This window comes from Papio anubis, unplaced genomic scaffold, assembly GCF_008728515.1.
Source record: "Papio anubis isolate 15944 unplaced genomic scaffold, Panubis1.0 scaffold107, whole genome shotgun sequence".
NCBI classification, from domain to species: Eukaryota; Metazoa; Chordata; class Mammalia; order Primates; family Cercopithecidae; genus Papio; species Papio anubis.
Window position 1 is genome coordinate 131,036 of NW_022159822.1, and position 71,867 is coordinate 202,902.

The 71,867-nt window shown below is 44.0% G+C and overlaps 1 protein-coding gene and 1 long non-coding RNA gene across 4 annotated transcripts in view; both read right to left on the bottom strand.

Moving 5' to 3' along the window:
* The window catches only part of LOC116272450, a 6,592-nt gene extending 203 nt beyond the window's left edge, over nt 1–6,389 (bottom strand). The window contains exons 1-2 of one of the 2 annotated variants that reach the window (XR_004181128.1): nt 6,273–6,389; nt 1–5,272 (exon numbers count right to left, since the gene is read on the bottom strand). The exon at nt 1–5,272 is cut by the window's left edge and continues 203 nt beyond it. This is a non-coding gene — a long non-coding RNA (uncharacterized LOC116272450). Of the gene's footprint in view, nt 5,273–5,595; nt 6,244–6,272 lie in introns of those variants that run through there. The other variant, XR_004181129.1, reaches the window with a different exon arrangement.
* Nucleotides 6,390–23,177: 16,788 nt separating this feature from the next.
* LOC116272449 (hematopoietic progenitor cell antigen CD34) lies at nt 23,178–47,995 on the bottom strand. Of its 2 annotated transcripts, none has more exons than XM_031661213.1 (8): nt 47,670–47,995; nt 36,491–36,673; nt 35,642–35,895; nt 34,180–34,260; nt 26,171–26,327; nt 25,866–25,918; nt 25,388–25,552; nt 23,178–24,634 (listed from the first exon to the last, which is right to left on the bottom strand). In XM_031661213.1, exons 1-8 carry the CDS (start codon nt 47,746–47,748, stop codon nt 24,449–24,451), a joined length of 1,158 nt encoding a protein of 385 aa, XP_031517073.1. In that variant the 5' UTR covers nt 47,749–47,995; the 3' UTR covers nt 23,178–24,448. The 2 variants fall into 2 exon arrangements, with proteins under 2 accessions (XP_031517073.1, XP_031517074.1); XM_031661214.1 differs by having other exon boundaries at nt 24,606–24,824.
* Nucleotides 47,996–71,867: the final 23,872 nt, after the last annotated feature.

Here is a 71,867-nt window from a genome sequence, read left to right on the forward strand (position 1 = left end):
TAATACAGGATCTAGGACTTGCTATAAAATAATCCAAGAAGGGGGTAAGGAAAAGGTGGGTGAAGGTATGAAAGAAATGAGAAAAGCCATGTGTTGATTATGTGTCAAAAAACCGGGGGATGGGAACATTGAGGTGTATTACGCTAATTCTTTGTGTACCTGTGAAAATCTCCATTGACAAATTTGAAAAAAAAAAAAAAAAAAAAAAGACTAACCATAATGTCAAACCACAGTTAATTTCCTTGCATTTGCCGCACTGTTGGAAAATAACTGAGAGGCATTTTTAGTCATACATGGACACAGTCATTTCTGAGGAGACTGGCAGAACAGAGCTGAGAGTCCCATCTTTTCTTTATCCCTGCCATCATGTTCATCGGAGACTCGCTTGTGTCATTTCTGCTTTCATCCTAGGCCTGAAGAGGTCTCCATGTTTCCTCTCACAATGGCCCCTATTCTCCCTCCACTCTTCTCTTCTCTGCCGCTTGTTAGTTCTTCACTATTCTGGTGGCCCTCTGCTTTATCCAATGATCCTGACTACCTCTAACCCACCTTTGTAGCCAGGTCATATTCCTTCCTTCTCATGGCCCTAACGCCAATGGATTCTGTCATGCCCACACGGCTTTAACCCTTCTCTTTTCCTTAAAGGCAGTCACTTAAAGGCAGTCATCATCCTATATCCGAGTACGTCCATCTTCCCCCAAATCTGTCACACTTGCTGCGTTAAGCAGCTCTCTTCCTCCACTTACCCACTCAGATCCCTCCTGCACATTTCCAGGACAGATCAAACAAGGATGGGTCAACCAATAAATATCTGAGGCCTATCGTGTGCCAAGCTCTGTACTTAGCACTGGGGTGACAGCAAAGAACAAGACAGATACAGACATGTTCTCTTGAAGCATGTGATCCAGTACAGACAGAATTAAGATTGGTTCAGCTGCCCATAAACCTTCCAGATCAAACTGCGAATCTTTTACTTACTTCTGTATCCTGAGAACTTCACACAGTGCCTACCATGTAATAGATCTTTAATAAATATCTGGTAAAAGATATTTATTTATCCAAGTCAGTATACTTGTCTCAACATAAGTTTAAGACCATATAGTATGGGGTCACCCTAAACCCTACAAATGAAAAGATATTTGAGAGAGAATGTTTTCATTATAACAGCCTCTGGGGAAACTGTGTCGGGGAGGTATGAAGGAATGCTCCTAGAGCCAGAGTTACCATTACCAGCTAAAAGCAGCTCTAGGTGTGCTTGACTTCTGTCTTCTTTGCTATTGCGGACTGTCTGCTCCCTCCTCCCACTGCTGGCCTCCTCCCTACCAAGTGCAATGAGAATCAACCTCAGTCACCTCCCTTCCCCCTGCTACTTTCAGCACGTGGTTTCCTCCTGCTACCGACGTGTCTCACTTCCTATCTCAGCCCTGAGCAGAACTGCCCCAACTGCTGGGCTGCTGCTGTTCTGCAGCAGTGAGAACTTTAGCCCTGTTCCTAGCTAGGAGTTTCAGCAAGACTCCGGCTTGAGGATCAGGTCAAAAAGGTGGAAACTAGGACACAGGAGGACTCCATAAACGTTGGCTGCAGGAATACTCAATGCTGATTCCAGTCCCAAGCCAACACAGACACACATCCTACAGACGCCAAGCCCAGGGCCTTATTCCGACAGAGTGGATAAGTGCCAGATTCAGACAGACATGCCAGGCTGGGTTGCCGACTCTCTCTGCGGTGGCATCTCCAGGACCTTGGCATTAAAGGTGCCAGTGAGATCAGAAGCAACAGAGATATCAGGGGAAGATCCTACAGGACAGGTGGAACCAATAAGCCTCCCTTCTCCTCACCCAACACTAGGCTTGGGTCAGTCCAGTATATCCTCTGCACTGCCCTGGGAAATCAGAATGAGAGGGACAGTAGCTTGTCAAACCCAGTCCTGCTGAGGAGCTCAGGCCTCCAGGCTCCAGGGAAAAGGCTGAAAATGAAAGCGCTTTCCTAGATACAGAATGACTATTTTTGAGCTGACTCTAATAATCTACTACTATTTCAACTATCAGATCATGCTCTCATGGGATCACAAAGACAGGCCCAACACAGAATCTTTAAGAACCCTAGAAATCTGAAACAGCCATCGTTAGCATCCCCAGTAAAAGGCCAAGCACCTTTCTGGTAGTCTACAGCAGGGGTTGGCAAGTTTTATTTTTTATCCTAAAGGGCAAGATAGTAAATATTTTAGACTTATGGGGCATACAGGCTCCCTTGCAATTACTCAACTATGCCATTGTAGCATGAAACCAGTCTCAGACATACAAACGGGCATGTCTCTGTTCCAGTGAAACTTTATTTACAAAAACAGGGATCGGGCCCATGGGCCACAGCTTGCAACCCCTGGTCATTGGGAAAACCTGCTTTTCCAGTATTTCCATGCTCTAAAGAGGAACAGAGGCTCCTATCCACTTGGAGGGCTCCTATCCACCCTGAAGACAGGGACCCACTCTGGGGACTAGGCCTCCATCCCTACCAGTCCCTCCCACAAGGCACTAAGAAATCTAGGCTACTTGTTCAAAAAGCCTGATCTGCATCAGAAACCTGGGCAAAGGTAGAAAAAGCTTTCCAGACATCAAATCAGAGGGCTTCAAAACTGAAAGAAGCTAGATCCCTTAGACTAGACACTTGGCCTGGAAAAGGAAGTGGTGTGACCAAGATTATGTAGCTAGCAAAAGTCGCCTCTCTGTCCAGTGCTCTTACTCCTCCAGGGTGACAAACAGCATGCTGGAAGAGGCCAAAGACTTGTGGCGCATTTCTACAGCACAGTCCCGGGCTATAAGCAAATGGTACAAGAGCTTGGGGAAATAAGTGCGTGCGTGTGTGTGTGTGTTTCCAGGTATACCTGGACATAGTTACTAGGGAGAGGAAAACGTAAGCAAAAATCTTAACTTCAAAAAGGGATATGGTTTGGTAGAAGATGTGGGTGTTTGTTAGCAGAAATGTCCAGGGTCTGGGCAAGCCCTGGGATAATAAACCAGTACAAGGCATACAGCCTCACTCAATTCCAGGTAATGCCCCAGGCCCTAGGATCTACCTCTACCCACCTTCAAGCTTCATAATCCAATATCCTTCAAATCTTTTCCCAGAATGGACTTCCATTGCATATTTTACTTGCCTGACCATAAACATTTTTATTTGGATAACCTGCCATCATCTTGAAGGCAACATGTCTAAAAGAAAATCAAATATGACTCCCCAAAACAAGTTTGAACTCTAATGTTTCTATTTCTATAAATCAGTAAGGTTCAAAATTTCAGCACTTCCTCTTCCCCATGTCCTGTTCTCAAGCCAAAGTAGCACTCTAAATTACCTCTTCCTCTTCATTTCCATAGGCTCCACCCTAACCTATCACCTCCCAATCTGGTATGTTGCTAGTCTCCTGCTGGGGACCCCAGATTCCAGGCTTGCAACAATGCCAGATCTCCCCCCATATACTCATCCTCCTTCCATTCACCACAGTCTCTTCAAGGTCAAGGTCCAGCGCTACTCACCTTTCGCTTTCCAGTTCCCAGAACCTCACCTAATATGGGGGACACACAATAAATGCTGAATGAATGAATCACAGTTTTCATCATAAGATGAAAGATAAAACTTAAACAAAAATCTTAACTTCAAAAAGGGATATGGTTTGGTAGTTTTCATCACAAGATGACTACACAAGAAACCTCATGCCCTTCCTAGTTCCTACTCCCTTGAACCCAGACTGCTGAACTCTGAAGGCCCTCCATCATCTTACCCTGCCTACCTTAGCTCCTACCAGTCCAGAAACAGGCTTTTGGCTCCATCTAGCTCATCAATGCTGGACCCTCCTCATGTGCCAGGCATTCCTGCATCCACATCTCTGCCCACGCTCTGCTCACTCTGCCCTGTGATGACGTCCATGCCCTTCCCCCTGCATCTACTCCAACTCCTACGCAACTGCCAACTGCCAAGCTGTGGGGGGAGACAGGGGATGCAAGAAGAGGGGAGATGATAAAAAAGACTGGGAAAAGGGGGGCATGATGAAAACATGCTGGGGTCTCTCTCTGATCCTTGGAAGTACAACCCTCTCAATGGGTCACAGGCGATTTAGAGAAGGAAGAGCCAGGAGGAGGAGCCAGATTTTTCCACTGAACGAAAGACATGATTTTCATCACTGCTTCTGTTGCCCTGGTAACCAGGGACAGCCCAGTGGAGAGTACAGTAAAAGAACACCATGTTTATCTTTGCTGTCTGATCTACTTCCCTGTACACCCTTCCCTGACCATCCCCTAGCCCCTGGGCCTGCTCCAAATCTCTTGTAATGCCACCACCATCCTTCTGGTTACCCTTGCTCGAAACCTCAAAGGCAGAGCTAATTTCTCCCTCTCTTTATCCAATCCTAAGTACCATGTGTTCTTCCACTGCAACATTTTGGGGTTCATCTCACCATGCCACCTGCCATGCCAGGGGTCCCCCAAAACAAAGAGCTGGTCTCAAAGCACAAGGATGGCATCTGCTCTACCAGACAGGGCAAGTGGGACTAGTGGGGCAGGAAGGTGAGGAAAACTGCCCAGCCAACCATATTCTCATCCCACACAGCTGGTGTGGAGAGGGACCTGGGTCTCCCAGCCCCCATCCTATGCCTGAGATCAGGAGAAGGAGCCAGGCTAGGGATGGGGGGAGTAGGTTCACCCACAGGCTTCCACAGATCCTGCCTCCCACACGGACACCGTGTCTGCGTGACCTGAGAGCGGAGACACAGTGCTCGCCCTGGAAGATTATATAAGCGTTATATAACATGGTGGCACCAATAAGCACACAGGAGCAGTTGTCGAGTGCCAGGGACAGGCCAGGGGTGGAACCAAACCCAAGGGGCTGGAGGTTCAGCCCTCCTGCCACCGATGCCAAAGCAGCACCAGGCCCTGGCTGCCTGGGCCCTGTCTATACCTGCTCCTTCCAGCCCAGAGGACACAGAGAGAAACGTGCCAAGCTCTGTGCTCTTCTTCCCACACGGGGCAGCAGGGAGGGGCCGCAAAACCGTCACCACCCTGGCCCATGGCAGCCTTTGCTCATCCGGCCTGAGGCAGCCTAACTGCCCTTTCCGCAGGGCAGCAGCCAGGGGGTCCAGGGCAGGGGAGGGGTGTGGGCCAGTAGCCCCCTCCTCTCTGTCCTACCAGAATGTAGGAGCACTTGTTTGGGGAACAAGTGCTGCAGCAGCAGCTCCAGGATTGGCTGGGTCAGCCGTTCCTCTGCTCTGTCACTTGCTGTTTCTCTAGAAAACAAAACAAACCGAAAGGGAAAGAAAAAAAAAATAAGCACATTTGACAAACGCCAGATCCCAAATTTTGGTCTAGGGTTGCAAAGCTGGAAGGAAGGGGTCCCAAGGAAATTACCCTATTTCCCTACAGCCCCCATCTCCCACCATTCCTGGCCAGTTCACCATCTATGAACTTGGGCTGTGAGCCCGAAGATTGCCCCGCATCCCCTATGTCTGGAGCTGCCTCAGTGGCTGTAGCTCCTTCGAATATTCCCCCTCCCTCTACAGAATGCTCAGTCTGCGGCTCCCAGATATACACGCGGGACTAGGCGGCCGACCTGGGGCAGTTCTGGGCAGTTTGGGCCAGGTCTTCATCAAACTCCTCCACTGTCATCACCACACCCACTTTATTAATTTGGCAGGGGTGGGGGGGAGTTGAACAGGGACAGAGCCAAGTGATCTCCTGCAGCACCTGCCCTCTCCTGAGCTATGCCTCTGGCCTTCCCGCCTCCTCCTCCACACGGACCTCTGCGCCCCCTGAAGAAGGGGGCAAAAAGAAATACGCATTAATACCTCGAGCCTTGGCGCACCAGCCCTCGCCCCCTCAACCACCTGTCTCTGCCCTCTCCCCCGCAGCCTTCCTCAACTCTGGGCGCCCCCTCTGCAGCAAAAGGGCACCACGCCCACTGCGGAGAGGAGAAATGCAAGGTGGGGAGTGGGCAGGGGCTCACTTGAGGGCCCGGGGGCTGCTCACTCACCCCTGAGCGCAGCTGGCCCTGGCCCCAGAGCCCGGGGCCCGCCCGGAGCTGCTCCAGGCCGCGACCGCTCCCACCCCCGCGGCGAGGCCAGCAGCGCCCCGAGGCCGCGCTGCAGCCGGGGTGGGGCGGGACCGGAGCGCGGCCGGGGCCTCCGGCATCGTCCCCAGGGAGCCCACCCTACCCCGGGACGCTCGGGGACCGCCCTGCAGGCCCGGCCCAAGGTGCCCACTCCCACCTGGCCAGGTCCCGGCGCTTACCTCGGCGGCCTTCCTCCCTCCGGGGGTACTGCGCAAACCGGCTCCCCCCCACCCCCGCCCGCCAAGCGCCCCGCTGCAGGCCCGAGATGCGCAGCCGCTGCGGACGCCGGCTCCGCGGCGGCCGCTTCCCGGGCGTGTGAGCTCAGCCTGCCCGCGCGCCCGCGCTTCCCACGCTCGGCGTCCCGCGCGGCGCCACCCAGCGGCCGCGTCGGGCGCTGCAAGCTCGTGTCCGGGAAAATCTGCCGCAGCCGGGCCGGCCAACTGATTCGGAAATTCCCAGAATTTGACCATAGGCTTGCGGCGGGGCGGCAGACCTGTCAGGCCGTGTGGCCGTCGCTAGACTTGGGGCAGAGCAGCTCCCACCCACCCTGTCTCTGAAGGAGACTCCAGAGTCTGCAAGATATTCTGATTTCCCCCTGTTCCTCTGACCTTGCCTCGCCATATTTCTTCCAGGGCAGTGGAGACTGTGGGGAGGCTGGTGACTCCTTGTAAAATGGGGGTGGAGAATCGAGGGGTGGGAAAAGGGTGGGAAGCTCTCGAGGCTGGCATCTCAAGGCCTCCATGGGCTCGTCCAGAGATCCGAGGTGTGCACTGAGTCACTTCCAGAGCTTGTTAGAACATACATGCACAGATGCTCCAGTCTACCTGTAAATTCTAATTCGGAAATTTCAAGTACTGTTTTTAACCTTTTCTTGTATCTACACCCTTCTGAGAATTGCAGAAGAGCTATGGACCCTCTCTTCAAAAAATGCACATGCATACGGAAATATAATTTTGCACAATATTTCAGGGAATTCTGAAACTCCTCAAAGCTCCGTGGATCCCAGCTTAATATCTCACTTTCTGCAGATACCCTAGGCAGAAAGAGCGAGCTGGTGATTACCTGAATACGCTGCCATCTTATCTCATGCTTTTTCCGCCTTCAGGAATATCTCCACTGGACCCCCAATCTCACATTTCTGCTTGCACAAATTCCACCTGTCCTTTAAGGCCAACTCGAAAACCTCTTCCTCTCTGATTTTCCCAATCAGCAATGCCATTTATGACCTCAGTTTTCTGAGTATGTATTTTATGGCTGTTAACATGTTATACATACACCCGTATTTATTTCTGTGGTTGGTTTTCTTATCTCCTTCTAGATAGTAAAACTCTTTTAAGATCAGTTTCTCCCTCTGCAACTACTAAGGGCCTTATATGATATGACTTTGACAAACAGTTCTTAAATAATCAAAGAGAGGTTGGATTGACAGAATAGGAGGCCCAGGGAGATGAATGCCTTTGCTCTACCTGCACCTCTCCTCCTTTCCTGATGCTCCACCACATGGACTGCTAGGCGTCTGGAAAACAGAGTCCTCAAGTTGATAGGCTCATCTCATTCTTTCCTGCTCCTCTAGGCAAGGCAGCCATAATTGAGGGGTTCCTGGATGAAGTTGCAAGACAAGTTCATGCAAGATGCACATACCAAATGGCAGATATTCTACCACCAGTATCTCCTAGTCCAGTGAGGGGTGTCCCCACCCGCCTGGTGCACAAGCAACGTGGATTTCATCCTTGAGTTTTCCATTTCACTTCCCTCCTTTCTTGCACATATGCCAGTCAATCACCACATTCTGATTCTACTTCCTAAATCTTAAATCTCTAAGATTGGCCCTCTCTTTATTCCTAGCTCATTCCACCATTATTTCTTGCTGGGATTTCTGCATTTGTCTCTAGCCTAACTCGCCTACCTGCCTCCAGCCTCAGTAGGCCCAGATCCAGTCTCCACATCTGCTGTGGACTGAATGTCTATATCTCCCTAAAGCTTGTTTGTGTGCTCTTTCTCTCTCTCCCTCTCTTTCTGTTTTCCAACACGGGAGGATACAGTGAGAAGATGGCCAACTGCAAACCAGGAAGCAGACCTCTCCAGACACAGATCTGCTGATGCCTTGATCTGAGACTACCTTGCCTCCAGAATGGTGAGAAATAAATGTTGCTTAAGCCACTCAGTCTATGGTATTCTGTTATAGCAGCTTGGACTAATACAATATCCCATTTAGAAGGATCTTGCAAACATACCAATCCCTTCCCTACGTAAAACTCTTACGTAGTTTCATTGTGGACTAAGGATGAGGTTCAAATTCCTTCACCTGGCTAATAAGGCCTCCTAGATCTGGTCCCAACTGACTCTCCAGCCTCCCGTCTTGGCACAGCCTCCACTCTTACCTGTATGCTTCACTTGTACTAAACACCATGTTTCTCCCACCTTGATAAGAGTTCTCCCACAATTTTTTTTTTTTTTTTTTTTTTTTTTGAGATGGCCTACTCTGTCACTGGGTTGCAGCGGTGTGATCTCAGCTCACTGCAGCCTTGACCTTCCCAGCTCAAGTGATTTCTTCAAACTCAGCCTCCTGAGTAGCTGGGATTACAGGCATGCGCTACCATGCCTGGCAAATATTTTTGTATCTTGTAGAGACAGGGTTTTGCCATGTTGCCCAGGCTGGTCTCTAATTCCTGAGCTCAAGCGATTTGCCTGCCTCAGACTCCCATAGTGCCGAGATTACAGGCATGAGTTGCCACGCCTGGTCCTCCCCGACTTTCTGAGACTTTGTTCCACCTATTCCTCAGGTTTCCTGACTGTCTCCTCTTGCACCACCTGGCCCTTCCTCTGCTATAATGTGAAAAACACAATATTGTTATTGTTCTTATATGACGTCTGCTTTCCCTGCCACACTAATACCTCTGCGATAGTATCCTCAATGCCTGGCACAATACCTAGTGCCAAATGGGAACACATAAATATTTATTAAATAAATGAAAGCTTTGAACATGGCACATACCCCAGATGAGAGACTCTGGGGGTAAATGCAGTGGTGCTTCGTAATCTAAAAATCAGATAAGGTGGGACAGGCCTACTGCTTTTTAATAATAGCACTATTCACTGTTTTCAAGTGAATTTCAATCTTTCTGAGTTTTTTATTTCCTTATCTAAAAAATGAAAATAATAATAATTAGGCTTGCTCTGAAGGTGGCCAGAGATACATGTGTAACAAAGCATTTTGTAATTTTAAAGTTGTCTCTCTCTCCATATATATACACACACATATATATGTATACACACATATATATACACGTTAGTGAGAAGTATTGTATTACTTCACTTGATCCTCACAATAACATTTTGAATAGACAGCTGACATTTCCTACTTTGCATATAAGGAAACTGAAGGTAGACATGGTAAAGCAATTTGCCTAAGGTCACCCAGCTGGTTACCAAGGAACAGAGGCCTGACACGGGGTTCCAAGCTCAGACTCTCTCCGCCACATCACCACTGCTCTTCTCTCCATTCCCGAAGTAGGTATCAATGTTGGGACACATACATGTTGACATCCTGAGGATCATGCAGCTCATAAATGTCACCACTGACCGCTTCTGAAGGGTTTTCGTGTGTGTGTGGGTATGCTTGTTGGGACGCAGGGGGCAGGGGTGAGTTGTTGGTAGAAAATGGACTATATATCAACAGTTATCAAGATAGGAAAGAATGGAGTGGGGAAGAATTGGCCTTGGGTCTGACCCTATGCTCTCTACCTCTGCCCCTTCTCTTACTCTAATGGGGCCACCTCAGTTGACAGCCCGCTTCACTATGTAGTTGGACCCACGCAGACTCTGAGCTTCTCAGAAGCTGGAGATCTTCCATTTCCTCCATATTTTCAATTCTGTCCATCAGCAAATGTTTACTGAGCTCTTACCAAGTGCTTTGTCACAGCCCATGGAAGCCAGGTCAAATTGCTTAACCTCTCTGAGCCACAGTTTCCCCATTCTGCAAAATGGGATTGATAGCCCATCACACGGCTGTTGGGAGGATTAAGCAAGATAACCTATCAACTGTTGGTGAGCTGTTGCTAGTGGAGACACCTGCCCCAAAACCCCACCCCGTGTCTGCTATTTTTCATGTGAGTGCAAGGGGATGTCTGCTGAGTAAATAGGGGAGGAAAGAACAGATCTGAGGAGCTGGGAAAGTGAAAAAAGGAGTATGAAGGCTGCAGTACTCCTCAGTGTGCATTTGTCAGGAGTATGGAGACGGCTGTGGGGCTCAGAGCTCGTTGGAACTCTTTAAGAATGACTTGTGAGTTTCTGAGCCCAGGCAGAGCCCTTTGAGCTTGCAAAACAAGGTCAGGCACGGTGATGAGAGGCTTTCCCAAGCTCTTGGTGAGCAGGGAGCATGACCCATTGAGAGCCACAACAGGAGAGGCAGAGCAGAGCAGCCATCTTTTGGTGACCACAGCTGTGAGGGCTCATATGAGGTCCCTTTTTGGGCACTCCCAGAAATAACTCAAGGGCATCTGAGAATGTAGATGAAATCATCAGACAAGACACTACAAACATAAAGAATGGGGGTGGTGCCAGGCACATAGTAGGAGCAGAGTGCCTCTGCCCCTGGGTCTTCTGATTATGCTGCCTTGGCACTAAGTATGCTTGTTTCTCACTGTGTCCTGTGCTCTAGGGAACACCCAGTGGAACTGCCCTTCACAGATCCCTGAGTGTGGTTATAGTGGTTTTTCTCTTTAAAGATTAAATCTTTTTTTCCCCTTTCTGCTCAACACAGACAACAGCCCTTTGGTTTTTGATAAACGTTCTTTTCCTACTAGCAGGTGGATATGCCCGGGGCACTAAGAACTGTGCTTTTAAAACACACACAAGCCCAACTGTTTGAATCTGCCACTTCTGTATGTCTTACTTCTCTTATCTCCTGCCCCCGGGGCTGAGTTTTCTCTGCCTTGGCAGGCTGATAACATGTGGAAGGAAGAGAACAGTTCTAATTAATAGACTAATTAGTGGTACAAGCCTTTAATAGCTGATTATAGGAAAGCCATTCTCCACCCCCCAAGTGATTGATTTATTTATTGCTGTTGTGCTGCATTATTGCAAAATAGTCAGCTTCTAATTATCTATTGGCTGGTTCAATCAGGTCTCTTCCTTCTCTTCCATCTTGTTCTTCCCCTTGCTAAGGGTAGGCACAGGCAGAATGGGAGAACTCAAGCCAGCTGATGACCAGTTCTGGACAGATATTAGTGTTGGGATCCTACTGCCACTCCATCTTGAGTGCTTAGAGCTGGAAAAGGAATATGAGGTTTGAGGGAAAAGAAGGCAAGAAAATCCCACTCATTTTTCTAGGATAATGTCCCCATAGTGGCTATTCCCTCATGATCCCTCTGACTCTGTATGCCATAACTCACACACATTGTCAGTCGCATTAAAAAACAGTATATTTAGGAAACAAGCATGAGAAGACACAAAAAGAAAAAAATTAAATAAAAAATAGTGTAGTGTGGAGCTTAAAAGCATGCACTAGGCCAGGCGCTGGGGCTTACGCCTGTAATCCCAGTACTTTGGGAGGCTGAGGTGGGCATATCACAAGGTCAGGAGATCAAGACCATCCTGGCTAACACAGAGAAACCCCATCTATACCAAAAGATGCAAAAAAATTAGCCAGGCGTGGTGGCAGGAGCCTGTAGTCCCAGCTATTGGGGAGGCTGAGGCAGGAGAATGGCGTGAACACGGGAGGAAGAGGTTACAGTTACAGTGAGCCAAGATCGCGCCACTGCACTCCAGCCTGGGCAACAGAGTGAGACTCTGTCTCAAAAAAAAAAAAAAAAAAAAAAGCGTGCACTGAAATCTAGCAGCCTGGGTTCAAACCTTGGCTCTCCCACTGGCTAGCTGTGTGATCTGGGGCAAGTCTCTTGAACTCACTGTGCCTTATTCTCTAACCTCATTTGTAAAGTGGGAATATAATTGTTCCTCCCTAGGACTGTTGAGGATTAAATATAAAAAGCTATGTAAAGCACTTAGCACGGTACCTAGTATTTACTAAGCCCTCAAAAACATTAGCTATGACAATTGCTACTGCCTGAAATTATTTAACTTATCTGACACATCAAAGGACTTTGATAAATGTTTGTAGAATAAACAAGTGACTATATCAAAATTTTTAAGTAGATTGTGAACCCTTGAAGTAAAAGGGGTGAAGAAAAGAGGAAATTGAACACTAAGTCATAGTAATAAGGGCTATTTTAAGTTGCATCCTTATCAAGAACTGGGCTCTGAGCTAATTGCTTTATGTACATTCTCTCATTTAATCCTTATGTAACTTAATTTTTACCAGCCTTCTTGAATCATGTTTCATTAACAACCCAAGTCTGGAGAGTCCATGTTTTCCCAAAACATATATATATGTGTGTGTGTATATATATATATGTGTGTGTGTGTGTGTGTATATATATATATATATTTTATTTTACTTTGAGACAGAGTCTTGCTCTGTTGCCCAATCATAGCTCACTGTAGACTCGAACTCCTGGGCCCAAGCCATCCTCCAGCCTCAGCCACCTGAGTATCTGGGGTGAGAGGTGCCAGCCACCATGTCTAGCTAATTTTTTGTTTGTTTGTTTGTTTGTTTTGTAGAGATGAAGCCTTGCTTTATTGCTCAGGCTGCTCTCGAACTCCCAGCTTCAAGTGATCCTCCTGCCTTGACCTCTCAAAGTGCTAGGATTACAAGTATGAGCCACCACACCCAGCCAAGATTTCCAAAAACTCTTGGGGGATGGACTGACATTTTTTGTGATCACTTTTCCTTATGAATTCCTGCTCCAACTGAATTTGGGCACTTTCACCCGCCCGCTGACAATGTTGTCCTCTTATCACATCACTCTCATTCATGGCAAATGGGCCCCTTCTTTCCTTCTTTCCCCAAAGAGCCCCAGGACATAAGGTCATTTTGCATGGAAGACTTTTACTAAAGGTCAGGGCAACATAGGATTGTGACAGCACCACTCAGACCAGGAAGTGCTGAAAATCATCACACTAGCATGCCCAGCGTCCTTTTTCCTGGCTGCTCTGCCTCCCAGAGCGCTGCCTGCAGTCATTTCTCTCTTTCCCCAATTCTTCCCCTCCATCTCTCTACTGCCCTCCACCTCTCCCTGAAAATATCTGATTACTGTTACTTTATTACACAAAGGAAATTTAACTCTTTTGAACAAACATCTCCATTCTGGGCTATTCTCACTCTGAGATCAGAGGAGGAGCTGAGAATTGGATCCTCAGCTGCTTTTCTTAACCAAAAAAGTTGAACAAAGTGTTTATTCCTCCACAAATGAGTGAAGCACCTCTGTGATGAATCCTGCTCCCTCCTAGAATGAAGAAATATGGCAGTCACTTTTTACATTACATCTTTTTCTTCCTGTTATACTTATGGTAATACTATGAGGTAGATATTATCCCTTGCCGCCCCCCCCTTTTTTTTTTCAGATGAGGAAACCGAGGATGAAAAAGGTTAAAAAAGTAATCGGCTCAAAGTGACATAGCTAACATGTCAGAGCTGGACTCCAAATACAGGCATGTCTGACTCCAAAGCCAGAGAGAGTGACCACGACACCATGTGGCCGCTAGGTGCAGCTCAAGCAGGTCTGAAGTGGGTTGCACCCCCAGGGCAAACCTTACTCAGGAAACCTTTCGAAGGGAAGACTGTATGGGTCAGAGGAAGGTGAATTGATTGACTGAAGGCCAAATACATTAAAATAGAGTTAGAGCTAGGAATAGCTACCTATCTATAGCTTCACGTCTGAGACCCAAGAAGAGATGTTGCTATTAATCACTGCTGAATGATTACCCTGATTGCTTCATTTGTTGATGCTGCAGTTGCTGAATTTTACTGTGCTCTATTCAACCTTGAGTAGGGCCCCCCTCTCTAGGAAGCTAAGGCAGATTTTCTTTTGCTTGTGGCGTGCTGACTTCATATGTAAAACTGCCAATGACAAGTTGGTTGCCCATTGATGTCTAAGAATGCTAGCCAGGTAGCTGAAGCTCTTATAAGAAGCTCAATAAATTGCTATGGGATGAATGAAAGAATGTCTCACTTTAATTTGTCAGTTCTCTTTCTAAGGACTTACCCAAGGCAGTGGGAGCTCGGGGGTGAGTTAGGCAGAACCAGATGAAGGAGCATCCCAGCTGGGAAGCTGGCTGGGTCACCACAATCATAAGGGATTCAAGAATATCACTGGAAATGGAACAAAGTCGCAAAAACTGAATTTATCAGAACTCTTCCCAGAAACAGTAATGAATGTAGGTGGAGAGAATTTTCTTTTCTTTTCTTTTCTTTTTTCTTTTTTTATTTTTTTTGAGACAGTCTCGCTCTGTCACCCAGGCCGGAGTACAGTGGTGCGATCTTGGCTCACTGCAACCTCCATCTCCCAGGTTCACGCCATTCTCCTGCCTCAGCCTCCCGAGTAGCTGGGACTACAGGCACCCGCCGCCACGCCTGGCTAATTTTTTGTATTTTTAATAGAGGCAGGGTTTCACCATGTTAGCCAGAATGGTCTCAATCTCCTGACCTCGTGATTCGCCCGCCTCGGCCTCCAAAAGTGCTGGGATTACGGGTGTGAGCCACCACTCCTGGCTGATAATTATCTTTTTTAAAGACAGAGTCTCACTGTGTTGCCTAGGCTGGAGTGCTCTGGTGCGATCATGGTTCACTGCAGCCTTGGCCTCTTTCCTGGGCCCAAGTGATCCTCCCACCTCAGCCTCTGAGTAGCTGGGACTACACGTATGCACCGTCACACCTGGCTAATTTATTTTTATTATTTTTTATTTGCATAGAGGCAGATCTTGCTATGTTGAGTAGGTTGGTCTTGAACTCCTGGCCTCAAGCAATCCTCCTACCTCAGCCTCCCAAAGTGCTGGGATTATAGGCATGAGCCACCTTGCTACCAGATAAAATTCTTTAATGTATCACTGGTGGAACGGTCAGGAGGATTTTGCCACATAATTGCAATGTGACTTTGGCTTTCTCATATCTAAAATTAGGATTATGATACTTACTGTACTTTTCCCCTCAATAAATGTGATAATGGAAAAATTACAGCTTTTCTTATTCATTCTTTGGCCTATTATAATCTGGTCTCTGCCCACGACCCGCTCCCCCCAACTCTCCTGACTGCTTTCACCAAGGTTATAAATCACCTCTTTGTTGAAAATTCCAAACCTCCACCATTCAGTAGTATTAGCCACCATATTCTAGGCTGTCCTCCATGAAATATTCTCATGATCCCAGGCTCATGGTTCTCCTATCTCGACGTATTCCCTCTTTGAGGCTTATCTGTGTTCGTTATCTGTTGCTGCATAACAAATCACCCCAAAATTCAGAAGCTTAAAACAACATGGATTCTCTCACAGTTTCTTGATTTTTTTTTTTTTTCTGACAGAATCTTGCCCCATTGCCCAGGCTGGAATGCAGTGGCACAAACACAGCCCACTGCAGCCTCAACCTTCTGGGCTCAAGCAATCCTCCTGCCTCACCTCCTGTTTAGCTGGCACTACAGGCACGTGCCATCATGCCTGGCTAATTTTTTAATTTGTTGTAGAGACGGGGGTTCTCATTATTTGTGAAGGTTGGTCTCAAACTCCTGGCCTCAAGCAAACCTTCCACCTCAGGCTCCTAAAGGGTTGAGTTTATGGCATGAGCCACCATACCCGGACTCACGCAGTTTCTTAGGGTCAGCAATCTGGAACAATTTAGCTGGGTGGAATGGTTTACCTGAGTTGTCTGGCTTGGGTTGTCTCATGAGATTGCAGTTGTGCTGTTTATGTATTTATTTATGTTTAATTTAAAACTTTTTTTTTAAGGATACTCTTCCAAGGTTTCCCAAGCTTCCTCACATGGCTTTTGGCAGGAGGTTTCAGTTCTTCCCCACATGGAACTCCCTGTAGCCTGACATGATAGACAGCTTCCCCCAGAACAAGGGATCAGCAAGAATGAGCATGTACCAAGCCTAGATGAAAGCCACCATGTCTTTTATGATGTAATCTCAGGAGTGACATGCCATCACTTCCGCCCCTCTTGTCTCACAGACCAACCCTGATACAGTGTGAGAAGAGCTGACTACACAAGAGCCTGCCTATGAAGAGGTGGTGTTGTGGGCCATCTTGGAAGTTGTCTACTCTGATATTCTTCTTTGCTGACCCTGAAATGTCAGTGTTCACCAGGATTTCATCCTCACACCTCATCTCTTCTCATTCTCTACACGTGCCCTTGATACTCCAGTGTGCCCCAGTACCTTCCATTATCATCTAGATTCTAAAGACACCCATGTCTGCATCTCTACCACATTTCCCTATCAAAAACTTCAGGCTTGCACATTGCCTGCTGGAGCCCAGAGCCTCTCAAAGTCCACGCATTCCATACTGAACTCATCATCCCTCCAATTCCATTGCTCCTCTTGCACTTCTGTCTTGGGAATGACAATGCTGTCTACTCTGTTGCCAGGCAAGAAACCAGAAAGTCACCCCGTTTCTGTCACATCTAATCAGTGATTTCCAAGACATTTTGAAGTTTTTTTTTTCATTCCCCCCCCCCCCACCTTTTTATTTTGAAAATTGTCAAACCTACAGAAAGGGTTGGAAGAAGAGTAAAATGATTCACCATTTACTAGATTGCTGTCATGTAGATTGAAAATTGCTAATATTTTGTCTCATATTTGCTTTCTCTCTCCTTCCCCTCTCTCCATATATATTTTTTCATAATACTACTAAGATGCTATTTACCTTTTCATTCTTATTATCTCACAGATGTACTGTGTATGTGTGTGTGAATATGATGGACCATTTGAAAGTAAATTACACACATTATGGCCCTTCATCCCTAAAGATTCCTGTGTGCATCTCTTAGAAATAAGAACATTCTCTTACATAACCAAAGTGCCATTATTACACCTAAGAACCAAGTCCAGTTGGTTTCATCTTTCCACTATGGTCTCCAATTTATTTATTTATTTGTTTATTTATTTTTTTTTTTTGAGACAGAGTCTCACTCTGTTGCCCGGACTGGGGTGCAATGGTGTGATCTTGGCTCACTGCAATCTTCACCTCCTGGGTTCAAGTGATTCTTGTGCCTCACTCAGCCTCCTGATTAGCTGGGATTACAGGCACATGCCACCTACTTTTGTATTTTTAGTAGAGACAGAATTTCACCATTTTGGCCAGGCTGGTCTCGAACTCTTGACCTCAAGTGATCAGCCTACCTCAGCCTCCCAGAGTTCTGGGATTATAGACGTGAGCCACTGTGCCCAGTCATACGTCTCCAGTTTAGCCACTTTTCTTCAGGCCACGGTCTTCCTACCCTTCAATAATGCAAGCACCTCCTAACCCTAACTGGTTCCTCCTTCAGTCCATGCTCCACACTGAAGCCAAAGTAAGCTTTCTAAAATGCAAACCTGATATGTCATTTCTCTACTTCAGACTTTTCAATGGCTCTACATTACCTTCAAAATAAAGAATGAGCTTTACATGACACACAAAGCCTTCATCATCTAAATTCATCTAGAGCAGCACAGTCCAGGAGAAACAAAATGTGAATCACGTATGTCATTTTAAATGTTCTAGTATCCACATTCAAGATTTTAACAAATATAGCTTAAATTAATTTTAAAATACATTTAACTCAATATATCAAAAATATTATCATAGCAAAACATACTCAGTATAAAAACTATTAATGAAACATCTTACATTGTTTTTTTCTAAGTCCTCAAAATCTGTCATGTATTTAACATGTACAGCATATCTCAATTCAGATGCTAAATTTTGAAGGGTTAAAGTGAAATGTATTCTTACCGAAACTATAAGGTCATGTTTAACAACAACAACAACAACAAAACATTTTATGCTGTTTCAGTTTTTAAATTTGAGTTTATTAAATTACATATAGCTGGAAGTCCTGTCTCTCATTTGCACCAGCCACATTTTAAGTGCTCCGCAGCCACATGTACCTAGATGCTACTGAAATAGTAACATGTCTAGAGCCACGGTTCTCAAAGTGTGATCGAGGGTCCTCTGGGGGTTCCCTAAAACATTTCCAAGTGGTCTCTGTGGTCAAAACTATTTTCATAATAATACTAAAAATCTATTTTCCTTTTTCACATTCATTCTCTCACAAGTATACAGTGGAATATTTCAGAGGCTACCCGTTGTATAATATCACAACAGATTGAATATGAAGCAAACAAAAGAATCAGCATTCTTCCCGTCAGCCAGATATTAGAGAGATTTACCAAAGTCTAAAACAATGACACTTTTTCCTAATTGTTTTTGTTTTGGAAAATATAATTAATTTTCATTAAGAAAAGCATTACTTACATTATCATGTAATGGAATGATTATTGTTATTTTTAAACAAATTAATAATAATTTAAAATTTTCTCAATTTTAATTTTTGAAATAGTAATTATTGATAGATGTAACCTTCAAAATCAAAAGCTCTTTGAAGTTCTAAATTTTTAAGAGTGTAAGAGGGCTTTGAGAATAACTGGTGTAGAACCTGCCTAACTCTTCAGTCTCATGGCTTGTGATTTCCTGTCCTCTCTCTTATTTTTGACTTGAATTTCCAGTTCCAGACAAGATGGAGTGGGCACACTTTTTCTTACGCCTCCTGTTAAGTACCTCTGAAAACCCTGGACATTATATATGAGTCAAACATAGGGAGACTCTGATAGGCAGAAAGAAGGCAGAATTGGGGGAACTTTTGGACTCAAGGAATGACATGGCACCAGGGTGGTATCAGCAGATATCTACTGGGAAGCCTGAACTTCTACCCTGGCCCAGCAATAATGAGGTACCCACTTCACCCCATCCCACCCCTCTGTCCTGCAAGTGTCAACAGCTGAATGGGGAACCTGGGCCCACCAGTGTGGTATCAAAGGAGGCGTGCTAAACAGAATCTTTAAATAAGATCCAGTCTTTCAACATAAATCCCAAATTTCCAGATGCAATTAAAATCACTGGTAATACCAAGAACCAGGAAAATCTCAATTTCATTGAGGAAAAAACCATTAACAGACGCCAACATTGAGACGATAAAGGTGTTGAAACGGTCTGACAAGAATTTTAAAACGACAGGTATCATAAAAATGCTTTAATAAGCAACTGCAGCATGCTTGAAACAAAAGAACAGAAAGACTCAGCAAAGAAATAGAAAGTATTAAGAAGAATCATATGCTTTGCTTGAGCCTTAAAAGAATCACTCACATTTCTGGAATAATCACCCTCACTTTGCTCCTGGGACAAGGCTCCTTCTTCTCTCTGGAACACCCATATCTCTCCTTTTCTCCTCTTTAACTCCTGCTTGACCAAAGGATCAGTCCAGACGTCACTTCTCCTGGGAAGCCTTCCATGATCTTCCATGGCTTCCATGCCCCTCCCATTCAGAGCTTCCTATACCATAGTGCTTACACTCAATGCATATTGTTCTGTCATCTGTCCCTCCCACATCCACCCAATGTAAAGACTTGACAGAAGGGACTGTGTCTTATCCCAGGTGCCTGGCACAGTACCTGGCTTATAATAAGCACTCAAGAAATATTTTTTGAATAAATGAATAAATTGATGAATAAATGGAAACTCTTCTGTGGGTTCTCTTCTATTGGATAAAATTAAACTCTGTGGTTTAGCTTTAAACATCCTACACAAACTGTGACACCCGGATCTTTCTGGTGCTCAGCTTCCCTTAACACATTCTACTTCTCTGACATACCAGAAAACACGTTGTCCTTTGACAGTACCTTATCTTTCCCCATCACTACATATTGTATGTACTCTTCTATCAGTCTGAAATGTCCTTACTCATTACTGCCATCAAAATCATATTCATTTTTACAGGACCCACTCAAGAAACCACCTGTTCATGACCCAGTCTCAGATCTTCCCAGCTGGAAAGAGTCCTGTCCACGTCTAGATAACAGCACCTCATCTAGTCTTTCCTCATGTTATTTCTCACTTTCTGCTGTGCATTTTTTTTCTTGCTTGTTTGTTTAAATGTATGTTATATTAATCCCAAGATTTAAACATTTGGGGTTCAAATAAACTCACATCCTATTCATGTTTGCCTCTGCCACTGTGCACCCAGCACAGTCCCTTGTTATTCTCTGAGTTTCAGTTTCTTTTTCTGAGATAATAGAACCTACTTCACAGGGTTTCTGTGAATATTAAGTAAAATATGCTATTTAAATATTGGCACCATGTCTCAATTTTCATACAGTAAGCACTCAAAAATGTTAACTACTATCATTGTTAGTGTGATTATTATTTGAAGAAATAAATGGACTGAGCAAGTCCTGTTACCTCTACCTTCAAAACACTCTCTGAATTCTGCTTGATCTCATCACTGCCAATGTGATTACCTGCTTCCAGCCATGATCATTCTTCTTGCTATGGTCTCTTTTACTTTCTTATCCCTCAACCTCTATTCTCTACTCAGCAGCCAGCACGATCCTTTTAAAACATAAAGCAGATCATATGACTCTTCTGCTCAAAACCCTCCAGTGGCTTCCCAATCTACAACTAAAAGGCCCCATATAGTCTGACCTCCTGTGTCTCCCCACCCCCCCACTCACTGACACAACCTCGTGGCCATCTTGCCCCCTGTCATATGAGGCTTTCTGCACTTGGCGGCTTTTCATCATAGGGCTTTGCACTTGTCCTTTCCCCAGTGTGGGATAATCTCTCCCAGCTTGGCATACAACCTGCTTCTCCACTTCATTCAAGCTAACCTGTGCTCTCCACTGTTATTTTTCTGAAAGTAACCACCATATGTAAAATACCAACCATTATTCTCAATGTATTTTATATTTTTCATAGCTCTCAATATGACCTGAAAACACACGTATATACTTACTGAGATGACATTGTTTACTGTCTTCTTCTGCTAGAATTATAAGCTTCATGAGTGTTTGCTCTATCCCCAGTCTCAAGAACAGTGTCTGGCACATAATAGATGTTCTGGCACATGTGGCACTGTATCTGGCACATCATAAGACTTGATGAATGATTGAATGGTGGCTGGGAGCCTCTTCGATGGGGGCTTTAGGAAGAGAAGCAGCATTTTGTTGCACAAAATCGATGACCTATTACTGGTTTTGTGTGAAGAGGAAGTGTGGGATTAATCTACCTAGAGGGGATGAGATGGAAGTGATCTATTTATCTGGATTTAGATGGTATTCCCATTTATCCATTCAGATGAAAATCTGGCTGAAGATAATTCCAGGTGAATTATCTCCATAGTGAACAGTGTAATACCCTACAGCTAATTTTCCTGGGCTCACTGTGGACACCAAGGAAGCCGAATCTCATGGCCTCCTGTGATCTCTTTGTTCCGGGGCTCCTCCAGGACCTGTTTGGCCGGCCAGGCCTGCAATAGCTTATGTTGATGAAATGCTCCAGAAGTGAAGTCCCAAACCTATCTTCACACTGCCACACTGGCTTCATGACATCCAACTGCAGGAACCCGGAGGACTCGGCAGAAGAGTAGGATATGATAGAAGGGAAAATTACAGATTGAGGACTTCTGAATTCTGAGTGATTGGGCAAGCCACCTCCCTTCTCTGAGCCTTAGTTTGTCTTTATACCATAAGGGAGTTTAATTAAATGTATCTTTAAAGTCCTCTTCAACAGTGACCTTCTATAGTTATATGAGCTTTGTGTACAAGAGAAATTGGACTAGAGGATGGGGCGGCCAGGGAGAGAAGCCCAACATGGAGGCGATTGAGCTGAGGCTGAGCAGTAGGACCTCAATAAGGCCAGCAGGTGGCGCCATTGCTGTATCAGGATGCTCAGGCCCAGGGTGGGAAAGTTGGATTTTTCCAGAAGGCAGGCAAATTCTTCAGGGCAAGCTGTCCAGCCGTCAGAAGGAACCAGTTGCTGCACCCCACCCCACAATACACACAAACCCCTTCCTCCAAAAGCCTACATTCACATTCCAACAAACAGGGTGAAATGCATTGCAGGTTGCTAGGCCTGAGGCTGGAGGTGGTTGCAAGTTGCCTTTTCCTCTCCTCCCATGTTTCCTACGAATCTGAACCCTGAACGCACCCCTCCTACCTGATGACCTAGCTGGGACAGATCCTCACTGGATCACTCTCAAGGCAAGATGTGCAACTAGATGCAGGCCGGTTGGACTTCCCTACTGATTACCATCGTCCTTTGCTCCAATCCTCAAGGTAGCCATCGCCTTCAAGGGAAGACTTTAAACCTCATCATTTCACCTCCCCTGAGTCCTGGAGAGGAACCTATGGTTAGAGAAGTTGGAGAAAAGCAAGAAGGAGATAGGGGTGGAGGAGTGCTGAAGGGAAAGGTCTGGCTTTGTGGAGATAAGAATGGAAGAATCAACCTTTGTTTGGTCCCAACTGCCTCTGCCACTGTTGACACACTTGGGAGTGTTTCCTGGAGCTCCTCAGCACTCCCTCCCCAACTTCCCCCTGGTAGGGATTGGGCGGGGGTTGTTCTGGAAGCTGGGGGGAGGTACATGCTTACAGATTTTTTTTTTTTTTTTAAAGGCTGCTGTCTTAATATTGAGGGCAGAAACCAGCTCCCTCCCTGAGTTGACTGTCAGGTCTCTAGAACCACAATCCCCACATAGACCTTCACTGTGTCTGCTGTGACCTGGGAAGCCGAGGAGCGGGGGTGGCCTGATAATAGAGGATGCACAGGACATTGCCCCTTCCCTTTGTTTTGCATATTTTGCAGCAGTGATCAGCATGTTCTTTGCAGCAGTGATCAGCATGTTCCTCTTCTCAGAATGGTGTTCATGAAGGGTATAGCTCCTAAGACCCTAGCATATCACCCTCCATTTGGAAGCTCCCTGGTACATTTGGGTCTGCCTTTCTACCACTGGAAATGGGTGTTTCCTCTTCCCATGGAGGAGAATAGTTGGCAGATTTGGCTAAAGGTCCTTAGTATCCTGGCTGGTGCCTGTGTCTGCTGAGGTGCTCCACCCTTTTCCCTGGCTAGTCCTCCCCACCACATCACTGCATAGTCTAGCTAGGTCTAGTGGAGGGTGCTGCTCTTGCATTCAGACACACCCAGCTAAGACAGAGTCACATAACAGATGTGTTTCAGAATCACTTTAATTGCAGTATTTAAACACATCACTTTGTATTCAGAAAAAATATCTACCCAATCCTCTCTTCTCTGGAAAGTCCTATTTCCAACCGTCATTGAAATCAGGATCCCTGCTCAACCCCTCTGGAAAGAAATTAACAGCAAACAAGGACCTGGGTCACCCACAGAAGAGGCAGCTGGTGATAAGGGTTAAGAGCTGATCTGGGTCTCTGACCACATGGAGGTGCGGAGCAATGAAGGGGCTCAGGGTGAGGGAAGCAGAAGAGCAGGATGATATGATGGAAGGGAAAACTACGGATTCAGGACTTCCGAATTCCGGGTGATTGGGCAGACTGAGACAGAAAAGCATCTGCTGGGGGACTGAGGCCTCACCTCAACCCAGGAGTCGGCAGGAGGGAGGAGGAAGTCATGGAGATCAGAGGATAAGGCCAGGACCCAGCCTCAGAGGAAGAGGATTGTTCAGAAAAGTACAGGTGAGAGGCTTAGCTCCAAGACCTGGTCCCATGATCCTGTCTACTTTGATCCAGAGGGAGAAAAAGGAGCCCAAAAAGAGTTTCTGTGTGGCCCCAGAGAGACTAGAACTGAGCTGTTTGTCCTAAAACTTGGGAGGTCCGTTCTAGGCTCCAGCCAGAAAGCTGTGCAGGCCTCTGCAAATGGTGGAGGGGGCACATGGAGCTCAGTGGAACTTAGAGAACAAGGGAGGAGCTGGTGACCAAGTCCACAGTGTCTTGGAGAAGAGATAAGGGAAGTAGTTCAAGACGTTTTTCTGGCTATATCATTAGACGAGAGCAGGTGCAAAGGGTTACTTTGGTTTCCTCAAAGTAAAGAAAGAAAATATAGGGAAGAAACAGTAAAAATCAAAGCTTCCTGGGAGAAAATTGTAGCCTAGAAAAGCCCATCTTTCCCCTAGGGGTTCCTGTAATGAGGCAGAAAGGAGGGGGGAATGGGAAGGGGGTCCTGTGTGAGTGCTGCAAGGCCATCAATCATTCCTGGGAGCTTCTCCAGACCTTGGCTTTCCCCCATCACACGTTTACCCAAAGAAGACCAGAGTCTGGCTCCTGGGAGCCGAATGTGTAAAGGACAGGAGTTTACCTGCCCCTCTTCAAGGTGTAGGGCCCCAAGAGCAGCCTCTGAGGTGTGTGCAGTGGGGAAGGGTTGGGCGTAAGAGATGTCACCTCCAGCATGGAGGCAGCATGTGGTCAGATGCAGAGAGGGGTGCTCTCTTGGACACTGCCCAGCCTTGCCCCACCTAGCCGAGTCACAATTCGGTATCAGCCACCACGTGTTGTCTTGCTGAATGGCCGTTTCTGGAGGTGGCCTGGCCGGTCCCGTTTTCCTGAGCCCCTCGGTTCACACTGGCCTTTCCCTGAGCCTCAGGGGAGGTCCCAGGTCCTGAGCTATAGCCCTGGCCTCCACCGTTCTCCGTGTAATAAGGGTCTTCGCCCTAGACAGTGTATAAATAAAGTAGCATTATCTGGTAAGCAGGACTGTGAGACACTGGATGGGGGAGGGGCCCAAACAGGAAGTGGGGGCAGGGGCGGGAGGTGGGGGGAGGTGAGAGGGAGAATGGGAGGGAGGGTGCAGCTGCATGTGCAGACTCCTTTCTTCCTGAAGAGTGGTCAGGGTTCCAGCTCCTAGAGGAGAAAGGACATAGGAGAGGCACCACACCATGCCACCGCAGCTTGGCAGCCAGCTCCCGCAGGAAAACGGGCAGTCCCAAGAAGGGTGGGATGACCTCCCCAGGGTAGGGGACAGGCCAGAGGCCAAGATTCAGACCTCAGCCTTGTCCTCCCTCATCCAGAATGGCAAAAGGAGATTCTCCTTCCATATGCCTCCTTTTGAGCAAAGGGGCACCCACTGGGCATTTAACATGGTTACAAATACAGTGTGGCTGATTTAACAGGCTGTTCTGGTGGCACCAAGCTGAGCTATCCCAGAAAACATAATGAATAGATGACATGAATCATCTGCTACCACACTGAGTAGGTGGGCTGGCGCCATTACTGTTCCCTCCCCAGTTTGCTACGTAATATTTTGAATCTTCCACCAATTACTGTGTGTGTGCACGTGCATGTCTTTATGTAAGCTCACAGGAGGACTTTTTCTGGTACTTCTCCTCCTGCTCCATGACATCCACTGAACTCCCCGGAAACTCACTATCTTTCCCATTTCCTTTGCCCTGGCCCCCAGAACTGACCAGCCTTTCTCCTGTGGGGCTCCAGCTGCGGCGATTCATCAGGAAATAGCCAGTGATGCCCAAGATAGCCAGCAGGGTTCCCGAGGTGACCAGCGCAATCAGGGTCTTTCGGGAATAGCTCTGGTGGCTTGCAACATCTTGCTCAGTGAAACCTAGGATCCCCAGCTTGAAAAGAAGACACATAAGACACAGTCTGTCACTTGCCAAAAGTGGAGCCCAGCCCACTCCAGCCCCCTGTGTGTAACTCAACAGTGAACAGATGCTTGAGGGCATTGACCTCAGGAATTTTTGAAATGGGATTTGAGACTGACATCTCTTAATTCAGTCACACCCCACCATTTTTGGTTCGAGACTAGAAAGGAGAAGACTCAGAGAAGGAGGGTAGGTAGAACTGGGGAAGGTAATGGCTTCCCCTCTTACTCCAGGGAGCCCCCCTGCCCCGGCATTCCCTCTGAGACCCATATCTCAGAGAACTTACCTTTCTCAGGTCAGACTGGTGCTTTTTCATAAGTTGGAGTTTGCTGGAAATTTCTAGAATTAGAAACAGGGGTTTCTAAATCTAGAAGAGAAACCAGCTTATCCTGCTCCACCCTCCCATCCTGTTCTACAAGATGCTCTGATGGTCAGGGTAGTCCATTTCAGGGGGATCTCTCCCAAAGTCACCCAAGCCCTTCTCCCCAGCACCTGTGGTCTCTCTGGATCTGGGATGCCACATCTCCACCTAGGATTCTCTAATCTCAGCCCTACTCCCTCCCAGTTCCCCCAGACAGAGGTGCACCTTACCTGTTCTGTTGGCCAAGACCAGCAGTAGGCACTGAGGCCTCACCTCAGACTGGGCAAGGAGCAGGGAGCATATCTGGGCCCCAGCATCAGCATCAGCCTGCTCCTCCCCACACAGCACTCGGGCCAGGTCCTCTCCCCTGTCCTTCCTAAACTCCGCCTGGGAAGACAGAGAAACATGGAGAGCAAGAGATGAAATTACTGCTCTACCCTAAACTGCACCCAGAGTCTCAGGCAATAATTCCGATTACAGTCACACTCTTGCCCCATCCACAAGAAGCATCCTTCTTTCTAAAATTCCAACAGAAAAAAAAATACTGCTAACTGTATATGTGCAACAACACAATAAGAAAAAAACCTACATAATCTCCAAGGATGAAAATCCATATCTTCTAGTATCTAAGATGTCAGAAAACAAACTTAAAAAAATTGTCTAATTGAAGCATCACCCATGTACACATATGCAAATTAAACTAAAAGGAAATGACCAACAGAAAATATTAATAATACAATAATAACTAAGAGAAAATATTCTGTTTCAAGATTACAGCAGTCCCCAGTGATGGAAGAAAAGTCAAGGAAGGTGAGGAGTAGAGAATGAATCTATAATATACACTCAGTGGAAACCTCAGTGGCCTCCTCCCTCTTACTACACAAAGGAGTCTCATGAAGCGCATTGCTCAAACTGAAATGGCATTTTTGTCTGGTCTTCCATCCCTGCTTTTCCATTGAAAGCATGGAACCCAGTTTTAATGAAGTTCATAGATTTTTCTCCAGGTTGCTGACTGGGCCATCAGACCCAGGAACTCGGACTCAGAAGAAAAACTCTGATAATTCTTCAACAGTGAGTCAGAATTTATTCCAGCAGCCTCCAATCAGTCACCTCCTCCCTGAACAGGAAAGGAATCAAAACTAAGACTTTCTCTTCAGTCCGGATGGCAGATGGCAGAGAAGGAAATGCCTGAACAGTCCTGACAACTTTCCTGTTAGGGGAAAACTGCTGGGGTGTGTGACCATCATCAGAACTGGGTCTCTGTGGAGAAGAAAGCTTCCTGTTTGCGGGCAGGGCCGCTGCTTGCAACAAGGCCACAGGGTCCTCCCAGTTGGAATGGAGCCTGGGTATTTTCCCACTGCTGTGACCCAAGGCAGGAAAACCCAGGCTCCTTTGCTCCCACACAAAGCAAGGTCAAGATTGGCCTCAGGACCCAGCTGGAATTTGAAGCAGCTGAGGGAAAATAACTGGACTTGGATAAAGCCAGGAGAGTGTGGTTAGCCAAACCCCAGGTCACAGAGACACGAGCCCAAACTGGAGCCTCAAAAAACCCCCAGGAAACAAGACTACAGAGAAATGAGTTCTCAGGCCACTGCTGCTTCATTCCTCAGGAAAAGGAGCAATTCTGCAGGTCTCCCAGTAAGTCCTTGATAGACACTCTGCCTCTGGAAAAATCTGTTTTTCTGAACAGCATTTGAACGAAGTAGTCTGAATGCCACACTGAACCAATCAACAGTCTCCACCTCTCTAAACCCAGTTCTCTCAGGGGAGCCTTACATGGCTTCCCCTTGAGCACACCCGCTCCCCAGCACCAAGAGTCTGGATGAGGAGGAAGGGGGTTCTTGCCTGGATGACTCTGGCCTTCTGAAGTGTCTCCAGTTGAAATGGATCTGCTTCCCAAGAGAGGCAGAGGGACAGGGCTCCTGCAGGTCATAAACTAGCCAAACCAAATGGCACCTTCCTACGCCTGCTGAGTGCAAGAAGCCACACCTTGACAATTTATCAAGCCCTGAATATAGGATGCCACGTGAAAACCTCTGTGCATGTGTCATGTATGTGTGTATTGTATTTATGTGTCATGTGTAGAGGGGTGGGGATTGGGAGGTATCTATGAATTCCACCCGGTGAAAGTTTTCAGTTTGCATGTATGGCAATTAAAATAACAGATGCTAGCCAGGCGCGGTGACTCATGCCTGCCATCCTAGCACTTTGGGAGGCTGAGATGAGAGGATCACTTCAGCCCAGGAATTCAAGACCAGCCTGGGCAACACAGGGAAACCCTATCTCTACAAAAAATTTAGAAATTAAACCAGGGGTGGTGGCATGCATTTATAATACCAGCCACTTGGTGGGCTGAGGTGGGAGGGTCTCTCCACTCTGAGAGGTTGAGTCCACTGTACTCCAGCCTGGGTGACAGAGACCCGGGCTCAAAAATAAAGAAATAAAAAATAAAATAACAGATGCCTACTATATCTAGGCACAGTTCTGAGTGCTTTCCATATATTAACTCATTTAGGCCTCACATGACCTACAAGATTGGGACAGCTATTCTACTAATTTTGTAGGTGAAGAAATGGAGGTGCGAAGAGACTTTAGAGGTCAGAGCTACTACCATGGTAAGCACCATAAGAAAGGTACAACCAAAGTGCTATGGACATACAAAGGAGGGTGAGGACACGTCTGGTTAAGGTTAGCAGACACATCTCACTATAGGCCTTGAAGAATGGCTGAAGGGTGAGCAGAGGAAGCCAGTGGGGAAGAGCATTTGGAATCGAGGCACCACCTCCAGGAAGCCCAAGATGGGGAGAGCATGCATTGTTCCACAACCTTCATTTCAAGGAGAATGAAGAACACTTCCTTCTCCCTGGTATTCACTATCCTTCAAGACTCAACTCAGTTTCTACCTCCTCAATGAAGCTCGTCCTATCTTCAACCAGACTGGGCATCAATCCTTGCTCTGCTCTTTACTGGATTCCTTGCAAGTCATGCAACTAGTCTGACTGTCATGTTCCTCAGCTATACACTGGGTTGTTGTGGTGACTAAAGAGATATTGTATGAAAGTGTCCAGTCAGGTGCGGTGGCTCATGCCTGTATTCCCAGCACTTTGGGAGGCCGAGATGGACAAATCAGATGAGGCCAGGGGTTTGAGACCACCCTGGCCAACATGGTGAAACTTTGTCTCTTCTATAAAATGCAAAAATTAGCTGGGCATGGTGATGGGCATCTGTAATCCCAGCTACTCAGGAGGCTGAAGCACAAGAATCGCTTAAATCCAGGAGACAGAGGTTGCAGTGAACTGAGATCACAACACTACACTCTGCACTCCAGCCTGGGCAACAGAGCAAGACTCTGTCTAAAAAAAAAAAAAAGTGTCCAATGTGGTGTTGAGAATCTAGTGGGCACTAGATAAATGGCAGCTGCTACTATCATTATTAATAATAGTTATACCTTATATACCATATCATCTAGAGTCTACATATTGATCACATTCTGTGCATTGTTATCATCATTTTTCTCTGACTAGACTGTAAGACTCCTAAGTGTGTGTGTTGGGGGGAGTGTACATTATAGCATTTACAACCCAGACTGCACAAACCATAGCAGCAAACAAAAGAACTCAGGGAATTGTTGTTCAACTTAACATCCCAAGCAGTTGGCTTCGACACAGGGTCCCTCCACCCCTTGCACAGTTTCTTGGACTAGATTCAAAGGAATAATAGCGGCCAGCCTCCCACTCTGGAATCCAACCGCATCAGTGAATTGTGTTTGAGCCCCAAGAGGAGCAGGTGGATCCTGAACAAAGCACAATGCTTCTCCGGACGCTTGGAATAAACATCCTCCCCCAAGAGAGGCTGTGGGCAAACATCACGGGAGAGTGGGCAGGAGGAAGACACAGCCTCACCATTTTGTTCATGAGAATCAGATTTACAAGCTCCTAACTACATCAGCTCACACATGTTTCTTTGCAAACATAATAAACCCATCTAACCTCTCTAGAGTAGCATTCTCAAACTTTGCAAAGACTCTTAACGTCAAGCATTGGGATGGGGATGGGGGTGGGGGAAGGATAGGTATTTTTTTAATGACCTTTAAGATATTTTCCAATGCTGAGATTCTAGGATCAATCATCTCCCCCAGCCCCTTTTAAAATCATTTTATCTATTTTGGTGTGAGTTTGACAATGCAGGTGAAAACTCCGTTTTCATATAGGAACTGGAATAATGAGGGACCTGTTTCAAGTCACTTAACTAGTGGAGGCAGTTAACCAAGGATAAGAAGTGAGATTGCTTCCAGATCGCAGGCTTTTTGCAGTAGACACACCATATTCATAAATCTTTCACCTGTAACTTATGTTTTCCACATGGAAACTGACCTTTAGTGGAGGCTGGAGGCAGCCTGCCTCAGATGAAGTCAATGTGAATAGGAGTAAAGTGAGCTAGCTGAGTAATTACAAACTCTGCAAATAAACAGATATGGTACTAAAGATAGGTATTTCTAAAGAACAAATTGGTGGACAAAGGACTTGACTAGACCTTTCCCCAAAGAAGATATACAAATGACCAATAAACACATGAAAGAGGCGCGCATCACTAATCATCGGGGAAATGTAAATCAAAACTGCCATGAGATGCCACCTCATACCCATTAGCACGGCTGCTATTTTAAAACCCAGAAAATAACATGTGTTGATGAGGATGAGAAGAAATTGGAACCCTTGTACGCTACTGGTGGGAATGTAAAATGGTCTGGTGGTTCCTGAAAAATTCAAAAATAGAATTCCCATGTGGTCCAGCCATTTCACTTTTGGATATATCCCCAAAAGGACTCAAATCAGGGTGTCAAGGAGATATTTGTACACTTATGTTAAAAACAGTATTATTCACATTAGCCTAAAGGGGAAAAAGCCCAAGTGTCCATCAACGGATGAATGGAGAAACAAAACGAGGTTTATGCATACCATGGAATATTATTCAGCCTGAGAAAGGAAGGAAATTCTGACAGGTGCTACAACATGGTTGGACCTTAAAGACATTATGCTAAGTGAAATCGGCCAGTCACACAGCAAGACAAACACTATAATTCTACTCATATGAGGTACCTAGAGTAGCCAAATTCATAGGAACAGAAAGTTGCCAGGGTCTGGGGAGAGCAGGGAGTTGTTTCATGGGTATATAGTGTCAGTTTTGGAACATGCAGAGAGTTCTAGAGATTGGTTGTACAATAATGTGAACGTGCTTACTACTACTCAATGGTACCCTTAAAAGTGGTTAAAGTCATGACTTATGTTATGTATATTTTACCACAATTAAAAATATTTTGGTGGATTCCTCTGGACAAATGGGTGTAGCATAAAAGTATCAAGTAATCTTACATTTTGGAAACTATTTGGGGAACCACAACCACAAAAACTAAATTAAGCTGACACTGCTGCCAAAAGAATGAAAGTTAGACTTAGGAAGACACACACTGCTAATGAGGGTGCTGAGATATGGTAACAGGTGTTTGAGATGAGAGTGGTATCACCTTCCCTTCCCTTGGCTGCCTAGAGGTGACGGCTGGGGGGCAAAAAAAGAGTGAATGGGATAGACATGTCTACAGAATGCACATACAGAAGACACACCTACAGAATTCACATAGGGTGAGCTAACATATTGGCACTCACTATGTATCAGTGCAGAACGAGTGTCTGGATAGCTAGACTCATGCACACATATTCCTGTTATGGGCATATATCAGATGCAGGAGAGTACCAACATACATCAAGGATGTGATGCTCGGGAAACCAAATCCTTCCTGTTCTTCACGAGAATATTACGTAGGGCCTGAGGCTCCCAACGTTAGAACCAATACCTTAAGGCCCTCTGACACTGAAAGTACAAATTCAACCTAAGGAAAATTAGGAGGCCCTGCAGCACTCGCAACTTTTGAAACAGACTGTTTATCAGACAAACAGGGAGTAGGGCCGAAGGAAAGGGCATCTCGGACAAACATTTTGGAACAGGATAGTTAGCTGAGGATAAATTACCTTGGAGAGCAGGAGAAGGCATTGCCACATGGGGGCTGAGGATGAGGAGCCCTCAGGAAGAAAGGGGATCAACACTGGTGGAAAGACCAGGGAAACAAAAGCACTCATATGAGCTGCCACTGAGTTGCTTCATGAAGGGGCAGTGTGGATGGAAGTCTTCTTTAGCATAGGAACTGGAGGGGAGCTGCTCTCTTTTCACATCACCACTCACAGATCCTACCTGAATCTTAGAGGAACATGCAGAGACCTTCTCAGCCGTGGCACGAAGTAGGCCAGACAGCAAAGACCACAGCAGAGTTAAGAGGAATTACTTCTAAAAGAGCAGTAAGTTTCTGGCACGTTTCTCATACAGTGACCCAAGTTACATGTGAACTTTGAAGAGCAACAGAAAGGCAAAGGCTCTGCAGTTAACTCTAAATTCCAGGCACAAAGAATTAGCATTCTGGCACATACCTGTGTGATAAACAGCAAAACGTATGCTCCACCAAGTCGATGGAGTTGCAGGGGGAAAGATCGTCATTTTCCTTGGCTACGATCAGCAAAGAACTTGACAATTTTTGTTTCTAATGAGTTGAGTTGAAAATCAGCATCAGAAGCACACTGCATGTTACTTGTACATTGTATGTTTATGTTTAAGTTAACTATTTTACAGACTGCATTTAGTTATTCCAGTATGCAAACTTATGTCATCACTATTTCGGTTGCTTTTAGATGTCCTAAGTTAAATTCTTTCAGGTATAATTTTCACAAATTTTTAAGTCTGAGAGACCCAACTGATGATTGTAGTAAAACTACCAAGTTCGAATGGAAAAAATAAGTAATTTATGCCCTCTACAGACTGCGATCTCTCCAATCTATGCATGCCAACACATCACATATGTGATTCCCTTAAATGGATCCCCAACTCATAAGAAAATGTTTTCTTCTGTAAGTAAATACCACTCTTTCCTTCACCTCGTCCTTCCTCCAGAGCCATGTTACTGTTAGGAAATTAGATTTACTGAAACAAAGCAAGGTCTGCCAGAATCATTTAAATTAACACAATGCCCTCTACATTCTTTCCAATGCAGTAAGACATGAAACTGAAACAAGAGGCATAACTACTAAACAGGAGGAGAAAAACAATATATTGTGGTAGATAACAACATAGCTCACCTTAAAATTGAAAGGAATCAACTAAAAAGTTCCTAGAATCAATAGGCAAATTCAAGAAACTGGCCAACCCAAAAATAATTATTCAAAACCCTATTAACTTTCTAACCTATCAGCGACAATCAATTTGAATATATAATGGGAGATCTATGTGACAAATAGGCCTATGAAATCCATCAAATCTAGAGAAAAAATAAAGCTAAAGAAACAAGATGCTGAGAGCGACAAAAGAAAACCAGAAAAAATGAAGAAATTCCAGAGCAGTTACAATTCAAATTTTAAAGCATTTTGTTTTGCATTTTTTTTTCTAAAAGAAAAAAAAGTCACAGTTTTTACAGTGTAATAAAAAAAGATCTGCCTGACTGGATATTAAAAATACTATAGCAAAAACATACAATAATTTTGAAAATTTAAAATAGGCAAAAGTATAGACAAACTGAACAAATAAAATATGTCTGAAGAGTATGCCCTAAGACATATAAAAACTTAATATAAGCTAAAGGATACATCCCATGCAACAGAAGAGGGAGTCATTCAACAAATAATGTTAGGAAAAATGGTTACATGGAAAATGTAACATTACAGCAAAATAAATACTATATGGATTAAAGAGTTACATGTAAATATTTAATAATAATAAATGAACTGACATTTTAGGTGACTAGTTTATATCTGGTGAGTGAGAGGGACTTTCTTAACCAAAAAGCAACTTAAATCTGACTCTCTCAGATTTAAAAGTACTATAGAGAAGGGGAAAATTTAAAAAGTACTATAGAGGAGTGGGAAAAAGTACTATAGAGGAGTGGGAAAAAGTACTATAGAGGAGGGGAAAATAACAAAATTTATTAATAATTAAAACTGTTTTTGCCTCTTTTGCCCACCAGATGGGGCCTCTTACTTCCTAAACAGAAAGCTGGGTATTAAAAGCAGGTTGACCAAGCTAAACTCCCCAGACCCCTACTCAAATCCAGTGCAATCCAAGAAGGTTTAAGGGTGTTCAGAAGGGATTGAGGAAGGGGACAGGGGGCGGGAGGAAGAGGTTGGATGGGGAGTTGACTTACACAGCTGGAGGTCTCATTTTGCTCCAGGCAGATGCCCTGAGTCAATTTCACTTCTTTGATGCCTGAACATTTGATTTCTGTCTGTATTAAAACAAAAAACAGTAAGAAAAAAAAGTAAATAAGCCAGCATCTTTGCTCCTCATTTCTTTCCCAACTTTTTCCAGTTTGCTTTCCGCGGTGTGCTCTCTTAGGAAGTTTTAAGGAAAAGGAAATTAAAAATTTGTCAGGGGACTAGAGATTTCTAATAGTCACACTCTCTTCTATTTCACCTCTATCCTCATTATCCTCATCAGATGACAAAACTTTTGTTATTAGCCTGGGCTTACTGGCAAGTTGCTATTTGCAATCTTGGTAAACGTTGGCTTGGATGGTGCAGGAATGGGAGAGGGGAGGATATTTTCCCATTTGGGCTGTTTTCTCTCTAGTCAATCACACACTTGCAGGAAGGCCATACAGGCAAACAGGGATAATGGGGTGGACCAGCAGATGCTGGGGATACCTGGTTTTTCTCCTGGCCTCCAGGACTCTCCAGATTCCCATTTTGGCTCTTTTTTTTTTTTTTGAGATGGAGTCTCGCCCAGGCTAGAGTTCAGTGGCGTGATCTCGACTCACTGCAACCTCCACCTCCCTGGTTCAAGCAATTCTCCTGCCTCAGCCTTCTGAGTAGCTGGGACTACAGGTGCACAACCACACCCAGCTAATTTTTGTATTTTTTGGTAGAGACGGGGTTTCACCATGTTGCCCAGGCTGGTCTTGAACTGCTGACCTCAATGATCTGCCCACCTCAGCCTCCCAAAGTGTTGGGATTACAGGCATGAGCCACCACACCTGGCCCTGGCTCCTTTAAAAACAGAAAGTAGACAGATCCGTCAGGCATATCTCCTGACTGAGGCCCTCATATTTTCTGTCCTGTATGCTGAAAGCTGTTGACAGCCATAGGCCCTAAGGCTGAGAAGGCCAGGCTGAGCTCACCATCCCTGGTCTGCCCAGTTCCTGCCATTGCCAGTGACCCCCTTTACTGCCTCTCTGTGCCTGGCACAGCCACCAAATCCTCTCATGGAGAGGAAATGTTATTTGTCCTAACCATTTTGGGAGAAGCAGCCCCAGCAAATGAGCAATAGTTTCCAAATATTCCCAGAGGGAAATGGTGCCCTGGTCAAAGTCCCACCAATAGGTACTAGAAAGAATCAGAGGATTCGTTGGATCTCTGAGAATCCCGTTTACCCTCTACTCCCTAAAATGCAATACCAGAAGCCTGGATGGGCCTTACTACCTAACTCTACCCCTTTCCTCCTCTTTCTACTTCTCTCAACAATATTTAAACTGTGTATTTCCATGCTGATTCTGACATGACCCAAATCCCACTGGCAGAGATGAGGAGAGGTGTGAAGGGAAAGAGACAGCTTGCCTGCATACATATGAAGTGAGGGGCAATCTGCTATTTTTGGCCCAATTCACCCACCTTGATGACACTTGGGATAGGAGGAGACGATGTATACGGTTCAGTGGGAGATGTTGCAAGGCTAGTGCTAGTGGTTGAAAGGTCTGAAACATTTCCAGGAGACAGGCTAGACTTTAAGGTTGTCTCTGGAGTTGAAATGTTGGCTGGGGTGGTGAACACTGTGGTGATTACGGAGGTCTGTGACTGGACAGAAGAGTTTGTGGTTCCATAAACTGAGGTGATCCCAGAGGTAGATGTGAATTTGACTGTAGTTTCTGGAAGAGAACAAAACATGGGTGTGTATGTGTGCACGTGCTCATACATACACACAATCTAAGTTCATGATATGGGCATGCATTTCAACATAGAAAAGGGATTTTGGGGAGTTAACAGTTACATCGTGTCCCATCCCTGACCAAACTCATTTCAAGCTGTTGGAACCAGAGCTAGAATCCAGAATGTATTAGAGGTGCCCTGAAACTGAAATAGATGCTGGTCTACCTTAGAGAAGCCAAAGACCCGCAGTTGGGACCTGTACCCACCTTCTTTCCTTTAGAAGAGATCGGAGGTCTCTATGGAGTCATCTGATCCTGATTTTATCACTAAGCTGAACTCAGCATGAGAGAAGGGGTATGGAGGCATTACTGATCGGGATCAGCTCCCAAGACATGGGCCTGAGAAAACTGTCACTGAAGGAAGAATTATCTAGAATTTACTTCAGGGTGCCCTACGCATGATACTCAAGCCATTAGTACTAGGGACTTGTATAATTTCCTCTGTGGTGTGGGGGAGCAGTCTGAAAACATCCTAAATACTTTACCCAAGCATCACCAGCACCTCTCAGGGATCTGACACAAATGCTCTTTTTACCTGTGATGTTTGTTGTGGCCTCATTGCCATGTTGAGACACAGGGTGTGGGCTGGGACTTCCGAGGGTACTAGGTATTGCAGTTTCTTGGTACGATACATTTGTAGAAACAGTTGAAAATGTTCCCTGGGTAGATGACTTTGGGGTAACAGTACTGGTGTTGTTGGCACTTGTGAACCCAGAGGCTATAGGAAAACGAGGAAGAAGAATCAGAACCTAAAAGTATCAGCCTTGTGATATTACCTGATGCAATTTCCTGACTTCAGGCAGAATCCGTCTAGCACATTCCCTGCTGTCCCTGACAATGGGGCAGCAACAAGAATATACTCCTGGACAGTGGACTAATTCCCACTGCCAGATTTGCCCTGAGGACATAGGGAAGGAAAGATTTATATGCATAAAAATGTCTCATACAGTATTATTTATAGGAGGGAAACGTGAGTAACTAAATGAATTACAATAGGATAAGTGATATATGCACTTAATGTACCACAATCATTACATAATCATATAAACAATCATTAGAAAGAAAAAAATTATAAAAACTGTAGCAACGTGGAAATATGAGGTGGTATTCATAGTATGTTTAGTTACATACTCAAGTATAAAATTACACCTGCATAAATATTGCGAAGATCTAAAGTGTGCAAGAGGTCATGCTTCTTTTTCCTTTTCACTGTATCCTCTTTTTTGGTCACTCTCCATCCGGTATACTAATTCTCGGAATAATCACTAGACTCACACTGTCTCTATGTGATCCCCTTAAAAATCTATCCTTCTCAGGCTTCCCCATTCCCAAACTCCCCTCATCCTTTTGCTCATGGTATGCAAACCCATTTGCCTTTCCTTTTCTTGAGGAATTCAGCTTTTAGGATGCTCTGACCTAGGAATTCAGCTAATGAACCAGGGAACACAAGGTCTGGTTTCGCATCAATGTAGTGGGAAGGTAGACAAGCTTCGTTCTGGCTCTGCCAATAACTAACCATGTAATTTAGTGCATGCAGGTATCTCAGCTCTCTTACCTCTTAAGTAAGGGTCTTTTCTGGCTACCTTACATGGATTGTTGGGAGAATCAATGAGATACCAAATGCTAAGTTATTATAGTATTATAGTATAATGTTTTGGATCTCATTTTTCTCTGAAGATCTTCATGAGTGTTCTTGCACATCTCTTCCATATATCTTGGGATACATCCTTTTTTTTAAAAAAAAAAAAAAAAAAGACAGGGTCTTGCTCTGTCACCACTGCACCCAGGCTGGAATGCAGTGGTGAGATCACAGTTCACTGTAACGTTAAGTTCCTGGGCTCAAGTGATCCTCCTGCCTTGGCCTCCCAAAGCTCTGGGATTACAGATGTGACTCACCATTCCCAGTCAGTATCATTAGACACAGGAAGGAGAAGTTTCTTGCCTGAACCCTATGCTTCAAAGAGCCCACACTCTGTCCTGCTTCCTGTGAGGACCAATCAGGATGTCCCCTCTCTTCTAGATCATACTGTGGGAACCAGAAGTCCTAGCATTTCTTGCTCAAATGGCACTTTGCTGACATCCACGTTGGTCCTCTTCTCCCAGTCCATCCTGCTAAGGGGAACTGCAGCACAAGGGTGTGTACCTCCAAGGCCCAGTGGTGGCCAAATGATGACTGCTTGCAGGGAGAAGAGTTAGTGCTTAGTGCTTAAGCCTGTGGGTGGGGTGTCCCAGACACACATGCAATTGCCCTGCAATTTGAGCCAGAGTCACGAGTAGAAAGAAGAGAAGGGAAGTGGGCTGGGGTCAGGAGCCATCTTTTCCTGCTCAGCTGCATTGTGGCACTGAATTCCAAGAATCTGAGCATCCCAAATTCAAACCTGGCCTTCCAAGTGGTCATGAAGATATGTTTGTCAAGGGAATAGGATAGAAGATATTTTATCACTTAGTTGGCCTGACTTACAACCTTGAAATGTTTAGAAATACAGTATGTAGGCCTCTGTTGTACTCTTGCCTTGGGCCTTGTAAATGTTAAGGGTGAACTTGTTATCCGGAGTTCACAAAGGCAGTTCCATCTTCAAGGAAAAGCCCTGGAGGGTCCCAGGCCACCCTAAAGCTTGTCTCTAAATTTTCCTGATTGGGATCTAGATCTGTACTTTTTAGCAATTTCCAGGTAAACAGCAAGGTAGAATGACATCTGTTGTTTCCCTTAAGATCAAGAGGGAAGTTAGACTTTTGGCTTCACAGCCATCAACCTGGGGCCAAGAATGCTTTTCCTAAAGGTGATGACAAGGGTTTCACTCTTTCATATCTGCTTCCTTCCACAACCTGCTGCAAGTAGATTGCTATTAATGGTGAGGGCGGCAATCATGTCTTACTATTATGTGCCAGGTAAGCAGTGGGAAGAAGGAATATCACTATCTCTGTCTTAGAGATGAAGAGCCTGAATGACCAAGGTATCTCCCAAAGGGAAGGCCATAGTTCATGAAGGGAACAGCAATGGAACACTGAGGTTTAGCTAACTCTTGAGTAGATGCAGCAAGGAGGTTAGGCTGGGTCTAAACTGTCAAAAAATCACAATTCTTCCCCCACATCTCTGGAGAGAAAAGGATGAGCTCCCATCTGGCTTAAACAGGAGGTGGGTTGATCAAAATAAAATTGATTCAGAAGCCAATCCAGGTTTCTTTCCTGTTTAGATGGGACCCTCTCACCACTCTGACTTTAAGGTCAGATTCATCTGAATTCATCCAAGGGGGCAATATTCAGACACTGAATTAAAGGATTACCCTCTCAAGGCACCATTCCAAGACTCCTCTTCTTGCCTGCTCTCTCCTTTCTTCTCCCCCAGCATACTGATTCCTAGGAACCCCATCTGGTCCTCCCTGGCCCAGACCTTTTCTCTCTCCAGAGGAAGCTGGACCTGACTCAGATGATGTCATGCTCTTGAACCCCCTCCCCCGAAGGGCCTCCTTCACCCAGACAAACACTTTTGAACTTTTCCAGATGTGGAGCAAGACCTGCTGCTAGTTCTGAGGACAGAGGTGCCTGTTCCAGAAGAGCAAAGCAACTCTGGACCCAAGCCAGCTACTGATCCACTGAGGCTGGGCTCCTAGCTGCAGCAGCCCCTCCACCCAAAACCAGGCCGAGCACTGTGGAATGAGTAGCGGGATCCACCTGCAAGTGAGAAAGGGACCCCAACTTCAGAGTCAGGGCTCTGAGCCCAGGGTGAGCAGAGCACCCTCTGAGACACCAGGGGGACAGGACAAGTGGAGAGCAGAAAGTCAAAACGGAGTGATTGGAAATGCCTGAGCTGGTGCAGAGCAAGGGGACACCTTAGCCAGGGGCCTGGAGCCAATCCTGGCGTAAACACTGCAGCACAGCAGGGTGAGTACATCCTTTAGGTTTACAGTCTCTAGAGCCCTGGAGGAACGACATTTATGAGAGTCAAGACTGACCACAGATCTCTTTTTATCCTCTCTTCCCACACACATCCATGGCATTAAACCATCAAACACTGACCTTTCTTTATCTGACCTTCTGACTTTCAATTCTGTAGGAGAGTCAGTGAGAGCTTGTCAGATCCTAAGAGACAATTGATGAAACCTCCACTCCTTTTCATTCTAGATGGAAGGAACAGCCCCTGTCCACAAGCTTATGAGAATTATAGTACAATTTAAAGTTGAATAAAAAGCTCTCCTCTGTTGTTTACTTCTCAGTCCATCCTGATTAACTGTGTCTCCCTAGGGACTCCATTTGACCCTTCGTTACCCTATTTGATCTCAACTCGTGAACCTGGAGCAAGGGAGGAGACAAGGTCTCAAGAAATTAGTAAAATGAGGATTCTAAGAAGCCAAATAGATGTCACAAAATTCATGTAGTAAAAGTCATGCACTGAACTTTCAGGTACTTCTTCAGAGGCAATTACTCTTGTTTTACACATAATTCTAATAACCCTGGTTATCTGATATCCTAGCTAAAGTTGGAACGTAGGAAGAGCCTATTAGAAGCAAATAATAAGGAGAAGCAACAGCTGAAAACTAAGAAACAGAAATAAGTGAAAAGCAGACGTGAGTATGAAAACTCACACCAGTTTTCCAGAATCATTTATGGTAGGAGTGAATAGGTTAGATATCTATACCTTAATAAGCATTAATGATGTCACTGAGTTGCAACATAGCCATGACATTTTCATGATACATCTGAGTCATATAGTCCTTTTCGGGGGGTATTCTAAGAAAGCAAAGACATGTGCAATACATTTTGAAAATATTTCTACCTGCCACTTGTAAATTGAAGATTCTTTTGTTGTTTAAAGTGAGTTTGCAAATCCTCAGCGATCCAGAAAGCTCTGCTACCTAAATAACTAAATCCCCATACTTTAAGAGATTGAATTTTCCTATAGTTGGTCTTGCTTTTCACAGTCCTCCTTAGTTTTTTCCTGGTGCTGTTTCCTGATCTCCTAGCCTGCCAGTCTTATTTTGCCCATGCTTTCATATTCTAGCACCTGGATCAAGAGGAGTATCTTGAAGGAATTCCTGGGAATCTTAGTCCATAGAGTTACAGAACCAGGATGAAGGGACATGCCAGCCTCTGCTGGGAAGTAGGCCATTGGGAGCCACAGAGTGTATTGCCAGGAAGGCAGTATAGCCCAGAGACAAAGAGCTCAGGCTCTGCAGCCAGACAGGTCACATTGAAAGGCTTCTTTACCTTGTTTTAGCTGTGGTTTGGGAAGTTACTTCAACTCTGTAAACCTCACTTGTAAAACAGAGATAAAAGTAGTCCCTATGTCTTAGCTGTTTTGAGGAACAAAGGAGCTAAGAAGTGGAAGCAGTTATCCTGTCCAGTAAAAGCTCAAGAAATAGTGGATATCTTTCGTTTCAGGCCCCTTCCTTCTGCTTCTCAGAGGGCATGAGATACTTATTTCTGTGACTAATCTGCCACAAAATCATATATGCTGCTTCCTCAGAATAGGTCTAACTGTCACCTCAGTCAGAATATAAATTTCTAAAGTGCTGGAACCATTCTTATTCTTACGTGTTTTACTCTTGGTGCTTAGCACAATCCTTGGAGTTTAGGAAAAGCAATAGGATTGAAGGACAACTGTGGCAGGTGTGTTCCTACCAGCTACCTCTAGCCACAGCAGTCTTGTTCTCATGTTATATTTTAAGGGGGAATTAATTAAACTGGCAGCTGTTCATGTGAAGATAACCAGGATTAGGAGAGGTCTAGAAACCAAGTCATATTGTTGAGGGTCTAGTGTTATTTCCTCTAGATGAGGGGTTGGCAAACTATAGCCAGTGAACCTAACCTGACCCACAGGCTGTTTGTATGGTCAGTCAGGAAAGAATGGCTTTTACATTTCTTTCTTTCTTTTTTTCTTGAGACAGTCTCACTCTGTCGCCCAGGCTGGAGTGCAGTGGCGTGATCTTGACTGGCTGCAACCACTGCCTCCCAGGTTCAAGACATTCTCCTGCCTCAGCCTCCCAAGTAGCTGGGATTACAGGGGTGCACCACCATGCCCAGCTAATTTTTGTATTTTTAGTAGAGACAGGGTTTAGCCATGTTGGACAGGCTGGTCTCAAACTCCTGACCTCAGGTGATCTGCCTGCCTCGGCCTCCCAAAGTGCTAGGATTACAGGTGTGAGCCACCGTGCATGGTCAGCTTTTACATTTCTAAAAGTGTCATAAGATAAGACAAAGTAGAACATCCATCAGAAACCCCATATGGCCCTTAAAGCCTACAATATTTACTCTCTGGCCTTTTATAGAAAAAGTTTGCTGACCCCTGATATGGAAAAGAAGAATTTGGGGAGGAAGAATAAATAACTTTCTTTAAGATTCATGTTATTTATACTGGTTGAGCACCCCTAATCTGAAAATCAGAAATTCTAAAATATTCCAAAATATGAAACTTTTTGAGTGCCAACATGACGCCACAAGTGGAAAATTCCACACCTGACCTCATGTGACAGGTCACGGTCAAAACACAGTCAAAACTTTGTTTCATGCACAAGTGTATTAAAAATATTGTCTAAAATTATCTTCAGGCTATGTATATAAGGTATATAGGAAACACAAATTTCATGTTTAGTCTTGGGTGCCATTCCTAAGACATCTCATTATGTTTACACAGATATTCCAAAATCTGAAAAAATCTGAAATTTGAAACACTTCCGGTCATAAGAATTTTGGAGAAGGGATATATTCATTCTGTATATTCATTCTCATTTTTCTGCAGTGCCAGTGATGGGCAAAGGATCTTGCTCAGTGCTGTGGAGAGTATAAAATGAGAGCTGGATCTCTTTCCTCCATTAGGTGTAGTGTCATTGTCATTTAAATCAATCCCTCAAGGAGTTTATAATCTAGTGGGGTCCACTAGAAACGTCTTCAGGTATTGTCATGAAGGACAACATTAAATCTGTGCCAGCCCAAAGAATAGAATTAGAAGTAATGATTAGAAGTTATGGGAAGGCCAATTTCACTGCAATCCAAGGAAAAAGCTTAAAATGATGTAGCTATTTATAAGAATGAAATAAGCCACATTGGGAGATAAGTGATCCATTCATGCTTCTTGCAAACACTCAGGAGGCATCCATGTTAGGGGGCTGTCCAACTCTGAGGCCTACCATGAATTTGAGTCATCCTAGACTAGAACAAAGGACTGAGCAGATGCCTTCTTAAGCTTCAAAGGCTAAGCTGAGGTGTGAGTATATATAAACCAAGGGTCTGTGGCCTGAGGGTTCCCAGTGTACCGAGATTTCTGTTTTATATTCAAATAGCATGTCTTGGCCGGGCGCCGTGCCTCATGCCTGTAATCCCAACATTTTGGGAGGCCGAGGTGGATGGATCACCTGAAGTCGGGTGTTCGAGACCAGCCTGACCAACATGGAGAAAGCCCGTCTCTACTAAAAATACAAAATTAGCTGGGCGTGGTGGTGCTGCCTGTAATCCCAGCTACTTAGGAGGCTAAGGAAGGAGAATGGCTTGAACCTGGGAGGCAGAGGCTGTGGTGATCCGAGATCACACCATTGTACTCCAGTCTGAGCAACAAAAGAGAAACTCTGTCTTAAATAAATAAATAAATAAATAAATAAATAAATAAATAAAATAGCATGTCTTGGACCCCATCCACTTACTGTGGAACCCTGATTATTTTGAAGATTCTCTGGGCACCTACATTTCTCTCTGTCACCTCTTCCTCCATTTTACCAGCACCACAGACTCCTGGGTTGTGGCCCCATGGCTCAATGGCTCCCTGTCGGCACTAGTATACCACTTCACCGTAAGCTAGCCAAGCACTCTTTACTTTACTCTCCCCAGAGAGTCACTAACTCAAGGCTAGTGTGTGTAGCCAATATTTACTGAATGGTTGAGGGCATGGAACGAGATTACAGGGCAGCCCAGGGGAGACAATGGCATAACCTTGAAATATTAGACATTACTGTGCTAATGAAGCCATGTATTAAAAAAAAAATTTTCCTCCCAGGTCTTTTCCATTCTCCACCCATCACTATCCTGCTATGACTCCAGGTACCTCGCTGCCCTTTATATGCTCTTCCTGGGCTCCGGAGTCCTTTCAGCTTTGTGTCTCTTAGGCCCACACAAACAGAAGGCTTTACTTTATTTTATCATGCTAAGCAGTTCAGTTCCTGCCTGCCTTTGCTCATCCAGGGTTGTCTGGGGTTCTAGGCTTTGTCACCCAAAGACCCCTGAAGACATTTTCTTAAATCAGCTGCCGAGAGATGCCACTCCTGTCTAAGAAGTATCAGTTTTGATTTCACTTTTCCAAATCAGGAAGAAGCCTACTTCCCAATTAAGCCCAAAAGCCTTTTCCATTGCATCTGAAGGAAGTGACTCATTCCATGATGGGCTCCAAGAGCACAGGTACTAGGAAGTACACCTTTGTATGCATCCCTATTTGTTTGTCTCTCCATCTTTCCAACATGCATGCATCTTTCTCCTTAGCACAAAGTCCAGCTCTGGGACTAAAACTCATAAATAATATGTTTTCATTTATTAGCTAAGGAGGGAAGAGAATGTTCTCATTAGAGAAGTCAAAGCCCAGAAAAATACGGAATTCTCGCAGCCCTGGCGACTGTGAGAATTTTCTTTTGGAGGGTGGTGTTGTGTTCTTTTTCCATACCTTCTCATTTTTAGTTCTCCACACTGCAAGCCATTTAGTTAGATCAACCAAAGTCAATGAGAGAGGGAGGCCCAAGTACCCTGAGGGTGGAGTTGGGTAACCATCCAGCCCTGAAAGTAAACCCAGGCCCTCCAGCTCAGGGTCTAAAGGAAATCAGGCAATGAGACCAACCGTAAGAAGTGGAATTTGTTCCTCATTTTTATTTGTTTTTGTAGGACTCTGCAGCTGAGTTTATCTGCTGCAGTTTGGCACTTCTTGCCCTGAGCTTTTTGAGACAAAGATTGCGAAGGAAGGAGATGAGGACAAGGGAATGAGGAGGTCCAGGAGGTGGAGCCAAAGGGATAAGAAAAAGAGACCCCAGGCCCCTGCATGTTTTATCAGCCAAACAGGAATGCTGCTGTAGACATGCATCTGCAAAGGTGGTGCCAGCTGGGTTGGGTCTATAAGTGGGGAGCACTGGGGACCACTGAATTAGTCAGAGGTTCCCCAAGGCTGCTCCTCCTCGATCGCCATATGGCAGAGATTCAAAGGGTGGAGTCCTCTCCCCTCTGGAAAATAGCTGATAAAATTCTTTTCCCTTTTATTTTTCCCCTCTTACATGTAGCCCTAGACAGGATATGGGTGTGGGGGTCAGCAAGCACGAAGGACCCAAAGGAAGAAGAGGAATGCAATGGGGAGGGCCTGGGGGTGTTGTCAGAGTGAGGAGAGGGACAGGCCTTGGAAAGCTTGGAGGAAATAGATACCCTGAGCCTGACAAAGGGGTTCCCTAATTACCTGAAAGGCTTCCTGTTCCAGCCAGTACTCTGTCAGTGCTGCCTGGTGGCCCCTGAGTCCCCCACCCCGATTCTGCTCTGTGATCTACCCCACTTCCAACAAAGACAGCCCACTTCTGGTTAGTTGCAGTGCCTGTGCCCATGCCACCTTCTCAAAGGGACAGAAAAAAGAACTTTCCAGAACAAGCTATTTGTTGGGGTAAATGATGAGAAAACAAACCACACAAATCCCCTCCACCCTAAATTTTACAATAATAATAGCATTTCTGCAACGGCCCTATGGTAGCACTTCAAGGCACACTCAGTTATCTCATTTATCCCACAATGTATCCCAGGACAGAAAATGACTCCTAGTATTAACAAAACAAAACAAATCCAAGCAAAAACCCTAGAAAGCTCTTGGGAAGGGCATAAAACTACAATTGGCTCAAGTAGTCTGGCAAGGCTGGGAATGGGGCCTTGTGCCCCATCCCTCCCCACCCAAAGCTGGGATATAGAATTCTCAGCATATCAGTCCAAAGTTTTGCAGAGGTTGTGTTGCTCCCCAAACCCCAAGCTCAGCAGACCAAGGCGAGACTGACACCCACCAGCTGAGGAAATAAGGAAAGGCTGGACCTCATTCGGCTGAGCACCAGGTCATCATGAGCTGTGTAGCCAAAGGAGAATGGAGCATCTGATTGGAATCTGCATCACTGGCCAACTCACCCCTACTTTTTTGCTTTTGTTTTTGTTTTGAGACGGAGTCTCGCTCTGTCTCCCAGGCTGGAGTGTAGTGCCAGGATCTTGGCTCCCTGCAACCTCCACCTCCTGGGTTCAAGGGATTCTCCTGCCTCAGCCTCCTGAGTAGCTGGTACTATAGGTGTGCACCACCATGCCCAGCTAATTTTTGTATTTTTAGTAGAGATGGGGTTTCACCATGTTGGCCAGGATGGTCTCAATCTCTTGACCTCATGATCCACCCGCCTCGGTATCCCCAAGTGTGGGGATTACAGGCATGAGCCACTGCGCCCGGCCATCTCACCCCTGTTATGAGGGCCTAGTCTAGCACCCACTCTAGGGTTTTGAAACCTCAGTGATAGCTTTTCCTTGCTCCGAAGCACATGCCCAGGACTGCCAAACAGGGCAACTCAAAACTTCACTCCCAGCTTCCTCCAACCCAGGGGCAGCTCTCCCCAGCTGGGCGGACCCAAAGGGGGACAACAGAAGAGACTGGGAGCAAAGAGGTCTAGTCCAAGTCACTCTGCAGGGCCATAGTGGGTGGCCTTTAGGATGTAGTGAGAGTACAGAATTGGGAGCCCTGGAGTGCTGTAAGCAAAAGGGAGAGCAATGTACAAAGCTTCGAAAGTTTCAAACCTTCCAAGTGCAAAGAGATGAGGTGGAGAATGTCATTCCCCAAGGAAATTAATCGAGTATAAATACGTATACTCGAAGCCTTTTTTTTTTTTTTTCCAAAGTGAGAGCAAGACCTTAAGAGTAAGGGTATGTGTAGGTGAGTGGGGAGAGTGCTCTAACCCATCTACTAGCTTTAGAACTTGGAGCGGGGGTAGAGGAAGAAAACTCCAAAAGCTAACAAGTTTTGAGTTTGTGCAAGGGTGACGGTTTTTGGTAAGGCGAGCGAGGCTGGGTGCAGAGCAAATTCTGTCTACTTCTACCTCCGCGGTGGGGTTGCTGAAGTGGGAATTGAAACTCAGCTTCCTAATCTTAAATGCAAGGATTTTGTTTGGTCGGTTGGTTTTGTTTTTCCTTTTCACGGACGGTTCATTCCGAACTCCCCTGGCCTGGGACCTGGAGCCTCATCCCTGATTCGCTTCCCTCGAATTCCTTAATGTCCACTTCTGGCTCTCCCAGTCCCGGTGCAAGTTGGGCACCCCGGCCCCTTCCCATCTATCAGCTCCGGATCTATACTTTCCGAATCAACCAAGAGCCACAAAACTTTTCCTGCTTCTCTCCTCCCCAGTCTCCCGGTTCTGGCTGCAACTTCGCACTCCGCACCTCTGGCAACCAGAAGAGACCCTGGCATCTCCAAAGCACTTTATCTCAGTCCAAGAGCCAGTCGTGCTGACCGATTCGCACCTCGGCTAACGCACACCCGCGGGGTGGTGGCCTTCCCTTCCCCTCCCACCCCCGTCGGCTCCCAGTTGAGGCGCTGGCCCCAGGGGAAGCCGCAGTGGGCGGCAGTGCAGGGATTGGGCAGGGGTCCCTTCTCTCGGTGAGACTCTGCTCTGTCGTTCAGCCTCCCAGAGAGACTCGACCCTCCCCGCGGCGAAGCCAAGCGGCCGCGGCGCGCGGGCGGTACTCACGCAGCAAACTCAGCAAGCAAAGCGCGGTCCAGCCCCGCGGCATCCCGGGCCCCGCACGCGCTCCCCTGCCGACCAGCATCCTTCCCGCGCCGCTCCTAGAGAGACGCACGGAGTGGAAGACACTCCTCGGCTTGGCCAGGACGCGCTCTTCCCGCCCCCTCCGCCCGGGAGAGGGGTGGGGGATTCTTGCTTTTTCCCTCTCTTCTCCCCTCCCTCTTTAGTCTTGGCAAGGCAGCGCCTCTCCTTGGCTGCTACTAACTTGAGCTCCCCTGGTTGGTCCCAAAGGCGGAGGGCGTTAGGAGGGAGGCTGGGTTGCCGCCGTCGAGGCCAAAAAAGGTGGAGGTTTGTTCGGGCTCCAGATGCCTCGTTCAGCTTTCTGGAGAGGCCCCATCCCACTTCTTCAAGCTCCGCTTCCACTTAACTTTTAACCCCTTTGTGGCAGTCTTGCTGGTGGCCAGGGCAGGGGCAAGTTTCCTCCGATTTTTTCCCCCCTTTTCTTTCCTTTTGATTTTCCTTTATTTTTAAGTTGTAAGCTAGTAACAATCTTGCAAAAGGAATCTACTGTAAGGACCTCAGTTTAGAAGTGTGAGCATTTCGTTAATCAGGTAAAACTTAACCACAATGTGACACATTTAGTGATAGCCTCACAAGATCCTGTGCTGTGTTGTGAGTGAGGCATCAGGAGTGAGCAGGTATACGTGACTGTAAGTATTCATTTTAGCTGTCCAAACCATTCTTGGAGTTTCTTTCTTTCTTTCTTTCTTTCTTTCTTTCTTTCTTTCTTTCTTTTTCCTGCAAACCTTTTTGTGTTAACTTTTTGTTAACTTGTGTTAATTTTTCCTGTGACCTTCCATAGTTCCCTACCACCATCATCCTAAAGAAAAAGGACTTCCCTGGTTGCCTTCTCCCCGGTTATCCCCTCTCCAGCCCCGGGTCTAAGCCACTAGGGATTTCACCTTGCTGTCCCATCAGAAAAAGGACTTTCTGTGACTCCATCCTCCACCACTTGATAGATCCTTGAGCTTCCTGTTCCTCACCAGTTCTTCTGGGTGTTGGTGAACTGAATAGAAGAAACTGAGCGGGGTAGGCAGCCTAGTCTTGAATTGGGGATGTAGAGATCGGAGAAGAGAGAAGCCAGCCTGGGCAGATGATGGCACCAGGTGGGGGATCAGATAAGGCATAACCTGGGAGAGGCTGCTCTGATATCCAGAGTGGAATCGTGAAATTATACTCAGTTCAGCCTCTTCCATGAAGTCGGTGCCACATAGCCTAAAGGGAAAAAAGAGAAGCCAGACCAGCACTCTGTGGTCATTTCTGATTTCTCTGCAGACACTCTAGCATTATAAAAGTAGGTTTACCTTTATGGTCCATCTCAAACCTACTATGCATTGGGGTTGCACCGGAGAAGGATCTAGGTCTAAAAACAAAACCAAAATCTCCTTATTCTGGTCTTGTTGCCTAGTATTCCTTTAAACAGGGAACAAAGTCTTTCATCACACAATCAGAGCAAAGGCCTGATATGCTAATTTGATTGAATATAACAGAATGGTATGAATCTGTTTCAAAGTGCAAATGGTGATTCAGAACTGATCACATAGTGATGTCAAGGGCCCGGGGACAGAAAGAGCGGCATACACGCATTTTAAAATCAGGCATCGGTCCTTGGGACTCCCAATTAACAGGGAAAAGGAGTTAGCTGCAACACTGCCAGGCCCCCCACTCCCCTCAACTTCCTCAGCTCCAGGGGCCACTGGGTCTGCTTCAGGCACCCAGTGTGCGGTTGTGAACAAATGTGGAGTTGTAATCCCTGCTAGATATGAAAGCTAATTTGGTCCACTTTAACTTCCATTTCCAGATTTTTTTTTCTGGTTACTTTAAATACTATTTGTCTCCCATAGCTGGACCACGGGAAACAGGGGAAGTAACTTGTCTTTCTTTAGTATCTGAACTTCTTAACTAGCTTTGGGAGCAAAGAGAGAGAGAATGATTCTATGGAGCAGAGTTTTCTCAAAGCATGGTCTACACAGAATCAATGGTGAGGGTCAGAATCTGTACTTTGAATAAGTATTCTCCATGACTTATGCACACTGAGGTTCAAGAAGCCCTGGTATAGAAAGAACCCATGCTGGGTACAAGGAGCAAGGGCGAAGTGGATGTCAGGCTTCAGGGAGGAAAAATAGAAGTAGAGGATATGGGAGACTGGTAAATCCCTTCCTCTGAGAGACCAGGGCTGTTTCTTCTCTGGCTTGCAAGGCTATGGATAGCCCCAGAACCACAAAGCTAGACAATGATTGGCCACTCTTCATATTTTCCAGGGTCACTGAGACTCATCACCCCAAACACACACACCCTTGCCCCAGCCACCCCCAAACACAGGTTCTGGCCACTGGACACAAGGGCACCAAGGGACCCCAGCCTTACATTTCCTCACAGGCCAGATAGAGTTGAACTGTGTAGTCCCTTCAAAGTTCTAGCCTTTCTGGGCTGCTCCTCAATTCTCTGCTCTCCTGCTTCATAAGCTGTTGCTAAAAAATGTTAGCTACACTGCACAAAGTGGAGGATACAACAGAAATACACTGAATGAGAGACTGTCTCAGGCCCTTTATAGACCCTTGGAGGTCATGACCACTTTTACTATTAAACATCCCCTACCTCACCCCTCCCCAAAATACACATGTATCATGTCAATCAACCTAAAAGAGGCCCTCATCCTATGTCAAATATAATGTCTTTGATGTTAAAAAAGTAAGGAAAATGGCTGTTATAATTCTGAATTTTAAAATATATTCATTTTGTTCTTATAATTCAAACTTTATTACATTTACATGAAACTATTAAAGAGTTGAATTGCAGTTTACAAGTTGACTGAGTTGACGTTTTGTAGGCATTTAATGAAAAATTTGTGAACTTTGATTTTCCAATTTTATATTTTGGAACCAAAACTTTTTTCCCACATTGCAAACTTTTTTTTTTTTTTTTCTCCCAGTTTGGCAGGGAGAGATCCTTGGCTGTAGAAGTGTTCAGCTGTTGGACTGATGCAGTGACAACCTGCGAGTCCCTTTTTTCCTCTTTCCACCTTCTAGTCTCCCTCCAGCACCTCCTCTTGGCAGAACCTAACCAGAAATCAGCCGACAAAGGAGTCTGGGAACCAGTGTCCTGTGGTAAGTCACCATGATGCAATGTTTGCCTCCATGATAGGCAGCCTATTCCAGAGGCCACAGATCAGGAAGGCTCAGACCAAATTACGATGATCAAATCTCAAGGGTTATGGAATATATTTGAAGCATAGAGCCAGAACCAAGGGGACAGATTTACGGGAGGTTGATACACTTGGGAATGCAAGCAGGGCAAAAGTCCTGCACAGTCTCACAGCCTCAATCATGTGTTTCGCTCTGCAGTGGTATAGTTATGAGGACCAGAACTGAGATTGAGTAAGGGGATCAGCTTGAGGAAGATGCTTGGAACCAAGGTATATTCATTCTATTGAGAGATGTTTAAGGGCAGGTAGGCTTGGCCACAGGTCTTTGTCAGTGTTCTGGGAATCCATCCTTTTTGCCAGCATTTCTTGGGTAGAGCTTATGGGGGGCAGGAAGGTGCCACCAGTAGATGGTCAATTTAGGGATGATACGGACACAAACCCCAAGGTGGCATAATCTATACCTCATGGCCTATGATTTGTTTTTTTCTATCCTTTTCTGCCTGTAAGTAGCACTCTTGTTTGCTCCATCCTTTTGTAGTCTATTCCATTTATTCTGTTTTACATGTCTTGCAGGTTGCTAGCTTACTATAGATTGAGAATCCCAAGTCTGAAATTTGAAATGCTCCAAATTCTGAAACTTTTTGAGCACTGACATGACACTCAAAGGAAATGCTCGCTGAGGCATTTTGGATTCCAGATTTCTGGAATGGAGTGCTCAACATATAAATGTAATGCAAGTGTTCCAAAATCCAAAAAGCATCCCAGATAAGGGATACTCATCCTGTATTTTTAGCACATCTTTTGAATTCTGCCTATGTCTCACAAATGACTTGCTTACTTTGTATCTGTAGTTAATACATCTGATGAGTTTCACCTACCTGCTTTTCTTGTCCTCTGTATGAAACTGAATATTCTCACATAATAGAGTAAACACACATTATAGCCAGTATCATAGAGAAAAGTACAGAGGAGTGAGGTTGGGGCTGAGGGAGACAAAATAAATAACTAGCAGAAATCCAGTTTTATATAGTTTTCATACAGATAACCATTTTTCTAGTTGCATTTACTGAGTAGTCTCTTCCTTCCCTGCTGATCTGACATGCTATATCTGTCGTGTGTCCACATTTCATACATATGTGGGTCTGGCTCTAGGCTCTCTAGCATTGGTCAGTATGGACACCCCAGTGTCTTCGCCATTGCCTTATTTACTGTAGCATTGAATAAGCTCAGATATCTGTAGGGCAAGTTTTCCTCTCCCAAATTGTCTTCAGAAATGCCCTGACTATTCTTGGCTCTTTGTTCTTCCAAATAATAATAACATATAATTTTATAAATGCTTATCAGATTTCTTCCAAAACAACGATACGGATTTTGATCAAAATTGCTCCATAGATTAACCTGTGGAGAACGGAATCTTTCCTTCAGAGAACTTGATATATATCTCCATTGTTTGAGTCTTCATTAAAGTTTGTAATTTCCCTGTAATGGTTTTAATTCATTTATTGTTAAATGATAAATTCATTTAATTTATTGTTAGATTTATTCCTAGGTAATTTATGTCCTCTAAGACTATGGCAAATACTATCTTCTTTTTAATTATTTTTGTTTCTGGTGTATGAAATTATAATTTATTGTTTATATTAATCTTTTATTGAGCTACCTTATTAAATTCTCTTATTATATTGAAGTATTTATAGATTCTTTTGGGTTTTATATGTAAATGATCATATCATAAGCAAATAGTGATGATTTTATGTTTCCTTCCCAATCCTTCTGTGATTGATTTGTTTTACTTAAGTTAATATACTGGCAAGAACATCTAAGGATAAAAAGGAGTGGTGATCATGCACATTCTCGCCTCATTCCAGATTTTGAAGCACAAACTTCTAATATTTCCACATTTGCTTAATTTTTTAAATGTACTTTTTATTTATTTACCTATCACTTTTAAATTATTATTTTATCTTAGAGACAGGGTCTCACTATATTGTCTGGGTTGGTCTTGAACTCCTGGCCTCATGTGATCCTCCCACCTTGGCTTCCTAAAGTGCTGGTATTACAGGAATGAGTTGCTGCAATCGGCCTACATGTGCTTTTTGTCATGTTAACTTTATTCTCTCCTATTCCTATTTTACTAAAATATTTTTTCTTTAGTAATGAACTAATGATTTTTTTCAAATGCCTTATCTATACCTATTAAAATTACGTATGGTTTTTCTCTTTTAATATAGTAGTATGGTGAATTACATTTATAGATTTTCTAACATTAAATCAACTTTGCATACTTGAGTTATACCCAACTTTGTCAGTTTATTATCTTTTTTATACACTGTAGAATTTAATTTGCTAATACAATCTTCTATTTATGATTTTTGCTTCTATAGTCATAAATGAAACAGCCCTATAATTTTTCCTTTTCTTTTCATCATTGTCTGGTTTTGGTATTGGGGTTACGGAGTCCATATAAAATGAGTTGGAGAGTATTTCCCTGTTTTTCTAGTCTCAGGAAAAGTTTTTTATAAGACTAGGGTAATCACTTCCTTTTAAAATTTGTGGGAACTTGCCTGTAAATCATTTGGGCCTAGTATTTAATGTGGGATTATTTAACAATACTGCTTGTATTTTTGTAATCGTTGAATTCTCAGATTTAAAAAAATTTCTTCTTGAGTAAGTTTTGTTATTTTCCTAGGAAACTGGGTATTTATCAAACCTTTCAAATTGTTGTTGATAAAATTCCTATTTGCTTGTTAATCTGTACTTTACCTAGAGTGTGTTCCCTTTTTAATTTGTACTGTTACTCGTTTGTGAATAATTTGTCTTAACTTGTTACAGATATTTAAATTACAAAAGTTTTTAAATTACTTACATGTATATATACATATGTTAAATATACTTCTATGTTACTTCCAATGGGTCGGAGGTGATTCTTACGTTGTGAGAACGCCCTTCTCTTGCCCTTGAGCAGGTGGGGCTGTTTCTTAGAAGGGAGTGAGCTTGGGCTGATCAACCAGTGCAAGGCACCCAAGATAGTACCTTGGTGTGTTTCATAGGCCCCTTGGGATGTCAGCAAAAGCAGAAATGGAACGATGTTCAGAACAGAGCTGTAAAATGCAATGCCTTGTATCCCCCTCCCCTCCAAGCATCATTCTAGGGCTGCCGTCCCAGTTTTGCCCCCTAAGGGACAAGCTTGTGAGTGAGTGAGAAAGATGTGTTGTGTCAACTAGACTACTACAGAATTCACAGCTTTTCTGTCATTGCTACAGCTATTGAGACCTAGTGACCTGAAGCTGAGAGCAGTGGCTCACACTTATAATCCCAGCACGCTGGGAGGCCAAGATGGCTGGATTACCCGAGGTCAGGAATTCAAAACCAGCCTGGCCAACATGGCAAAATCTCGTCTCTGGTAAAAATTACAAAACTTAGCTGGGCGTGGTGATACGCGCCTGTAGTTCCAGCCACTTGGGAGGCTGAGGCAGGAGAATCACTTGAACCCAGGAGGCGGAGGTTGCAGTGAGCCGAGGTCACTCCTCTCCACTCCAGCCTGGGTGACAAAGTGAAACTCTGTCTCAAAAAAAAAAAAAAAAAACCTGGCGATCTGACATATAAGTGGGGAGAAAAAGCATGTCACAGTATGATGCTATTTTGTTGTGGCAGAGGTAAAAAGTCAGTGTCGGTGGCAATACATGTCTCATATACACACATACTGATTTGTCTCAGTGTTGGAATTGTGGGTAATTTTCACTTTCGTTCTCACTCCAGTATGCAACACTTTTGTTTTTCACAATAAACATGCTACTTTTAGAAACAAAAATACATAAAGCTATTGTACTGTGAAAAGGAAAAGATGTGGCAATTATGCATGACTGTAGTTCATTTCTTTGGATTTGTCAGGTCCTGGGTTGTCCACAGGAGCTGTCAGGTGACAGTGGAAACAGCTTGGCCAAAGGGCTAATGTGTCAGTGATAAGGGCGACTTGAGTAAAGATTCCTTACACCCTGGGAAGCAGCTCTCTGAGAACAGGTCAGAAATCCATTGTTTGTGGATTTGTGTCTATAATTCTGGTGTTGTCTCTGCTTATTTCCCTCTGTAGTGTCTAGGCTTTCAATTGATCTTCCTGATGGTGAAGCCTAAGTCAACATTGCTCATGAATATGACCGACAGCATTTATGCTTCCATTAAAGCCAGATACCAAAGGGGGTTCAGGTTACCCTGGGGGTGAGGGTGTCGTTGATTCAAGAAAACTCCATAATGAGGGATTTATTCAGGAAAACAAAAACAGAACTACTTTGCGAAATGTCCTTCCCCACTTGGAAATTCTCTTTCTGGTGCTACCTAAAGGTAGGTATAGGAAAATAATTTTTCTCACTAAAGTGTCCAGGAATCTGCCTCAAGGGGCTGGTTCTTCCTGAACCCAATATTGCATCAGTTCATGGCCCAACAGGCTATGAAAGCTGGGGACTTAACAGCCTTTGTCTCTGTGAACCCAAATAGAGAGCTTTAATGGCATACATCTTATGGAAGCCAAAGCAAAGAGGATGGCTATTTTTAACTTGAGGCAGGAAAATGTGACTGGAAAGGAAACATCTGTCCCAAACTATTCTCTTGAGCTTTATATAGAGGTCCCATCTATCATGAAACCATCAAAAATAAAATAAGGTGTTTGGTCCTGGCCTGGCTCTGAAAGAAAAGGGCAAAGCTTCCTTACTTCACATTTCTCCTGCTTCTTGCCTTTTGAGTTGGGCCTATGGCCTGGAAGAGACCACCTCAGAGGCAGTGCATGGGGGGATGGCTCAAGGACAACCTAATTCCTGTGAATTTTGTGGACCCCTCCTAGTTTAACATCTTCAACCAAAATGGCCCCACCCTTTAAGGTTCAGATTTTGCAGAATCCCCAGCCAGGAGTCACCAGAGGTCTAGTACTAGGAGAGTAAGACCTTCTAAGGTCTTGGTGCTAAGGTCTCAATTTGGAAATAAGGTCTTGGGACCTTAGAAGGTCTTACACTCCTAGCACCATACCTTTGGTGAGTCCTGACTGGGGAGTCTACAGAATTTTCTTGGTGGTTCTGTCTGTTGGTCCTTAAGCAGAGAAGCCATTCTTTCTTCCATGGGCAGCAAGAAAGTTCCTTATTTTTCAAAGACACGCCAGTCTCCTGTGTATCTGGCTGAGGGGACAAAGGGGCAAGGGTGAGCCTGCCAAGTGTCAGAGATGTTTTTGCCTCAGTAGAAGCATTATACATCATTCCTGGGCACACAGAGCAAGGTCAAGTTCACCCATCAGAGCCTCAGGATGAATTAAGTGTTGAAGAAGGTAGGGTTGCAGCAGATGGTGCTCAGGTTGTGCACTGCACAAATCCAGGAGCTCCATATAGTCTGGAATCTATGTCTATTCACATACACAGGAGATGGAGAAGAGGAGAAGCAAGACAGTGTGTTGTTAGCTCAGGGGTTCTCAGTCTTTGTCTTGGAGAATTGATCAGAATATTCATGGTGCTGTTCTGTGTTCTTTTTCTCATTTTCTCTTCCTCTTTTTCTTTTTATTTGATTTTTTTTTCTCTTTCCTGTTTTCAGTCAAAGATTGGGCCAGGAGAAGAACACTTTACTTTTTGTTTTCCAAATTGAGTAGAGAGTTGCCAGGAGAAATGACAAGGAAAGAATAAAAGAGCATGCAGGGATCCACTCCCTCCCTCTCCGGGTGCTCTCTCTGCAAAGCAGTGTCTGAGCAGCAGGGCTTGGAGGGTGAGAAACAGGGTTGCCAAATTGCATAAGTCTCTAAAAAGATCCATATGTCTGGGCTGCACCAAGCCTCTGAGCTCAGGGAGGGGGCCAATAACATCATCTGCTGGATGGGAGTGCAGTTCCCTTCCTCTGGGGAGGATTAGATGTCAGCTTGAATAGATGCTGTTAGGCTTTTGATGACCCAGATTGGGAATTCGGGGTGCCAGTGTTTGAGGTAGGGAGGAAAGAAGAGGAGCACAGAGCAGAGAAAATAGGAAAGATCAAGTTCGTAAGCTAGAGTCTCTGAAACATTGAGTAAGAAGGGAGTTAGAAACCCTGGGACATTAAGTTTTCTTTGAAATTTTTTCCCATGCCAGGACATTTTTGGGGAGCCACTGTGCAGATGAATGCCAAACCATTTGCCCACTTCATGGGACGTCTAGACTCTTTATTCCCACAATTAACTCTCTATAGACAAGGGAGAGCTCACTGTCTTCCCCATCACTTCTTTAAGCTCTAAACTGTAGCTTCCTCTAGGGTAGAGGGTAGCAGATGGTGTACAGCTGTGGGACACATCTGGTCTTGCGGGGATCAGAAGAAGACACAGAGGCCAGTTGAAATCCCAGTGGCTACCCTGGAGGCCTGTCTACAAAGATCAGGGTGGTACCCCTGACATCTACCCAGATCCCATCTTGGGCAGACTTCACATTTTTCCTTTGTCCCCCATGCCTCCTCTCTACTTCAGCTTTAACTGGATTACAGGGAGATGATTTTGTGAGAGTGGCCAGGCAGCTGCTTCCCAGATGTGTGCATTCTGCAGAAATGGTCATATCCAAACTGGAGAGCTTTGGGAGGGTTGGTTGGGGACATTAGGGACAGGGCCTCGGAGATTCCTCTGAGGATGTATTAACCTATGGGGAACAAGCCCGGCAACCAGCTGAAGACCCCAGGGTAAAAGATTGGAGCTAGAGAGGGATTGGGAAGGTCTTGGAATGTTCTCAGCTCTCCTTTCCAAAGCTCTGTGTCCAAACATATGACTTTACTACATTTGCCAGATGACCTGACTCATTTAGCATGTGTGTGTGTATTTTCTCAACAGATAGAAAATTATCTTCTCTAGGAAGGTCTTGAACCTACCACTTCTCACCTGGAATATCACTGGTATCTACTCTGGTCTCCCTAGCACCATTCTTGAGTTGCTCCTGTCCATTCTTCACACAGCAGGTAGAGAAAAGTACAGTTGGCCCTCCGTTTCTCTGGGTTCTGCATTTGTGGATTCAAAAATATTCCCCCTAATATTGCATCTGTATTGAAGATGTGCATACTTTTTTCTTGTTATTATTCCCAAAAAAATACAATATAATATCTATTTACATAGCATTTGTATTACATTAGGTATTATAAGTAATCTAGAGATGATTTAAAGTATCCAGGAGGATATGCATAGGTTATATACAAATACTATGCCATTTTATACCATTTTATATCAGGGACTTGAGCCTTTGCAGATTTTGTTACCCACAGTTGGGGGAGGGAATCTTGGAGCCAATCCCTTGTATTTAAAATTAAAACTGGACCATCTCATTCACCTGCTGAAAACCCTTCAATAACTTCCTTTTCTTTGAAAATAAAATCAAAAACTCTTCTCTTCTCAGCCTCCATAAGACCTGAAGAGGCTGGACTCCAACCTGCTTCTCCCACCTCATCTGGTAGACCCTCCCCCTTGCTCCAGCTCCTAAAACTCCCCAAGCTCTTTTCCAACCTCAAGACTTTACTCAAGCTGTTCCTTTGTCAAATTGCTTCTCTCCCCTGCTCACTTTCTGCAAAGTGGCTCCCCTTCCTCTTCTGGTCTTCCCTAACCACCCAATTGAAAATAAGCATCTCACCATTCCCTTTATTCCCTCTCATAGTATTTTATTTTAGAAACTCATCATCGCCCTTATCACATTTTACAGTGACATTGACTTGTTTATTTCTTGTCTTCCCCATTTGTAGGCAACATGAGGGTAGAAATCAGGTGTATTTTGTGCTCTGGTACAGTGTACGCCAAAAATAGACTTTCAACATTTATTAAATGAATGAATAAAGTGTATCTTTATTTTCTTTTGAGTATTCTCCACTCTATTGCTTCCTAAATACATATTTTACTTCACACATCAGTAAAAAAAGGTTTTAACGTTAGGGACTGACCTAGGATTGTCATATACTATTAGAGTCATTTCATAAAGCAAGGTCTTTTTTGCAACCTCAAGATAAGAGGAGCAAAAATGCAGAAAAAGTAAAATCCTTTCCATGAAAGCACAGTTGGTAATATGACACAAGTGGTCTTTGTTTTATGAGGACCTGCAAAGATGTTGGCACAAATAGCGCCTGTCTGCTGATTGACACTTGGAAACCTTAGCCCAAACTTACAGCTTGTACACACTATGACCCCACCTGGCCCTGGTAGAGTTCTTAGTAGAGTTCTTCGTGACTCTGAATGTCTGTGTGGCCCTGGACAAATCATTTTCCTTCTGTGGGGCTCAGTCCTGACCTATCAGGATGCTAGGGTTCTAAGAAGAAAGTGAGGTGATGGCTGAGGCCCCGCTCAGCTCTAAATATACCCACAAACTGTAATATAAAAGGGAGGCAGAGCTGTGCTTTCTACTGAGGGGACTACGGGTGACCCATGTCTGAGCCATGCACTGCTGCTGGTTGCAGGGAGTAGGGTGGTCATTTCTTTGTGTGAGGGGCAGCCAAGGGAGAGAGGGGAAGCAGCCAGAGTGGGTGGCCAGTTCCTGTCTCTGACCCTCGGGGCAGCGCCTGCAGCTCCTGCCAGGCTCCCACACCTCGGCTAAGAATAGCTCAGCTCTTTCCTGCTAGCCTGCAGTCCTCCGGAGCCCAGAGGAAAGAGAACTGGACTGCCTAACCTCAGGCTAGGCTGTCCCTTCCGGCGATTCTCTCCTCCGCTCTGGGGACAAAGGGTTGCTAGGGATTTCAGCTCTAGCCTCTGACGTTCCCATCTAATAATAGTGCTGTGGGATACAGGGCAGGGTGGTATTCAGGCCACCTTCTAAGGGTTGGCAAGATGGAGGCCTTCAAACTGAAATCAAACAGTTCCCAGTGCTAAGAGTTGGAGAATGGGTGCCTAGGGAAGAGAAAGTCATCAGGGACTTCAAGGTAAGCTGAGGTCAGAGGAGGGAGCATCAGACTGAGGCTCAGAGCGAAAAGGAGCTTCTGGTTCTGAGTAGGACCAAGGTGGGTCTGGGCACCTGCGTGGACACCCAGCTCACAGCTGGCTCTGAAGCAGGTGGCCTGAAGACGACACTAGGGGAAACGCCCTAATGACAGATGGTTCACTGGTCCAGAAAGCAAATCTGCATCAGGGACTGGCCCCGTTCTGACTCCTGAGGTGACATCAGGACCACCACTTAGCCCCAGTGACTAAGGTGACCATATAATTTATCACCCAAACAGGGGCACATTTGACCATGAACAAAGGCTGTTTGTTAACAATCACACCAGGATGGCGTGCACAGGTGGGGATTGTCCGGGGAAAGCCAGGACTTCTTGCTCTAGCCACTATACATTGCTGAGTGTCTGTGTTCCTCTCTCCATAGATTTCTCAATAAGAACACATGAGATGCAATCAATTAAAAAAGCGCTTTAGAAATTGTGGCACCACAGAAATACAGGGATTATAACCAAGCTTCCCTGCATTTCACATGTCCTGTCCTTTCTGCATAAATCATGTGGAAGGAAGTTAATTATAGCCGCAGAGGAGCTGTGCTCCAGGGCTAGGAAAGAAAGGAGAACCTTTCTCAGGAAGTCCCGTTGCTGGGCTGGGCTGGGGGCTGCCTGGACGGAGAGATAAGCTGCACCAATGGGTCGGGAGCAGCAGCCTTGGTGGTTTTCTGCTGCCGAAGTCCTGGCCTGCAGGAAACCCCAGGGAGGACCCCTGCATCCTCTTTTATAGCAGAATAATCTTAGTACCCAGTTAACTGCCCACAATCTATACAACTCACTTGAAAAAACAGGCCTAATGTATATTAATTAAGGAGTTTGTTAGGGGCAGATACTCTGTTATGTGTCAGATTCTGGGTTAATTTCTGCAGATTTAACAACAAATAGGACAACAGTCCTGTCTTTTAAGGAACTCACAGTTGAGCAAGTGGAGGCAGAGGGCTAAATGATTTGTGAAGTGATGGAATAATGCTGTTTTGGTGGCAATACCTGTTCCAGAGCCTCTTTTTCAGATTATTGGAGACTTTCACAACCGCCCTTTAAACAGATGATAACTGTCTGTAAAGGAACACATTTGCTAATGCAGTGAAATTTACTGAGAGGCACGATGGAATATTGTGAAGAATATAGGTTTTGGAGTCAGTCAGACCTGAATTTGAATTTTAGCTCTTCTAACTCACAAATTGTGTACTCTTCATCAAGTTTCTTTTTTCTGTTCTCTCTGAATGTGATCAGCAAGTTTCTTAACCCTTCGGAGTTGCCTACTCTGTAAAAGGTAGATAGTAATAGCACCCGCTTCATAAAGCAGTACTTCTACATTTTAACTTATGAACAAATCACCTGGGAATCTTGCGGAAATGCAGATTCTGACTTAGCAGGTCTGGCCTAGGGCCTGGGGTTCTGCATTTTTAACAAGCTCCCAGGTGGTGCTGCTGCTTCTGATCTGAGGACCACACTTTGAGCAGCAAGGTCGTAGGATGTTGAAAGATCAACTAAGTGCTGAGCACACATCTAGCAAATAAGTTTAATGCTCAATAAATGTACCCATTACTACTCAAATGTAATGTGAAACATGGTCATTTATCTTCATTCAAATATCTCCCCACATTATCATAAGTCAAAAGAAAATGTCTTAAGTCAGGGAAGCACTCCCTACCACATCTCTAGGGTACCATATGAGGCCAGTTCTTTTCATCGTCCATGACGTTAGGAAGAAGAGAGGAATAGAAGATTCAGAATGTATTTCTCATAGCATATAGTTCAGCGGTAATTTTACGGCCCCCAGATCCTCCTGATGTGAGGAGTGGTGGGAACTCTTGTTGAACTGTGGCATCTCTCCTGCTGAATGTGGATGCTGTGAAGGTAACACTTTCAGGCCCAATGTGAACAGCAAATACCAACGGTGAAGTGCAGATATCCAACACATGACTAAAGGCCACATATTTTTGTAAGCTTTGGTGGTTTTAAGATATGGCCCCAAATTTGTTGATGCCTTTATTATTGAGAGGCAGGCTCTAGGTCCCCCGCCCCTTAAATCTGAGCTAGTGTGTGACTGCTTCAACTGAGTAACACAGCAATGCTGCTGTGTGACTTCTGAGACCAGAGCAGAAAGTGCCCTGCAGCTTCCCCTTGTTTCCTTTGGAATGCTTGCTCTCCTGACACACTCCCTGTCTTGGATCCCAGCTGCCGCATGCCACAGGAGAGGCCCTGCCTAGGCGCTCTGGTTGACAGCTTCAGCTGAGCCCAGCCTTTCAGTAATCCCAGCGCAGGCACCGGGCACGTAAACGAAGGAGCTGCCAGATGCTTCCACCTCCCAGTTGTTCAAGTTACCCCCAGCCATTCCAGCTTTCCCAGCTGAGGCCCCAGGCATGGTGGAGCAGGGACAAGCCCTTCCTGCTGTGCTCTGACCCACACACTTTATGAAGAGAATAAAATGCTTGTTGTTCTATGCCAGTAAGTTCTGGCATAGAGCAAGTAATTTGTTCCTCAGCAACAAATAATTCAAACATAAACATTATTTTTTTATTTAGTTTAAAAAATAAATATGGTACTTAAGCAGAATACGTATGGAAAAAAAATTTTAAATGTCGTATTTAAAAATTAAACTTTATATAAAATTAGCTGAGCATGGTGGCACATGCCTGTAATCACAGCTACTAGGAAGCTGAGGCAGGAGAATTGCTTGAACCCGGAAGGTGGGAGTTGCAGGGAGCTGAGATGGCACCACTGCACTCCAGCCTGGGCGACAAGAGTGAAACTCCATCTCAAAAAATAAATAAATTTAAAAAAATAAAAATTAACATTAACATTTATCTTGATAAATATATCTTATTTACATATATTAAATATTATGCATATTATTACATATTATTTATTTGTTACACAGTTATTAGTCCATTAGGTTTTTAAAAGTAAATATCAACAGCTGGGCCTAGTGGCTCCTGTCTGTAAATTTCAGCAACTTGGGAGGCCAAGGCAGGAGGATTGCTTGAGGCCAGGAGTTCAAGACCAGCCTGGGCAACATAGCAAGACCCTGTCTCTACAAAAATAAAATTAGCTGAGATTTTGAGGTTACGTTGAGCTATGATCAGACCACTGCACTTCAGCCTGAGTGACAGAGCAAGACACTATCTCAAAAAGAAAAAGTAAGCATCAAATCTCTAACAAATTAAATTTAAATTCCACGATTAAGTATTACATCATTAGCAGAGGGAGATTACATAGTGGGAAAAAAATCAGGCTTTGGAATCAGACACAACTGGGTTTGAATTCTAACTTTAAAAGTTACTCAGTTGTGTGATCTCAAGTGGTTTATCTTTCTATATCTCAGTACTCTAATCTATTAGTTTATTAATATCTACTGCATAGGGGCTGTGGAAGATATTGAATAGAAGTAATTATACCACATAAGCAATAATAATTATTGTTGTTATTATTTCCAGAAAGATCTCTCAAGGAAAATGTGCAGTGATAATTACAAGGTAGTTACAAGGGCAATAAGTGGTAAGTGTAAGATGGGAACCTAAACAACCTGTTGTGAGGCAGACGGAGAGGTTTCTGAGGAAGCCGCCCCTAACTGAGTCTTAAAATGAGTAAGAATAACTAGGTTAGATATTCTCAGACTTTGGAATTTTTTTAAATTTCCAAAAAATGTTGGGGACAAATCTAGGGAAAAATACTTTTAAAAAATCAATTTTCTAGGATGGGTGCAGTGGCTCACACCTGTAATCCCAGCACTGGGAGGCCAAGGCAGTAGAATTTCTTGAGGCCAGGAGCTCAAGACCAGCCTGGGCAATATAGTGAGACACTCTCTCTGTCTCTTAGAAAAGTAAAAAGAAAGCAATTTTCTAAAATTTTATGTAAATTCAAAGAGCCAATAATAGCCAAGCCAATCTTGAAGAGAACAACGCTTATATTTATATTTTTATAAATCAAGATCTATCATAGAGGTAGTAACTAAGGTAGTGTGGTTTTGGAATGAGGATAGACAAACTGATGAATGGAACAGAACAGAGTCAGAAACACGCTTATCTGTGTTTGGTCACATGATTTATGTCAAAGGTGACAACTCAGAGATGATGACAATACAGAAGAGCAATAGACAGGTGTGCAGAGAAGAAGAAAAGAGTATCACAGAACCCAAGGGATGAAGGGATGAAGGAACTTCAAGAAGAAAGGAGAGATCAACAGTGTCAAATACAGTAGGTGTCTATGAAGCTGAAAAATTACTTTGAATTTGACTTGCAATGCGATGTTAACACCTTAAAATGGGCCCTTCCAGTCAAGTGGACAGGAGTCAGATTATAGTGTTTTGCAGAGTGAGTAGAAGTGATGGGTTAGACATAGGAAGCCTGGGCTGTTCCTCCAAGAACCTGGGTGAGAAGGGAAGCAAAAAAGTCACAAGTGTATAAGTAACAGGTGTTGCTTATTTATTTGTTAAGGCTAGCGGAGACTTAAAATATGTTTCTAAGCTGAGAAGATGAAAGTTGAGAGGAAAAAGAAAATACATGTCATTGAAGATGTATTATATTGCTAGTCTAGAGGAAATTCAGTGTATTCCAGGAGAGAGAGGAAGATTAAGCGTCAAGAACAACAGGTGGATAAACTGAATTTTATGTATCTTTGAATGTCTCCAGAAACTATTATAATAATAGCATTTCAGTTAAAATAGCCTCAATGCTTGGACATTCTCAGTTATGTCTCAAAGGTCTTTTAGCTGCTTAAAAAATGTATTTTGAAATACTTTGGGCATAAAAAAGGCTATAAAGAGCAATGTAAAGTACTTATGAATCCTCCATTCACCTTAAGAAATGCAACATTACCAAAAGAAGTGAAGAATCCTTTGGCTCTCATTTCTGATCATGACTTCTCCTCTCCCCAATATCTTCAAAGGGAATCCTCATCCAGAGTTTGCTGTTTATTGTTCCCGAGCATTTCTTTATACAAAACGTATATTTGCACTTATCTCTTAGGGATATATACATTGTCTTACACTTTTGTATATTTTAAATAAATGACATCATACTGTATATTCTGCAACTTGGTTTTATTCCTCAATGTGTTTGTGAAATTGATTTTTGCTGACACATGTAACTCCAGTTTATTCATTTTTACTGATGCGTGGCATTCCATTATGTGGATATAACATAATTTATTTATTTCTCACCTATTGATGTTTCCAGTATTTTTCAATTACAAACACTGACATAATGAACATTCTTATACATGTTACCACATACACATATGCAAGAAATTATTTATGGTATATACATACCTAGAGGTAAGATTGCTGAGTTGTTGACAAGTGAATATGCTCAGTTTCAGTAAAGCTAAATTCACAAATTGTTCTTTGGTGTGGTTGTTGCTATTGATCAGGTCTGGAAAAGTCTCAGCAGTTATCTCTGCAAATATTTCCTTTGCCCCATATCCTCCATCCTTTCATTCTGGAGCTCTAACTGAATACTGATCAGAACTCCTCAATATGTCCTCTATATCTCTTAACTTCTCTTTCATATTTTCTACCTCTTTGAATATCTGAGCTGCATTTTAGCAATTTTTTCATTTCAGTTTTTTGTTTTTGAGTCAGAGTCTTATTCTGTCCCCCAGGCTGGAGTACAGTGGCACAATCTCGGCTCACTGCAATGTCTGCCTACCGGGTTCAAGTGATTCTCATGCCTCAGCCTCCCGAGTAGCTGGGTTTACTTGCACCACCATGCCTGGCTAATTTTTGTACTTTTAGTAGAGACAGATTTTGTCACATTGGCCAGGCTGGTCTCAAACTCCTGCCCTCATGTGATCCACCCACCTCAGCCTCCGGAAGTGCTGGGATTACAGGCATGAGCCACTGTGCCTGGCCTTCATTTTTGTTTTAATGTTTTATCACTTCTTCACCTTTTGGTTAAGAGCAAGTGTATTATCTATTTTATCATTTACTCATTCAACTAATTATTTCTTCAGTTGTACTTTATTTTAAATCATATATTTTAATTCTAATCCTTGATTTTTTTGCTACAAAATACATTACACGGGTACAGGATTCCAAAATTGGATTGCTTCAAGAGATGTTTATATTTTTAGGGTACAGATTATTTATCAGATATATATTGTAATATCTTCTCTCAGTCTGTCATATGTCCTTTTTAAACATGATTTCTTTTGCTCTATAGAAGTTTTCAACTTTAATGTAGTCTAATTCATCAGTCTCTTCCTTTATGATTTGTGCCTTTGGTATCTGGTATAAGTTTTTTCCTACATTGTAATCTTAAAAATATGATCTTAGAATTTTATCCAAAAATCTTAAGTTTTTACATTTTGTCTTTAATTCTATTGGAATTAATATTGATTTTGTAATGATGTTGGTATCCAGTATTACTACTTTACATGAGGCTCATTGGTCCAGCATTAATTAGTGACAGGCATACCTCAGAGATATTGCAGATTTAGTTCCAGACCACTGCAGTAAAGCACATAGCTCAATAAATCAAGTCGCACTTTTTTTTTGGTTTCCCAGTGCATATAAAAGTTATGTTTACCCTATACTGTAGTCTATTAAATGTGAAATAGCATAACGTCTATAAAAACAATCTATATACCTTATTTTAAAAATACTTTATTGCTAAAAAATGCTAATGATCATCTGAGCCTTCAGTGAGTAGTAATCTTTTTGCTCGTGGAGAGTCTTGCCTTGATATTGATGGCTGCTGACTTATCAGGGCAGTGGTTGCTGAAGGTTGAGGTGGCTGTGGCAATTTCTCAAAATAAGACAACAATGAAGTTCACTGCATTGATTTAATTTTGCTTTCAGGAAAGATTTCTCTGGAGCATAAGATGCTGTTTGACAACATTTTACCCACAGTAGAACTTCTTTCAAAATTGGGGTTAATACTCAAACCCTGCCACTGCTCTGTCTGCTAAGTTTATGTAATATTCTAAATCCTTTGCTGTATTTCAACAGTGTTCAGAGCATGTTCACAAGCAGTAGATTCCATCTCAAGGAATCACTCTCGTTGCTCATTCACAAGAAGCAACTCAACTCCTCGTCTGTTAAAGTTTGATCATGAGATCACAGAAATTCAGTCCCATCTTCAGTCTTCACTTTTAATCCTAGTTCTCTTGTTATTTCCATCACATGTGCAGTTACCTCCTCCACTAAAGTCTTGAACCCTTCAAAGTTATCCATGAGGATTAGAATCAACTTCTTCCAAACTCCTGGTAATGTTGATATTTTGACCTCCTCCCATGAATCACGAATGTCCTTAATGGCATCTAGAATGGTGAATCCTTTCCAGAAGGTTTTCGATTCACTTTGCTGAGATCCATCGGGGGACTCACTATTTATGACAGCTATAGGGTTATAAAATGTATTTCTTAAATAATGACTTGAAAGTCAAAATTACTGCTCGATTCACAGGCGGCAGAATAGGTGTTATCTTAACAGGCATGAAAATATTCATCTCCTTGTACATCTCCATCAGAGGTCTTGGGTGACTAGGTACATTGTCAATAAGCAGTAATATTTCGAAAGTAATCTTTTTTCCAGAATGGTAGGTCTCAACAGTGGGCTTAAAATATTCAGTAAAGCATCATGTAAATAGATCTGCTATCATATCTGGGCTTTGTTTTTCCATTTACAGAGTACAGGCAGAACAGATTTACCGTAATTCTTAAGAGCCCTAGGATTTTCAAAAATAGTAAAGAAGCATTGACTTCAGCTTAAAATCATCAGCTGCATTAGCCCCTAACAAGAGTCAGCCTATCCTTTGAAGCTCTGACGTCAGACATTGACTTCTACTTAGCTATAAAAACCCTAGATGGCATTTTCTTTCAATGCATAGCTGTTTCATCTACATTGAAAATATGTTGTTTAGTGTGGCCACCTTCATCAGTGATCTCGCCTAGATCTTCTGGATAACTTGCTTCAGCTTCTACATCAGTACTTGTCGCTTCACCTTGTATATATGTTATGGAGATGGCATCTTTCCTTAAACCTCACTAACCAGCCTCTGCTGGCTTCCGGCTTTTCTTCTGCCACTTCCTCACCTTTCTCAGCCTTCACAGGATTGAAGAAAGTTATAGCCTTGTTCTGGACTAGGGTTTGGCTTCAGGGAATGTTGTGGCTGGTTTGATCTTCTATTCAAACCACTAAAACTTTATATCAGCAATAAGGCTGTTTCACTTTTCATTGGCATAACAATTTTATTTCCTTCAAGAACTTTTCCTTTGCATTTACAACTTGGCTGTTTCATGCAAAAGGCCTAGCTTTTGGCCTTTCTCAGCTTTCAACATTCCTTCCTCTCTAAGCTTAATTATTTCTAGCTTTTGATTTAATATGAGACATGTGTGACTCTTCCTTTGTACTTAAACACGTAGAGGCCATTATAGGGTAATTAATTGGCCTAATTTCAATATTGTCATATCTCAGGAAATAGGGAGGCTTGGGGAGAGGGAGAGAGAAGGGAGAATGGCCAGTCTGTGGAGCAGTCAGAGAACACACAAGATGTATCCATTAAGTTCTCTGTCTTTTATGGGCACAGTTGATGACATGCTCCAAAAATGACATTAGTAACGTCAAATATGACTTATCACAGATCACTACAACAGATATAATAATAATGAAAAAGGTTGAAATATTGCAAGAATTTTCAAAATGTGACACAGAGGCAAAGAGTGAGCACAGGCTGCTCAACAATGGTGCCAATGAACTTGCTGGATGCAGGGTTGCCACAAACTTTTAAACTGTAAAAAACTCAGTATCAATATGGAGAGACACAATAAAGTGAGGGGTGCCTATCAGAGTCAGTCTTTTCTTTATCAATCTTAAATGTCATTCCTATCTTAGATAAATGTTCCATGTATGTATATTTCTGGATGCTCTAGTCTATTCCATTCATTTATATTTCTATCCTGTGTCAATACCTCACTATCTCAATGACCATAGCTTCGAAATAAATCTTGATATATAGATGGTAGGGGCAATCCCCTCCACTTCATCCTTTTTCTTCAAAAATATCTGGACTATCATTGAACTTTCACTTTTTCATATAAATTTTAGAATGAACTTACCCGGAAAAACCATGCTGGCTTTAAAAAATTATAAAATTATAATTATGGCAAATAAAAAGATTAAATTGGAGATGCAGGAGAGTTCATGATATTAAGTCTATCTGTACATGAACATCATAAAGCTAATTGTTAAGTCTTTTTTTTTTCTGAAATGAAGTCTTGCTGTGTTGCCCTGGCTGGAGTGCAGTGGTGCCATCCTGGCTCCCTGAAACCTCCACCTCCCCGGTTCCAGCTTTTCTCCTGCCTCAGCCTTCCTAGTAGCTGGAACAACAGGCGTGGGCCACCATGCCCAGCTAATTTTTGTATTTTTAGTAGACATGAGGTTTCACCATGTTGGCCAGGCTGGTCTCAAACTCCTGACCTCAGGTGACCCACCTGCCTTGGCCTCCCAAAGTGCTGGGATTACAGGCATGAACCACCGCGCTTGGCCTGTTTAAGTCTTTTTTAATGTCTCAAAACATTTTATCATTTTCTACCCCAAATAAATGCAGTTCTGCTGTTAGATTCATTCCTGGGTAACTACTGCTTGCCATTACCAATGGTATCTAAAAAATTTGTTGTGCCGTATAGGAAGAAACCAATTTTTGTACATTCATACAATCAGTAACTTGGAACTTGAATTTATTTTAAATATACAAAATCAAATCAACAGTGAATATGACAGTTTTGTCTTTTCTTTTACATTTATTTATTTCTTTTTGTTTTCTTGCTGCACTGGCCAGTATAGAAAGCATGATGTTAAATAGAAGCAATGAATCTGGACATCTTTGGTCTGTTCCTGATTTTAAAGGAAATGTTTCCGACATTTCACCAGGAAGAATCATTTCCTTTAAGTTTAGACCAATGGTTCTCAAACTTCTGTGTGTATCAGAATTTCCTTGACCAGTGAATCACAACAATCACAGATTGCTGGATCCTAGCCCCATGATTCCTGATTCAGTAGGTCTCAGGTAGAATCAGAGAATTTTCATTTCTAACAAATTTCCAGGTGCTACCGATACTGCTGGCCCAGGGACCACATTTTGAGACTCACTGGATTAGACATAAATTTTGTTGGAGACTGACTGCTGTTTTCAATTCTCTTACCTATTCTTCCCTTCCCCCTTGGTAATAGAACCCTGATTTTTAGTTGAGAACATTGCAGCCCAGGGAAAAGACTACAATTCCCAGACTTACTTATTGTTAAGTGTGGCCATGTAACTAAGTTTGGGCCAAGAAAATTAAAGCCAAGTTTTGTGTGAGATGTCTGGGAAGACTCCTTAAAAGAGAGATATTCAGGTTATATATTGCTATGAAGGAAACTGCATAACCTCAGAGGCTCAAAACAAACATTTAACATTGCTCACAGTTTCACAGATCAGGAATTCAGAAAGGGTCTGGCTGGATGGTTTATCTCTGATCCACATGGTGTCAACTGAGATAGCTATGGCTGGGGCGTCCACTTCCAGGATGACTTCTTCACTCTTACGTCTGGCACCTCTGTGCTCCTTGATCTCTTTTCACGTGACTTCTCTTCCTCCAGGGCCTTTCTATGGAGCTTGGGCTTTTCCCACAGCATGGTGGTCTCAGAATAGTCAGCTTGAGCCTGGTTGCTAGGAGGAAGGAAGCAGGAGCCATGAGTCCAGTTAAGGGATACGCCCGGAATTGGCACAGTGTCATTTCTGCACACTTTATTGGTCAAGGCAGAAAATCTTTCAATATTCATGGGAGTAGAGAAATAACTCCATTCTTTGGTGGGAGAATGGAAAGGTCACATTGCAGAAGAATATTCAGGATGAGAGATATTGCTGTGGCCATATTTGGAAAATAGGAACTGCCACAGGAGGGATGGGAAGCAGATGTATGATGGCTGTCTTGGACCATGAAATTGAAGCCAAACATTGTGATGGCCAACTAGAGAGAAGCCTAGGTCCCTGATGATGCCATAGAATCACTATACCATCACTGTTGTTAGCCTTTGAATGCCACATGCACGAGAAAGAAATGATTTTTTTTTCTCTTGATGTTTGAAGGAGATTTCTGTTATGTGCAGATGATTGTAATTCTAATTAATACAATACTCTTTTTAACATGAACCAGTGTTAACCTTTGTTAAATTTTTTCTAGAATCTATAGCGGTAATCATAGTTTTTTCTTTAATTGGTTAGTATAGAAAATGATGGTAGTACATTTTTTCAATTTTGTGTATGTGTGAGACAGGGGGGAGAGAGAAAGATTTAATACATTGCTGGCTTTGATTTTCTAGGCTTTTTTTTTTTTTTTTTTTTTTTTTTTTTTTTTTTTGAGACAGAATCTCGCTCTGTCACCCAAGCTGGAGTGCAGTGGCACCATCTCAGCTCACTGCAATCTCCACCTCCTGTGTTCAAGGTATTCTCCTGCCTCAGCCTCCTGAGAAGCTGGGACTACAGGTGTGCACCACTATCCCTGGCTAATTTTTGCATTTTTAGTAGAAACAGGGTCTCACCTTGTTGGCCAGACTGGTCTCGAACTCCTGGCCTCAGGTGATCCACCCACCTTGGCCTCCCAGAGTGCTGGGATTACAGACGTGAGCCACTACACCTGGCCGATTTTCTAGTATTTTGTCTTGAATTCTGTATCTCTGCTTATTAATGGGTTGATACGTGATTTTTCTTTCTTACTGTCCTAGTATGCTTTTGCTTCAAAGTTCTATTAGCCTGGTAAAATAAGTGGTTAGTATTTCTTCTTTGTCTATTATCTGGAGGTATTTATATATATTGGAATTACTTGTTTCTTGACTGTTTTACAGAACTCACCACTAAAATGTCTGAGTCTTAGGTGAGAATGTATCTGTGTGGGTAAATTTTTATCCTTATTCAACTTATTTAATAATTATAGCAATATGCAGATTTTCTATTTATTTTTTAGTCAGTTTGATGTGCAATATTTTCTCTTTGACCGAAGTTTTCAAACTTTAACATATGTAATTGTTCAATAGTCTCAATATTTAAAACTATCTTCTATGTCTATAATTATGAGTG

Coding starts and splice junctions, on each gene's coding strand:
- LOC116272449 (XM_031661213.1), bottom strand. CDS start 47,748: ATGCTGGTCGGCAGGGGAGCGCGTGCGGGGCCCGGGATGCCGCGGGGC. Junction 36,674..47,669: donor TTGCTTGCTGAGTTTGCTGC/GTGAGTACCGCC, acceptor GTTTTCCTATAG/CCTCTGGGTTCACAAGTGCC. Junction 35,896..36,490: donor GGCCACAACAAACATCACAG/GTAAAAAGAGCA, acceptor GTTCTCTTCCAG/AAACTACAGTCAAATTCACA.